Source organism: Leopardus geoffroyi, chromosome C2, assembly GCF_018350155.1.
Source record: "Leopardus geoffroyi isolate Oge1 chromosome C2, O.geoffroyi_Oge1_pat1.0, whole genome shotgun sequence".
In the NCBI taxonomy this organism is placed as follows: domain Eukaryota; kingdom Metazoa; phylum Chordata; class Mammalia; order Carnivora; family Felidae; genus Leopardus; species Leopardus geoffroyi.
This window is the reverse complement of record NC_059333.1, coordinates 147,260,642-147,332,458: the sequence shown is the minus strand read 5'-3', so window position 1 is coordinate 147,332,458 and position 71,817 is coordinate 147,260,642. Positions and strand designations below refer to the sequence as shown.

The window sequence follows — 71,817 nt, the reverse complement described above, 5'->3', positions numbered from 1 at the left end:
GACTGATAATACTATCCACTGTCTTTCCAGTCCATCCTTGTTTCTGTAGCTCCACTCTCATGAACTTTGATCAGATCCTGGGTGACTTCAAGAGCCTGCTAAATTGTCCTTTCTGCATCCAATTCCAATTTCGTGAAGAACAATTTATTGAGCACCTATTTATGTGTTAGGTCCTATAGCAGAGAGGTAAACAAAATGGACACATTCCTGCCTTACTGGAATTTACTTTCAGGAAGGGAAGAGATTCACTCTTTATTTTTGGTTTTTTGTTTTTTGTTTTTAGTTTATTTTTAAGTTATTTTGAGAGAGAGTACACGAGCAAGGGAAGGGCACAGAGAGAAGGAGAAAGAGAATCCTAAGTAGGCTCTGTGCTGTCAGTGCAGAGCCTGGCACAGGGCTCGATCTCACAAACTGTGAGATCATGACCTCAGCTGAAACCGAGAGTCAAACACTTAACCGACTGAGCTACCCAGGCACCCCAACATTCACTCATTTATTAAACCAATATTTGTTGGGCACTTTGTATGGACAAGACTTGTGGGCGAGAAGCTGTACACATGGCAGTGAGTAAACAGATGTGCCCTGACTCCATGGAGCTTAGATCCACTTGGAAAGAAATACATTGAATAAATATGTACACAAATACATGTGTAATTGCAAATTATGATTTAAAAAGTACATGGTACTATCGTAACTTATGAGGGCAGACCTACTCCAGATAGTCAGGCAGATTCAGATGATTGAAGATTCTTTGCTACTCCTCCCATTGAGATGTAGAATAGAACCCCTTCCCCAAAGCTGGATATCCCTAATTATTTCCTTCATCAGTGGTAGGAGTGGAAGTGATATTCTGGGACCTGTGAGGTGAATTCATAAGAGGCATTGCAGCTGTCACTCAGGCCTCTTGGAAGACTCTCCCTGGGAACTCTGGGCTATCACATAAAGTAGATGACCACTCTATCCTCATCGTGTATAGCCGTTTTGGTCCCATTAAGTCCAGACTCCGGGTCATTCCCACCAAGGCATCAAACATGTGAGGGAAACTGTATCTGGCCTTCTAGACCAGCCCATCCACCAGCCGAGTACAACTGAGTGACCTTAGGTGATGCTACAAGGGGCCAAAGAATCACCGGATGAGTCCTGCCCGACTCTTGACCCACACAACTGCGTGATATAATACATGAGTGTCGTCTTAGGCCACTAAGTTTTGGCGTAGTTCGTTACACAGCAATAGATAACAAGAACGGGCAGAATGGGGAGAAAGGGCACTCTGACTGAGAATGTGGATTAAGTGGGGACCGAAAGTAGTTAGGGGGACAAAGAACAGGTGTAAGTGCATCCCGGTTCCCTGGGACACCTGGTCTTTGTCACCAGCATGCTTGAACTAGGACCCAGATTATCTCAGAGCTGGTTACGTTTGCACATGCTTTTCCTTCCGCTTGGAATATCCTCCTCACTTCTTCATCCAGCGTATTCCTTCTTTAAAGTAGGCTCCACATCCAACAGGGGGCTCAAACTCACGACCCTGAGATTAAGAGTAGTCTGCTCTACCAACTGAGCCAGCCCAGTGCCCCAATCCAGAGTATTCCTATTTGTATCAGTTATCCACTGCCGTGTAAAAAATTACTCTGCAATTCAGGGGCTTAACGTATTAAACATTTATTATCTGAGTTACTGAGGATCAGGAATGTGGAAACAGCCTGGCTGAGAAGCCCGGTCCAGGGTCTCTCTGAGGCTCTGGTCTAGTCGTCGGTGGGGACCGCAGTCATGTCAAGGCTCCACAGCAACTGGAGAAATGCTTCCACTTACATGGTTGCTGCAAGGGCTCACTTCTTTGCTGACTGTTGACCTGATGTATGAGTTTTTAACACATGCACCTCTCCACGGGGCCGTGTGAATCTTTTCATGGCATGGTATTTGGCTTCCTCAGAGCAAAGTGATCCAAGAGAATGAGAGAGAGTGGCTTGTCCAAGATGGAAGCTGCAGTATTTATCACAGAGGTACAATGTAGGAGGCAACCATACACGGATATTAGCATGAGGAAGTGGGGCCATCTTGGAAGCTGGCAACCACCCTCCTTGTCCTTTCCGTTTATTTTGAGACCCCCCTTGTCAGGGAAATTTTCCTAGTGCTCTCAGTCTAACTGGATGCTGCCTCCCTCTGGCCCTGCAGCCCCCTGAGTGTTCTCCCACCTTTGGGATGCGGCACGTAGGGTCACCACTGTTGAATTACATGTCTATCGCTTTAGTTCATCGCTACCAATAACTTGGCCTTCCAAGGATGACTCTCTCCTCTCTCCACAGGGACATATACATTATATTCATTATATTTATTTAATGTAAAACCACAACACTATATTCATTTAGTAGGAGTCACACAAAAGCGAGCCAAACTAGAATTTATGCTGCATTTACTACGTGTCAGTTACTATATCAAGGGCTAAACTGTCATCTCATTTGATGCTCATAACACTCCTGGGAACGTAGAATGGCTTTATCTTTGTTTTTACTAATGAAAAAACTAAGGCCCAGAGAGGACAAGGTATTTATCCACGACTGCATTGTTAGGAAGTGGCAGATCTGAGATTTGAACAAACAAAGCTTGTTTTTGTGCCATGCTCTTCGGCAATTTGCTGTCCTGTCCTGCGGACATTAGCTTGTACTTCTTTAATCAGAATTTGAGAAGAAATTTTGCACAGGCCGGTGTTCTTCTGAAACACGGTCCCAGGAAGATCCAGACCAGAGATGGGTAAGGTCAGAAAGTGAGACAAAGGACTAATTTGGGGGCTAAATCTTCCTATGGAAGCTGCCTTGACCCTTCACAACCCTTTATGGGATTTAATGAAATATTGTGTAACGGCCCCAGACTCCCAGCCTTATTTGCGTTTGTGCCAAATGCAAAACCTCACAAAGCCCTCCCCATCCCCCAGCTCTTCTCTCCTTGGATTTCTTTTGACTTTCTCCTCTTTCACGGAGTGCCGATTCCTTTTCCTTCCCCCAACCACGTTTCTGTCTCTCCTGCAGACTCTTACTACCTCTTTTTTTAGGAAAAGAAGGCAAAGATAAAATCAAGTGCAAGTTCCCCGCCGCAGAAAGGAAAACACTGCCACTGTCTACTACGGCAATGATGTTAAATACACATCCTATAAAAGTGAAGGCTGAGACAGCCCCTTCCTGCCAGGATCCCTGAGGCGCTTACAGCTACATCACCAGGGCTTTTAGGAACGAGGCCCCATTATAGGAGCCAATCCGTCACTGGCACTGGCACTTCGCGAACGTTCACAAGGACGGGTGCAGATGCAGGCAGAGCTGCCGGTCCTGGCCTTACTTCTACTTGCTCCAGCACCCGAGGCTGCTGTGTTTTCACTCATGGTGTATCCTCTGCCTGGAACGCTCCCCCCGCCCCCTTTCCAGATCCTGCATTTATCCATCTTCTTTGTAACGACCACCAGACAGCCACTGTCTCCAGTCTACGGAAAGGCTATTTAACAGTGATGATGCCACACCTGAGATCTGCAATTGAGGGGTGAATTATCGTAGATCTGTCAGCTTCCTGCTGTTGGCATGGCGACCGGCCAAGCCAAGCCACCATCGTCTCTTGCTTGAACTACTATCCTAGTCTCCCCACCTATACTCTCCCTGTGGTGGAGTCGTCTTCTGAAACTGACTGGATTATGTCTCATCAAAGGCTCCTCCATACGCGGAGGACTAAATCCAAACGTCTCCAATGGCATGCAAGGCTCTCTACCAGCTAGCTCCTGCCCGCCGGCCAGGCTCACTATTTCAGTTCCCGAGCCCGTATAACAAATCACCCCGGTGTGTAGTGAATTAAACATCGACAGTAACTATCTTTTCTCACACACACGCATTTTGAACGGGGCTTGGTGGGCACGGTTCTTTTCTGCTTCTCTTGGCATTAGCTGGGGCAGCTTGGAGGCCAGGGGCTGGAATCACCTACCGTCTGACCTAATCTCATGTCTGCTGGTTGATGATGACTAACCAGCTCAGACCTTGGCTGGTGCCATTGGCCGGAGCACCTCTGCATGGCCTCTGCATGTGGCTTGGGCTTTCTTGCAGCACGGTGGCTGGGATCCAAGGGCAAATGTCCCGAGAGAGAGCCGGGCAGAAGTTATACCGTCTTTTCTAACTTAGCTTTGGCAATAAGACATGATCACTTCCACAGGATTCTCTTGGGCGGTCACAAAGTCTTGCCCAGTTTCAAGGTGTGCGTGTGGGGGGGTGGGGATAGACTTCGCCTCTTGATGGAATGTGGCCAAGGTTCTAGAAGAGCATGTGGGACTGAAAGTGCTCTAGTCATGTTTTGAAAAATAGAATCTGCCTCACTCATGTGCAACAATTTCCCACCCGGCTCACTAAACTCCATATACGCATTCATTGACCAGCATTAAGTGGTTTTTGAAAGCACATGCACTTTTAAGATCTCTTCCTGTCTCCCTGTACCCCCAGTGCGGCTGAAACTGGGGTTGAGGTACATGCAGCAGAGAGAGGGCAAGGGGCACTCCTTTGCCTCTCTGTCCCCACCGCCTCCTTTCGGGTTCTAGAATGCTCTGTGTGTCCCACTGGGAGGAGGGGCCGGGGCAGTGGCAGAGTGGTCTCTATTCTCTGGCTGCCATTGGCGGTGAGGGTTGTTCTTGGTGACCTATGTTGATGGCGATCAGGTTCTCTTGGGATGCTGTCTGCCTTCGTGCCGCCCCCACACTGGTGAAAAGCCCTCACTCAGACACGGCCACTGCGTCTTCTTTCATCGTTGCTTTCTGTAGTCTACACTCCAGCCCTCTCCAGATGGGTTGTGCCCTCGGCAGGCCGGCAGCTGCCTGTGAGCCTCAGGGCTCTGTCTACTCTCTCACCCCAGTGACAATCACGGGGAGTCACAGAAACTTCTGCGGCCTCCCAACCCGAGAGCCCTCCAGACAAGAAGGCGCTGGTTTCTATGCTTATTTCCTGGGGAGGTTATCAGTGTCACCCAGGAATCCCCTCCGTCCCCATACCCTGGCCAGCAGGGATGCGAGTCTGGGTGCGTGGGTTTCTGCAGTCCAGGGGGCATCCAGCCACGGAGTGAAATGTGGTCCTGCTGCCCACCCCCCCCCCCGCCCCACCGTGAGGGCACTCCCAATCTCCGTGAGGGGTCCCCAGGAGTCCCCCTCACTTGACTTGGGTGCAAGGAGAACCAGTTTAGTGGCTTTTTACTGAAACTTGAAACTCGAGGAGTTTCTTGTTCTTTTTAGAGTATTGTCAGGGGATGGAATTCCTATTCTCTTTCCCTCCAGCTTTGATTCTGATCCTCAACTCTGGGGCAATAGGAAACTTGCCTCTGGGCACCCAGTTAATAGTCATAAAATGTGTTGGCCTCACATTCACACTCCACTTTACGTAGAATAGGGAGCCTGTCTTCCCCCAGCCATTGAAGGAAAGCGGGCATCTCTCTACTTGGGCAACCTTAGGTCGTGTGCCCCCCCCCTCGCAGAAATTGGGGCTGTGGAAATGTCACACATGGACTGGCTTAGACCTGTGGGGTTCCCCCGGAGGTGGCGGGCGGGGTCATTCCCACACTGCTGGGCTGTTAGTTCAGTAAGGCAGCCCGAAGTGACGTGGAAGGGGCATCTTCAGATGGGCTGTCTTGAACCTCCAGAGCATCCAGAGGACAGTACAGAAGACACTTACTGAATTACTTGCTTCCTCGCCTGCCTGTCTCATTAGACTCTAAACTCCTCGAAGGCCGGGGCCATGGCCGTCTGGTCCACCTCTAGGAATGTTCCCGTGTCTAACCCCCCGCTTGGCACGTAGCCCGTGTTTCAGTAAATGTTCGCTAAGCTGAATTCAAATAAAAGGAAACAGAACTCGGGACCACGAAGGATTTCTGATCTGCCTATCTCCAAGATTAATGGGCTTCATTTACATGCAGTGGCGGCTTCTACTCTCCAACCTGCTACATTTTTCTTCTTTATTTGATATTTCCTAATGGACCCTCAGGCTTTGCTTCTTGCCTTCTTTGTCCCCTCGTTCCACAGTCTTTGGTTTGTGTGACGGTTTCTGCCCGTGCTACCCACATTTGCGGAGCCTTGCCTGGTCTGCCGAAGGATGATCAGCTCTATAACATCTGTTTCCTGGAATGTAGTGCATTTTAATTGCATCTTAAGAGCGGAGGCGTCCTGTACGGAGTTACCTTTGGGGAATTTGGTGTGGAGTACTATTGATTTATTTATGATTCATCGCCTACTCCCTTCTGACACACACACACACACACACACACACACACACACACACACACACACAAACACAACAAAACCTGAAGCTGCTGCTGAACAATGAGACAGTATTCTAAAGAAAAAACAGTTCTGGCCCTGTATCTTAGTTCTGGTTGTCTCCAACTCACCGTGTGACCTTGGGCAACTCATTTGACCTTCACGGGCCTCGGTGTTCCTCATCTGTGTAATGGAGGGCTGAGCATGTCCCAGTGGGGGATGGGTGGGTGGCTAGATATGGATGAGGTGATGCCTACGGTTCCCTCCGGTACCACATTCTATGATCCTGAGCACGGATGTGTCAGAAACCTTGTTTGATATGCACAATTACAAGACAGTAAAGTACGAAATGGACTGTGCAAACCCAGTAGGAGGGCTCGCTTGTGAAAAGTAACCTTTTTAGCTATTCCACACCGTGGCATGTTTGTATTGATTGACAGAATGCTTCGGGAACCCACTAAATGCTGGCATTAGCAGTATCGCTAGCACATGTCAGGACTGGAACCCCTTGAATATGATCCGACTTTATTATTTTTCCTCTCTGTTTTTGTTTTTAATAATGATGACACACCACAGATAGACAAAGACATTTTAATAACTCTCTTTACCAAAAATGTGTCCTGGCACCCGTGTCGTTGCTGATAGCTGAGATCAGCCACACCATTTTCAGAGATCATGCAGAGAGAAAGCCGACTTCGCCTCTAAAGCAAAGTTATGACTATAATTTTCTTCAATTGCAGTTTAGTCTCATTTGATTTGTGCTCAAGGGTACTTCAATTGGATTGATTTCCACCAGTTGGAATATCTTACTGTAGCTGGAAGCCTGCAATGGAACTCACTCCAGTGATTTTGTTAGAAACCAAATGTATTTGGTATCCAGAGTGACCAAGGAGCCTGTCTGCAGGTTTGAGGAGAGTCAGGGGATGGGGGGTGGGGGGAGGGCGTCAACTTGAAATTGTATGGCACGTTACCCAGGCACAAGAAACCTCCAGGTGGGTTCACAGCTTCAGCCTTTTGACAGTAATTCGCGGGCTCCCCATGTGTAATTTTCTTATTTCTTCTGACTGGGAAACCAGCAATGACCATTATGACGAGAGAAAAGCTGACACGAGCATTTGTCTGTAAGAAATCCCTATAATTAGGTACGTTAGTTAGTCAGCATTCTGCCTTGTTCTATTTTTATCTGAAGACCAGCATCCTCGCAAACATCTTTTCCACAAATTTCTGTGTTCTCTTTCTTGCCAAGAGTTTGCAAAGTCCATTTTAATCTGTGATTAAATCAAGAGGACTCTCCCACACTGTTCCCAAGCCCCTTGTATCTCTGGCAAGCAGAGAAGGTCATACATCAAATCCAGACAGTCCCTTAGCACCACGCTGCTGCACCATCCAATGGGAAAGTGGGTGACCAATTGAGCTGCTCTAAACCAGCATCTGCTGGATGCTTCCTTTTTTTCCCCGTCTTATTTTATAATAGAGAAAACAGATGCCAAAATGGATTTGTATTTATGAATCTTTTGTCACTTGTCAGGATTATTTTCCTGTTCATCTGAAGTTGTATAAATTCATCTAGAACATTAAGTTCTTAAATGTCGTCTTATTCCCTTGGATCTACTGTATAGGGTTTGCAAAAGAGAAAAAAAAAGAATTATGGTACATAACAGAAAACGATTGATGAAAACATAGAGCCATGCAGGATATATATTTTAAGAAAAAGGTTTCCAAAGAGGAATCCATCATGGCAGAACTGTAAAGTGTATACTCTATCACAGAAGTTCTAGACTGTAAAATCAAGATGCCTTTTTTTTTTTTCTCCTTTAAAAAATATTCTATTCAGGACATAAAACCACAAGCATTTTTCTTAATAGTGCTAGCTGATGAGAAAACTAACAAACAATAATAATAATAAAAAAAAAAAACCCAACTTATTGCCTGTGCCAGTGGGGGTATAGAGAAAGGCAGGTGGAGAAAATTATTTTCTTAGATCCTGCCTCACGATAATCTGGCTTTTTTATATGAGTGGAGGAGAGGACTCAGAGAGAGGCAGACCTTGGTATTGGTCGGGGTAGGCTAGGTTATGCTGCAGTAACAAAGGACCCAACATCTCAATGGTTTACAACAGCCAAGATTTCGTTTTGTTTGTGCAACGTGACCATGACCATGGCTGTGGCTCTGTGCCGTGTCATCCTTGCCTTGGAATTCAGGCTGAACAAACAGCTTCTACGTGAGACGTTGCTGGTTGTTGAAGAAGAGGAGAAAGAGAACATGGTGAATTCCATACTGACTCTTAAAGCTTCTCTCTGCATGTGACACCTTTCCCTTCTGCCTGCATTTCACTGTCCAAAGCAGATAATTTGGCCATGCCAGAGATAATAGGGTATATGGCCCTTAGCATGGAAGGTCCCAAGTAAGAATGACCATTATTATTTTTTCAATTTTATTTTTTATTTTTTAAAATTTACATCCAAATTAGCATACAGTGCAACAATGATTTCAGGAGTAGATTCCTTAGTGCCCCTGACCCATTTAGCCCATCCCCCCTCCCACAACCCCTCCAGTAACCCTCAGTTTGTCCTCCATATTTAGGAGTCTCTTCTGTTTTGTCCCCCTCCCTGTGTTTATGTTATTTTTGTTCCCTTCCCTTACGTTCATCTGTTTTGTCTCTTAAATACCTCATTTGAGTGAAGTCATAGGATTTTGTCTTCCTCTGACTGACTAATTTCGCTTAGCATAATACCCTCCAGTTCCATCCACGTAGTTGCAGATGGCAAGATTTCACCCTTTTTGATTGCCGAGTAATACTCCATTGTATATATACACCATGTCTTCTTTATCCGTTCATCCATCGAGGGGCATTTGGGCTTTTTCCATACCTTGGCTATTGTTGATCGTGCTGCTATGAACGTGGGGGTGCATGTGCCTCTTCGAAACAGCACACCTGTATCCCTTGGATAAATGCCTAATAGTGCAATTGCTGGGTCATAGGGTACTTCTATTTTTAGTTTTTTAGCAACCTCCATACTGTTTTCCAGAGTGACTGCAGCAGCTTGCATTGCCACCAACAATGCAAAAGGGATCCTCTTTCTCCGCATCCTCGCCAACATCTGTTGTTGCCTGAGTTGTTCATGTTAGCCATTCTGACAGGTGTGAGGTGGTATCTCATTGTGGTTTTGATTTATATTTCCCTGATGATGAGTGATGGTGAGCATTTTTTCATGTGTCGGTTGGCCATCTGGATGTCTTCTTGGAGAAGTGTCTATTCAAAGAGTGACCATTATATAGTCCATGGGTAATCATGAGAATGGCCTCCCAGAACTTGTAGAATGGGGTGGGTGATTGACAGAGGCTCCAGCTGATGCACTTTGAAATCTGGCCTGTGTTTTGTGCCAAGGCTATACTTCCCGTGGGCTGCTCCCCACCAAGGACTGTGTGTGGTGGGGACACTAAGGCAGATCTGTCCCTGGGAGTCAGGGGACTCCTTTGCTAGCCAGCTTGGCTTAAGGACTCCTGGACAGCTTTGCCAAACCTTCCTTTGACCGTACGGTGATCTAGAATGCTTCCATCCCCAAATCCCTCCCTCTCTCCTTTCCTTGGGGTCACCCTTGCATCACAGTCTGATACTGCTCTCAGCCTTCTCTAGCTCACTCTCTGTTTCCTTTCACACAGACATTTTGCCTAATCAAGCCCTTGAACTTTTCATCGTTGCTCGGGAGAGTCCATCACAGAACACTCTACTGGAAGAAGAGACTTAGGAGGAAGAACAAAGGTGTTGAGTGGCTCATGAATCTCTGGCATTGTTTGAATCACTTGTGTTTATAAATAAATGTGGGTGTCTAGAATAATATCTATATCCAGATATGGATATGGGGGGGGTATGTCCTATGTACTATTAGGATATGTCTAGATATAGACACAGATATTTAGATTCTGTACTAAATCAGTTGTGCAGAGTGCCTGTCCTGTTCATATTTCTTCTACAGATAATGGCCCCCGTCATGGCCTCCTGCTAAGGAAGTGACTCTTAACAGCCATGTGTTGCACCATGTAATTGCACCTCTGCCTAAAGGCACGTGGACCAGAGGTCTAGATCAAAGAGCAGCCAATAACAGACTGCCAATAGCCTGTGCAGTGATGTTGTGTAAAAAGCTGTGTCGAAATACATGCAACAGTGATGGCGAGGATGGGGAGAAAATCATTTATCTTGGGATTTAAACTAGAACTTGCCTTAGTTTACGTTCTCCCAGGAGCAGATGCTGAGACAGTAACTTGGGTATAGAAAGTTTATTCAGACGGTGTGATGATTGATTTTGTGTTAACCTGACTGGCCTAAGGGATGCCTGGATAGCTGATCAAACATTATTTCTGGGTGTTTCTGTGAGGGGTTGTCTGGATGAGGTTAGCATTTGATTCAGTAGACTGCGTGAAGAGATCCACCTTCAGCAATAGGGGTGGGCATCATATGGTTCCTTGGGGGCTCAAACAGAACAAAAAGGCAAAAGAAGGTCAAATTCTTTCTTCTGGGGCTGGGATATTCATCTTCTCCTGCCCTTAGACATTGAAACCCCTGGTTCTCAGGCCTCTGGAATCTGACTGAATTATACCACTGGCTTTCTTGTTCTCTAGCTTACAGATGACAGACTGTGGGACTTCTTGGCCTACATAACTGCATGAACAATTCCTATAATAAATTTCTTTTTCTTTTCTTTTCTTTTCTTTTCTTTTCTTTTCTTTTCTTTTCTTTTCTCCTTTCTTTCTTTCTTTCTTTCTTTCTTTCTTTCTTTCTTTCTTTCTTTCTCTCTCTCTCTCTCTCTCTCTCTCTCTCTCTTTCTTTCTTTCTTTCTTTCTTTCTTTCTTTCTTTCTTTTTCTTTCTTTCTTTCATCTACCTACCTACCTACCTACCTACCTATCCATCCCATTGGTTCTCTTTTTCTGCAGAACCCTGAATAACACAAGAGGTGATCACTAGTAGAGACTAGGGAAAGTGGGACATTTAGGAGAGAAAAATTAGTAAAGAGTTAATGAGTGGTTACCAGTGTGGGGCACCTGAAGCTCAGCCCTATTGAGAACCTTGGAGAAACCATAGGAGACTCATGCAGAAACCATCCTGCTGGACACAGAAGCTAGACAATTTACTGAGTGCTGTCCCCCATCAGTTTCTACTTCAAAAGCATTAACTCCTTTACTCTTCTGGGTTGCACCTGCCACAGCCGAGCAAGTTCCCATGGATCTCAGGTGGAGAAGTTGAAAGTTGCTTGAACTGGGAAGCTCTGCCTGCCGGAAATTTTCTACCACAGCTGCGGTCGACTTAAGGTTGACATCATCCGCAAAGACTTCTAAGGAGAGGAACAGGAAAAGGAATAGAAAAGACAGAGAAAAGCATGAAACAGAAGGCACTGTAAGTGAGCAAAAAATATCAAGAAGCTGATACTATGAGCAAGAAGCTGGGAGGTAGAAGACCTGAAGCAGAGAAAACATATATTGAGGGGCTAGTGAGTTCATTGGTTGGTTAGTCATTGGACCATTGACCCAGAGATCGGGAGTAGCTATTTCTGTGGAGGGGCATTGACCCTTATTTCCTTCTCCATCTTCTACCTTGCAAGGCAACATCAGTGCTTCTTAGTAGATAAAATTTCTTACTGAACTTTGTATCACTCTGACTAGAGATTAAATCCCGAGTTCCAAGGACAGGATAGAAACTAGAAGTAGATTCCCCCCCCCCCAAATAAATCGGTTTTAATGCAGATTCTCAGGGCGTGGGTGACACAGAAGAAGCATTAATACCTCCTTCTGAGTTTCGGAGACCCAGCAGGGAAGAACGAGGAGCGCTTGCCCAAAAAGGGAGTGTAAGGTGGTTATGGTTTCTCCCCATTCCTGCTTTGGTGCTGTGGTGTGAGGCTCACTGGTGCCCTGCCTTTGCTAACGAGGGAGAAAGAGCCTTTTCCCAGCAGTCTCAGCAGGTGTAGCAGCAACACCATAGCCCTGGTGTGTGTCCTATTGGGTAGGCTGTCCGGCAAGACTGCTAGGAAGTCCTTGCTCTCTTTAGGGCCAGGTGGGTGTGGATCTCTTACCAAGGATGGCTGAGCATTCAAAACCCACATATCCCACATATCCCAAGCCCAAGTAAGCCACCGATCCTTTAAAAATACCTAGCTAAAATAAGTCATAGTTTTACATTTTAAGAGTAAAATTGGTTTCTAAAAGTAAACAGTTATATTATTGTCAAGGTGCATCATTCAGCTTTATACTTAAGGTCTGTAAATTTCAACTACTTTAGGGGAGAGTTTGGGGACCGAAGGAAGTCTTATTCCACTGTGGTGTTTGTTTGGCACGGGTAGGAGTTGCCCAGGACCCCTTCAAAGAGAGTGTCCTCCAAATTAATACAATGAAAATGTCCTATAAGCTTTATCTACCATCCCTTCCTTTCTTGGCCACTGATGAACATGCCACCAAGAAAATATTCCAATCCTCCCTTATCTATTCTCTTCCCCCATCAAAATGTACCTGTGCAGTGTCCCATTACCATGGTGCTTGTCTAAGGTGCTCAGTGGCTTCTGAACTTTCCTACACTGGGATTTTGCCCTTTTCGTGGAGAACCCTTGAGGATGCTGCCTTTCCTGGATTGGCTTCTCAGAGAAGCAGATGCTGAGATAAAGTCAGGAAAGCCAAGAGTTTACTGGGGAGTTATACCTGTGAAAGCAAAAGAATCTGAAGCAGATTGCACAGTGGGAATATTCAGGCAGCAGTGCAGGTGGGATAAAGCCTGTGCCAACCCCGTGGAGAACCCCCAGAGGAGAGACTGCCCATTTTAGGAGCACTGTGTTGGGTGGGAATGGCTAGCTCCTGTACCACTGTCTTGCTCGGTCATTGCCTGGGAACCACTCTAAGAGCACGACCTTTGCCTGAAAGGGGAGACCTTTGCCTGAAGACATTATCAGCTGAAGGCTGTCGGTGGCCCGTGCTCCTTGAAGCCGGACAGTGAGTTCTTTCTCAGAGAGGGCTCTGAGTGGTGCATCTCTGTGTCTGCCTCGGCTGCCTTAACCAAAGGAAAGACTGTCTAATGTGGACACTTTAAGGCATTTAAGATGGGCGGAGGAGGGAGAAATCTTTAGTGTTTATAAATTATTGACTCAGGGCCTACTTTGTGCTGGCTGCTTTTACAAAGCATGTGTGTTCTGACACTTTGAGCAAAAGAAGAAAAGAGAGAGAGGAGATGGCTTTTTTGTTATTATTGTTTCCTTCCCCGCTCCTTGTCTCCTTGTTGACTATTGTCTGGCTGTCTTGCTTGGCAGAATATTTAAATCCTACGTATCTTTCAAGGCTCAGATCAGGATTGTCATGGTGACAAAATATTTGAAATTGGGACTCTCCCAGAAAGTCAGGGACTTATATGAAAGCCTGTGCCTTCAAATGACCAGTGCTGGCCAGCCTTGTGGCTTTTCTGTAGGTAGAAGAATTTTTTTTCTTTAATTTTTGTTTTTGTTCGGTCTTAACAGTGACTGTTTTTCACCTTCATCAAATTCATAGCTCACTGGGGCAAGGTGTCCCATTAGACACCTGTGGCTTGTCCTGGATCAAATCTCCACATTTTTAGGAACAAATTCCTTACTCTATCTAGACACATATTGACATCTATCTTTCCTCCCTCCATAATAAAGAAAGATTCAGAGAGGACTTTTATTTTTAACAAGTTTTGTATTTCTTTAAAAAATTATTCTTCTCTGTCTCTTTCCTTCTCTGGCATCTTCTCCAAAGATGGCTATAATAATCTCTCTCATTCTTTATGCTCTTCAAGAATCTTGCCATTCTTCCATTGAAAATGGAGTCTAGTTCACTTCCCTTAGCATCTGGGTGGGCTTGTAATTGCTCCCATCGACAGGAAGTAGCAAAAGTGATTGTTTGTGATTTTCGAGGCTAGATTACATTAAGACCTGCAGTTTCTTGTGTCTTTTGGGACACTCACGGTTGGAACCCAGCCACCATACTGTGAGGAAGTCCAAGCATCCCATGGAGAGGCTTATGCGGAGAGGGGCTGAGGCTCTGGGCCCATGCCCCCGGTAGAGCTCCAACCCCACTCCCACTTGCCAATCATGGAAGTGAGCTATCTTGAAAGGATTCTTTCAGGCCACAGTCTGACTGCTCAGGCTGATGCCACACGAAATAGAGATGAGCCTTCCTCACGGAGTCCTCTACATATTGTAGACCATGACTATTGCTATTTTAAGCCACTACATTTTGGGACTCTTTGTTACTCAGCAATAACAGCTAAAGCACCTTCACTTTATGGCCTCCCTAAAGAGAATTTATTTCTGTCCCTTTAGGGACTGATATGATGGGTAATTCCATTATATTGTACTGTGCAGTGATCTCAGGGAAAGATGACTCAGGAAATTAATTTCCAGATAGTTGTGATACAGACTCTCCAAAAACGCTGCTTTTTCAGAGCTGAGGATTCATGGCTCCTTTGGTTTTTCAGTTGACTGTTCTTGAGTCTGTAATGTCCCCCCTGGCCATTTTCACAGATGAATGAATCTTCACAAGGTTTGGATTGACACAATTCACCCAAATTTACCAGTGTGATCTTCCATGGTGCTTGTTTCCCAAGAACCTTTAGAAGTAAGTATTCCTATTTTTTATCTTACTGAGAATTAGGTGAGGCTCTGACTTTGAGGAACACTCTCTTCTCCCCCTTGTCTTCATCCCCGGATTTTCCAAACCATGTTCTGTAGAACCCGATTCCCTAGAACATTATTGGTTTTTCGCAGAGAGGCAAATTAGTTTGGGAAACACCGGATACTTTATCATTCTTTTAGAGACTGATGATGCTCATTAGAATCCAAGAGTCTTTCAGTAAAGAAACTGATTTCAATTATTTATTTATTCAAACAGCGTTTATTGACCACCTATTCTGACTCAGGCTTTGTAGAGGCGCTGGGTACACGGCAGTGAACAAATCTACACGGTCCTTCCTGAACAACAGCAACTCATTTGTAATTATAATCGTAGTGACTCCTATGTAGAAAAAGAACCGTGTGCCACAGAAAGAATGGAAGGGGATCTGCATTAGATGGAGGGATGGGAAAGACATCTCTGAGACCGGGTGGAAGGGGTGTGTTAGCCAACTGAACAGTGCTCTAAACAGAAAACACAGCACATACAAAGGCCAAATCTGTCAATTCTCCTTTCCCTCTCAACTCCTGATCACCCAGTCCCCAGTCCAGGTTGTCTGGAACATAAATCACACAGCCATTCTTCCCTTCGGGAGGGTAACCGTACTTTCTTAGGCTTAAACATTCTCGTGCTTATCTTAGTTTTACTCATCTCTGGCCCCGAGTGCAGTTGGTGACCAAAGTTCTGAAATGTCTTTTCGTTAAAGTTTAACAAATCTGATTTTTTTTTTTTACTTAGAAAAATTTTTTTAATGTTTAATTATTTTTGAAGGAGAGAGAGAGACAGAGTGTGAGCGGGGAAGGGGCAGAAAGAGAGGGAGACACAGAATCCGAAGCAGGCTCCAGGCTCTGAGCTGTCAGCGCAGAGCCTGATGCAGGGCTCGAACTCAAGAGCCGTGAGATCATGACCTGAGCCGAGGTTGGATGCTCAACCGACTGAGCCACCCAGGCGCCCTAAGTTTAGCTAATTTTAAATGTAATTGAATTCCACATAGCTTAGATAGTGGGGTTTTGTTGGGGGTGGGGCAGGGGGCGATGGTGGTGGTAAGAAAACCCCAGGGGAACCTTCCTGGAATTTTTCCAGAGACAAATATCCCAGGAGAATACTAGGATGTGCAGTCATCTTAGAGCAATGGAAAGACAAGTTCAGAGTATGCTCATGACCGACATTCCTACATTGGAGGGAGGAATGGTGCCTGTGTCTTCCATATTTAGGCTTCACCAGGCCCGGTCCCTCTGCTACTGAAATGCCTGGTGTTCTTTCTTTATCTGGTAAATTCTTTCTTGCTTCAGTTTCAAACTCATCTCCTTCAGGAAACATGTTCAGGCAAGGTAGGGATAGGTGTGGACTCATGTTCTAATGTGCTTATCCTGAGGCCCATCTACCTGGGTTTTGACTCACTTTTCAGTGTTTGGGGTCCTGGGTTTTTGGGGTACAGGGGCCCTCCTTTGCTGTGTGAGGCAGAATGTAGAAAATGTCTCCTGTGCCCGAGAACAGCTAAAAGAAGCTGAGTGTCAAAGATCACAGAGTGAGTGAATACAGGTTCAGAACAGAGAGCTGTCTGGTCCAAGGTCTGGGTAAGTGATTTATTGCTGTTCTGATATTTACCCAAACGCCATGTACATTCTTGGGCGTCTGTTGACTTGTTGCCAATTTCCTGAGGCAGTTTTCCCAAGTGAGCCGGGGATACCCACAGGGGTATCTGAGATCATTTGGAAACGCATGCAGAGGCACAGGCTTTATTTTAGGGGTTACGTCTTTATTGTAATGAATGTTAGAAAAAAAAAACCACAATGAACATATGCAACTTGAGACCTGCCAGGTTCTATTTCTTAGTATAAGGTCATCCAGGTTAAAACCAAATGATTGATGGAAAGTCAACTTAGAGACGCATCACGAGTAAATGGGAGTATAGGCTGTGAGGGAAAAGTATCACAAGGGTGGTATGCAAATTACGGAGTCCTAAGGGATTCAACACTCAGTCTAAAATGTTCCGCTTTTCAAGAGAACCGCTCTTTGATGGAGAGCGTGTGTTTATTTAGCACACATTTATCAAGATGAGTGTGATACGACTTTTGCCCTTGAGGAACTTACAGTAAAAACAGGCTCATAAACAAATGATCACGGTTCAGAAACAACAGCTAACATTTACTATAAACTAGTCATCTGCAGGGTCTTTGCCTGCCAATGATCTCATCCGGTTTCACAGGAATGATTGAAAGTCGATTTGACTTTTGTATCCATTCTACAGATGTGGAAACTGAGAGAAAGAGAGATGAAGTGACCCAGCTGGCCGCAGCGGAGCAGGATTCAGAACCCAGGCACTGGAGCTTTGAAGCCGGGTTCTAGTAGCAAAGTATACACAGGCCCAGGAGAGAACAGGTGACTCAGGGACAAATTGGGAGAGCCGAGGAAGGCCTGCTCAGAAAGGGGGCTGCTCAGGAGGGCTTGGGTGCCTCAGTTAAGTGTCGATCTCTTTTGAATGTTTTTTTTTTTTTTTAATTTGTTTATTTTTGAGAGAGAGAGAGAGATACGAGTGTAAGTTGGGGAGGAGCAGAGAGAGAGGGAGACACAGAATCTGAAGCAGGACCCAGGCGCCGGGCTGTCAGCACAGAGCCGGATGCGGGGCTCGAACTCATGAACCGCGAGGTCGTGACCCGAGGTGAAGTTGGGCGCTTAACCGACTGAGCCACCCAGCTGCCCCAAGCATCCAGCTCTTGATTTTGTCTCAGGTCATGATGTTGCAGTTTGTGGGATTAAGCCCCGTGTCGGGCTCTGTGCTGACAGTGTGGAGTCCGTCTCTCTCTCTCCCTCTTTCTCTGCCACTCCCCTGTTTGCACGTGTGAGTGCACGTGCTCCCTCTCTCACTCAAAATAAATAATTAAACTTAAAAAAAAAAGGGAGACCTCAGGCTCTGAGAATTCTACATGGCGAAGACAATAATTGCAACAGCAGGAAGATGGGAAAAGATGGATGGAGTTTGGGATAGGTATGAGTACTTCAGGGTGTAGTTGGAGTTTAGGAAGAATACTAGGATGAGTGGGAAATTAGTTTATGATTTAAGGGCCGCTGTGGTGAGGGGACCCAGGCTGATAAGTAGCTCAGGTTTTCCAGAAGCGGATCCTGAGCTGCGGATCTGGCCGCCAAGTGATGAATAAGGAAATGCTCCACGGAGAAATCAGCCAGGGGGTGAGGATGAGGGGACAGGGGAGAATCGGACAGAGGCCCGCAGAGTGGAGTTCAGGCTAGTCCTGCAGGAAGCTCTGGGACAGAAGTTCTGTCCCAGAGCTGTCCTTAGCCAAGGCTCCCACGCCCCAGAGTCGTTGGGTAGGAGCCAAAGATGGGGGCACATAAATTCCCAGGAGCTTCCAACTTTCTGTGCACAGGGACAAAGTAGGCTCCAGTAGCCTGACGGCGGTCTTCCAAAAAAAACGATTTCTAGGTGCTGCCGTTTGGGGAAAAAACAAACACACACACACAAAACAAACGAAACAAAAAAACACATTGAAGGCAAGATTATCAAATGGTAAAAATGGATCTGATTTGAAGAGACCTAGTTTTGGGGGGGCACTCATGGTGTCTGCTATAATGAAGTTTGGAATCAAAAGACATCTTTCTGGAAAGGCCGTGTTGGGGACAAGGGAACTGACACAATGTTGTCCAGCTGGCATAGCTGACCCCATGGCCCCCAGTAAATCTTTTTTGCTAGAACCTATATTTTTCCTCCCAATGGCCTTTGATCGTATCTTTCCTCTCAAAATAATGTTCTCTCCTTTGTATTTAAGAATTGAAAACTTTTCATGAGTTTATCTTAATTCCTATAATAAAGTTGCCAGATAAAAATTCTATTATTAACTCACTTATAAAAACCTTAATGAAAACTGCGTTATAGAGGTGGCTCGACAACACATTGGTTAAGGTTATCTGATGAATTGTTTGTTTCATCTATCTAATATTTTTCAACTTACTGTTTTTTTTTCCAGGAGATATGGCTCACATATCAGCCAGGAACCCTTCCTTTGCTTGTTGAGAAGTAACACAATGAAGATTCAAGGTGCTTTGTGTAGGGTGAGTAGGAATTGACACTGGATACCCCCAACCTCTCTTCTAGCCTTTCCTCCTCACTGCATATTCTACTCTGTACACCTTGTATTTGAACAATGGGACAAGGCAGCAGAGGGGCCAGTCTATGGTTTGGACCCCTCTGTCTTCACTTCAAATGATATGATCAATTGGTCAGAGCCCAACGTCTAGGTCTTTCCTCTTCTTATTGCGTGCATGTTAATTGTATGTTTCTGATTTTTTTTAAGTAATAAAATGTTGGGGCAAAAGTAATTTCTACGTATATGAATAAAATATATGGCATCTAGCAAAAAAAAAAAGGAATTAAAACTTTAAAAATTAATGTAATTCTATTGAACTCAAAGGGTTCAGACTTAAAGATCAATAGAAGATTATATAAATGCAGCATAAATGCTGTATGTGAGTTTACAGATAACTTCTGGGACTTGGCCCAATCCTGCTAAGACAAGATTGACTGGGGAGTCCTGGATTATCAGCTTACATGTAGACAATAGTTGAAGCCAAATCTTGTAGGATTGTTAAAGAAAGGGACAGTTTTCAAATAACGTTATCAAGTTTAACGTGTGTTAGCAATTCGAAGTTTCAGTCTAGTGTAATTCCATTCAATCTAGGCCTTTTGTCAAGGCCAGTGCTATCCAATGGCAATATAATAGGAGCCATAGGTCACTTAAAATTTTCTAGTAGCCATGTTTAAACAAAGTGAGAAGAAACAGGTGAAATTACTTTTACCAAGATAAAATTTAATCCAATATACCTAAAATATAATTTCCAAATGTCATCAATAAGAAAAGTTGTTAACGAGGTGTTTTACGTTTGTGGATGAAGTCTTTGAATCCAGTGTGTATTTTTGAGGTTTATAGCATATTCCAATTTGTAGTATTGGACAGCACACATCCAGGTATTTGAAAAAACATAGCTCAATGGCATCATATGCCAATTTAACTTACGCAAATTCAAATGTATGAGCATCCGCTCCCCATTTCCCTAGAAAAAAGAACAAGTCATTTAAGTAGTGTGGACTGCTCAGTTTATATTCCGCTCTGTGAGTTTCTTTCTTTCTTTCTTTCTTTCTTTCTTTCTTTCTTTCTTTCTTTCTTTCTTTCTTTTCTTTCTTTCAGTTTTATTTATTTTGAGACACAGAGAATAAGCAGGAGGGGACAGAGAGACAGAGAGACAGAGAGAGAGAGAGAGAGAATCCCAAGTAGATTCCACGCTGTCAGCATAGAGCCTGGTGTGGGGCTCTATCTCTTGAACAATGAGACCATGACCTGAGCCGAGATCAAAGTCGGATACTTAACTGCCTGAACCACCCAGGTGCCCCAACATTCTGCTCTGTCAGTTTCTATCCTGGGTGTGCTTTCACAGAGGTAAATTTGCTCTCTCCTACCTGACCTGAGTCCCCATCTGCCTCTTATGATATGCTTGTCATGCTACATTTAGTGTGTTCCTAGCGCTTAAAGATATTTATTATTTCTTACAACAGAACCTCTAACGCAAGCCAGCTGCTTCATATGGCATTCATTTGAAAAATACTCATGAGTTCTATCACTGGAGGAAAATCCGCCTGTGATGGGCTCAGTGAGAGGTACCAGTTTGTTGATTTCCAATATGGAGCAAGTCAACTTGGCCGCAACAAATCTAGCCATCGATATGCAAGAGAGAAAAACTCCTATAGTTTATGGGCAATTTGATGAAAATTTAAGGCTAATTTTGACTTTGTGAGTTTCACCTTATGGACAGAAAAGTCAAAGAGAAAGCTGTTAGTCCACTGCAATAAAATGGGCCTTTCATTGCCTGGTCATCTGTTGAGCCCTCGTGATGGGCCAGACATGGTTTCCTTCTTACCCCGACTCCCAGTTCGTGCACACTCAAGACCTATGAGTCCTATGACTACCCGAGGGCACATCACCAGCTGATGGATGGAATCGCATTCAGGCCCCTTCCCCGCTCCGTTGTCCCACATTCACTCTCCTTCTTGCTCAGAACTTTTCTTTAATTCAAAATTAGTTTTTCCTGTTTCATTCCCTCCGAACCCTGCTTGCTTTTCGCGGTAGAGAAGATGGCCATTTTGATGAAGAATCGGTCCTGTGGATGCTAATCCATGAATCTCTAAGGTAAGGCGGGTGTTGGGAGCACATGCCTGTACAAACAGAACTCCCTCTTCAAAGAAAAGACTCTGAAAGCAAGAATGAAGTTGGATAGCTCTTCAAATGGTTTCAAAATTGCCCCTGGAAAGAGATGATAGGGATCATATGGCTGGGTCTCACTGTTAAATGCCGGTTGGTGCATGTAAGCAATAATGTTAAGGTCTTCCTGGCAATCCAACTTTGTGATTATAACAACTCTTTCCCTAGATTTGGCCTTCTCACGTTTTCCTTGAACTTTCTGCCAAGTGTTTCCTCAGAATGTGGCATCACAGATGGGAGTTGCCTGGAAAAAGATCCTTTACCTTTTAAGGCTATTTATCTTCTAAGACACTAAAATAATAATTTGTGATAGATTTAATAGAGTTTAAATGAATGACTAGATTTAGCATTTATGTTATTCGGAGTTTATAATTTCAGCTGTAAAGTGGGATTTTTATGGTTTTGTGGACTTAGGCAAAAGTAGGTGTGCATCCAAGCTAATATAGATTTCAGCTTTTATGTATTAAAAATGGAAAATTTATAACATATTCATCAATTTGGGAAATTAAAACGGTATCTTTATCTTTATAAAAATTGAAAACCAGTCATTATATCTTGTAATAGAGATTAAATAAATAAAATAAACTTCTAACATAACATAAATTTGACACTTTCATTATTTTTCTCTAAATGTGGTGCTTGTGACAGTTCACTTGGCACTAAGAGGATATTACCTTCGGTTAGTAATTAAATCCGGTTCTGAGAAATTTAGGTTCTCACTAGATTCTAAGTTTCTCAAGGTCAGCCCCAGGTCTGTCTTCCTGGCATCTAGCACATAGTAGGCCTACAGTATATATGTTGAACCAACAGGTAACTTTGGGTCTGTCAGGCCCCAAGAATTGTGACTTACAGAAGTGAAAAGTCTTGGGGGTATGATTCCTTAAATATGAGGAATGAAGAAGACAGGGGAGGGCCCCACTGTCTCGTAAGCACCTACTGTGTGCCGGAAATTCTGATTGTTGTAGTGATGCCACACTATGTCTGTGGTGCTGGCTCAGGTTCTACGGAGTTATCTGTATTCATTAAATACTCGTTGACCTTTAAAAATCAGGAACAGACCAAATCCCATTACGGTTAAGCCAGTTAGGAGGAGAAACCACACACAGTTGAAGTATTTCTAGGTGCTTCTTGGTGGTTCCTTTATTTCCAGGACAGGGAATGACCTTGCATTGTTCCCAGGGTCCATGCTAATGGGATTAGCCTTGGAATAGTTTCTTGGTTATTATCCAAGCCTTCCTGGCTCATTTTAGAGTCGCCTTTGGCCCACGCAAGGTGAGGACAAGCCCTGCCCCAGAAGTTCAGCACAGGGTCATGAACTTTTCTTCTTTCTAACTATGTTCCAGGCTAAAGTTATCCAGCGAGTGGCTTCTGTTGTAAGAAAACCAATATCACGTCCATCCTGAGTAAGTTTACACAGTTTACCTAACCTCTCCACGTAAGTGAAAATTCTGATATCTGACTTGGCAGTGGAGAGTGAAACGAGTTTATTAATCTGCACACTGCTGGCAGATGGTATCCGTTCTCCATTGTCAAAATAATGCCTTGTAACAAGTGACCACAAAACCTCAAGGGCATGTGACAATAAGTGTTTATTGTTCATGTGTTTGGGTCCGCTGGGGGTTGGCGAGATGGTTTGGCTGATCTAGGCTGGGCTTGAGCACATTTCCGCGGCTTGCCTAGCTGTCAGCTGGCCGATCTAGGCTGAGACATCCGGGGAACTTCCGCTCGAGCCCGCATGTCTCTCATTCTCCGTCTGGCCAGCTTGGGCACATTCCCGTGGAGGCAGCAGAGGTACAAGAGAACAAGCTTTAATGTGCAAGCCCATTGCAAGCGTCTGCTTATGAGACATCTGCTAACATCCCATAAGGCAAGAGCCAACATGAGCACGTGAATGATTTTGATTGAGTTTAGCATCAAAGAGTGAGATGGGTCACCCTGCCCATGGAGGAAGGCAAAGGCTCCCAAGCAAGCTATATGGCAAGAGGCATGGATACAATGAGGGGTAAAGATTTGGGGACATTCTGTAATATACCCCAACAAACACTGGATGGTTTTAAAGAACAGCTGGCAGGGGCATCTGGGTGGCTCAGTCGGTTGAGTGAGTCGGGTCATGATCTCATGGTTTGCGGGGTCGAGCCCCGATTGGGCTCTGCGCTGACAGTGTGGAGCCTGCTTGGGATTCTCTCTCTCTCTCTCTCTCTCTCTCTGCCCCTCCCCCACTCACACCCTCTCGCTCTCAAAATAATCAATAAAACTGTAAAAAAGAAAGGTGCTATCCAGCACCTGAACTTCTTCCCTACGTGTGGGGTACTGGTATATAGGTCTTGGTGAGAGGCAGAACCCCTCTCCTCTGAAGGAAATGAAAACAACTGGAGATACCTGGTTTCCCAGTGTTTCTGGCCTTTAGCGCACAACTCCATGATCTAGTCCCAGCTACCCCAGTATCTTTGTCTGGAGCCCTGAATCTGGAGCTGGGATACAAGGAAGGTGGTGGTGGTGGAGGCCACATACAGTTTCAGGACAGATGTGTTAGTGGTGGTTTCCTATGAGTGATGGCAGAATGATTGCATCAATGGTCCTAATTTGTCACCCCCCCCCCCCCCCCCCCCCCCAGTATCAGGGCGTTTATTGTGTGGTTTTGCAGTTCCCTTCCCAAAGAGGCAGAATCTATTTCCCTACTCCTTAAACTGAGGCTGGTCTTGTGATTTGCTTTGGCCGAATTTTTGATGGTGCTCCCAGTTCTGAGCCTCGGTCTCAAGAGACATTACATGCCTTGCAATTCCTTTGCTCCTCTCCACGAGAACCCACCTGGTCTAGACATGGTGGAGGATGAGGGACATGTGGAGCCGAGCAGAGTCACCACAGTCGTTCCTGGTGAGGCCAGCCTAGGAAAGCCAATAGTTGGCCAGTGTGGAGCCTCACCAGTGGCCCTGCCGAGATTACAACGCTGCCTATGAGCCTCCGAATGACACCAGGCACGTGTGCAGCAAACATACGTTGTCATACGTGCCTGGGTGTTTGGGGTTGTTTGTTAGCCTTACTGCTGTTGCAGCTAACTGATACACTGTGTCCAGTGCTAGACTATTTGTGTGGTGGGAGTTTGACTAGTTCTGTCCGCCATCTTTGTCCGTGTCTATTTTCAGAGCCTGGTCCTCCAGAATTCTTGGCAATTATGCGAGTTACCCAGGACCTTCTCAGCAAATTCCCTTTGTGCCTGCATCAGCCACAGCCCATTTCTGGTTCCTACACTTAAGAACTCTGTCTGGTAGGGTGCAAGTGTAGTGCTAGCTCTTATTATTATTCTCCCATTTCTGTTTCTGTTTGAACTGGCACTTATCTTCCTAAACTTGTTTCGTTCACAAATTAAATAGCGTCTGACACTCCGTCTTCCTCGAAAAGCCTCTCCTGACTAATTGGGAAGTGCCAATTTCTTCTCCTATCTCGGGTGCCAGCAACTTCTCAGCCTTACTTGTCACTGCCGTCCACCATCCTCAGAGCAGCAGCGGGACAACTGCCACTGTTCTCACATACGTGATTCATCTGTCAGGGGTTTACAGAGTTGTCAGTGTTTGTTCGTGTCAACATCACCTACTATAGAGCCCGAGTGCACGGTGGACACAGATGGTGTTGATTTAATTGATTTTTCGAACAGCACGTAGTCGTTCGCTTGATTCAGGTGAGTACATCAGCCTTTTGATGATGACGAACAATTCAGATATTGGGTGGAGACAGGCAGTTGGTGGCCAGACAAACTTGCTTTAAAGGAGGTTATCTGAACCGAGCTGTGTCTCTGGCTTCTCTCATCAGAATCTGAGAAGTCTCCTGGGAGCAATTGGCATAATGGAAAAAATGGGAACCTGGGAGTCAAAGAGCCGAGTTTGTATCCTGGCTCGGTGCAGTAAGTGAATTACTCAGCCTCTCCAAGCTCAAGTCTCCTGAGCTCTTAAATGAGGACACAACAAATACCATCCCTGTTCATTGGTCAAAGTTGTTGTGAAAATCAAAAGAAATACTGTTCATGGACATGCTTTGCAAAATGCAAAGAACCGTACAAGAGCAGAGGAGTAATGGCCGATGCTAAGATATTGAACTTTCTTTTAGGAAAGGCCAGGAGGAGATAAGAAGTTAGCTCAAGCCCGTGGTCAGGTGGTTACCGAGAAATAAATTCTCAGGCCTGGTCGGGAACCAGTAACCACTGGCCTGACCATATGAGGCTGGCAGGTAGAGATGTGGAGTCCATGTAGTGGAAATATTAGGGTATGGGGCAGGATAATAGCAGCTAGCATGGTTCCCTGACTCTTCTGAAGTAAGAAGACCAATAGAGAGCAGTGTTGATGAGTCCTCTAAGGGTAGTTATGGGAGTGATATTTAGAGAGGGCTTATGTCAGATAGGAATGGCCTTTGTCCATGAGCAACGTAGAATTGAAACATAGTGGCGTATATCATTATTAAAGGTTTTATTTTTCTCACCCGAAGAGAAGTGCAAAGGTGGGCAGTTGAGGGCTGATGTGGTAATTCCATGAACAGAGACTCAGACGCCTAGAAATCCACTTTATCTATCGTTATGGTGTGATGCTTCTCCCGCTTCGCATCGGAGCTCAAGCTAGTTGCCAAGATACCAGCCATCATGTCGGTATCTCAAGCAGGAAGAATGGGAGAGGGTACTTACCAGCGGAGTCATTCCCCTTTAAAGAATTTCTCAGAAAACACCATCTACTGACTTCTGTCCCCGGACAAGGAGGGCTGGTAGATGTGACTTTCTGGCACATATTATTAACTCTAAACAGAATTGGGGTTCTATTAGCAATGGACAGGAGGGGGTGGGCAGTTTGTTGTCTCTGCCATTGGCTTCTTGTGCTCTGATGCCCCCATGTCACCATGCCCAGTCCTCGAAGGAGAGACGTATCATTTGGAAACAGGGTAGCATCACTGGCTAAGAGTCTGGATTTGGAGACAGAGAGTCCTGGTTTCAGATTTGCCTCCATCACCTACTGTCCGTGTGACCTCGAAGAATTTACTCAACTGTATTGAGCCCAAGTTTTCTTCTCCACAAAATGTGGAGCATAAAATTTCACATCTCGGGGTTTCGGTGCAAATTTAGTGGCTCCGCAGAGCCCTTAGCCCGGTGCGTGGCACCCAGCAATCACTTGAGAAAGGTCTCTGTAAAAGTGCATGAAGTGACTTATTGAGTGGCAAAATGTGGGTCATAGTCTCGTTCCACAATGGTGAGAAAAAGACATGTTTTTGATCAAGAGGGGGTATCAGACCTAAAGAATTGATTACTAGCAGCTGGCACCAGAATTCCTAGTCGGAAGGAAACTTTCTTTGTGCTAGAAATGAACTTGCTGAGCCCGGTGGGGGCCCGGGTGCGTCTGGAGGGTGAGGCCCTGCAGAAGACCTTGGAGAAGAGTGATGTGGGAACAGAGAACATTGGGCGGGCCACCTATGAGCTCCTGGGGCCACCAAATGAAGCATTTGGCCACCGCCTGCTGGCCAAAAGTATACGGCCCCTTGTCTGTTTTTTCTAGGGCCTGTGAGCCAAGAATGGTTTTAAACTTTCTGAATGTTGAAAAAAATCAAAATAATAATATTTCATGACTTGTGAAAATTCTATGAAATTCAAATTCCAGTGTTCATAAATAAAGTTTTATTGGAATGCAGCCACATCCATCTATTCATATTCTCTAGGGTTTCTTTTCTGCTGTGATGGCAGATTTGAGCAGTTGGGCAGAGACCGTATGGCCTGTAAGCCTAAAATATTTATTGTCTGGCCTTTTATAGACAAAGTTCGTGACCCTGGAAAAAAGCGAGATGTGGTCAGGCTGAAGAGTGTGGGAGGGGCAGCCACCCCCTGGTGCTGGAGTGGCCGGAGGACCGTTTAAAAATGGACAAGCTCGGGGCGCCTGGGTGGCTCAGTCGGTTAAGCGTCCGACTTCGGCTCAGGTCACGATCTCACGGTTCGTGAGTTCGAGCCCCGCGTCGGGCTCTGTGCTGACGGCTCAGAGCCTGGAGCCTGTTTCAGATTCTGTGTCTCCCTCTCTCTCTGACCCTCCCCCGTTCATGCTCTGTCTCTCCCTGTCTCATAAATAAAACGTTAAAAAAAAAAATTTAAAAAAAAAAATAAATAAATAAAAAATAAAAATGGACAAGCTCGGGGCGCCTGGGTGGCTCAGTCGGTTAAGCGTCCGACTTCAGCTCAGGTCACGATCTCACGGTCTGTGAGTTCGAGCCCCGTGTCGGGCTCTGGGCTGATGGCTCAGAGCCTGGAGCCTGCTTCCGATTCTGTGTCTCCCTCTCTCTCTGCCCCTCCCCCGTTCATGCTCTGTCTCTCTCTGTCTCAGAAATAAATAAACGTTAAAAAAAAATTAAAAAAAAATAAAAATGGACAAGCTCAGGGTTTGTCCTGGGCTGACTGGTGTCCCCCCAAATTCATATGTTGAAGCACAGACCCCTGGTACCTCTGAGTGTGACTGTATCTGGAGATAGGTCCTTTAAAGAGGTAATTAAGTGGAAAATGTGGCCACTAGGGTGGCCCCTAATCCAATACAACCGGTGTCCTATAAGGACATAAGAACACAGACACACAGACGGAGGGAGACCATGTGAGGACGCACAGAGGAGTCAGTCGTCCGCAAGTCCAGGAGAGAGGCTCGGGAGAGGCAAACCCTGCTGACACCTTGATCTTGGACTTCTGGCCTCCACAATTAGGAGAAAACAAATTTCTGTTGCTTAAAGCCATCCGGTCTGTGGTGTTTTGTTATGGTGGCCCTAGCACACTTACACGGGGTTCCATCAAATCGTTTGGGTCCCTGAAATGTCATCTTTCCCCTCGTCTTTCTCCCAGAGTTTGTCTTGTTTGTAAGAAGCTACAAGATCTCGTGTGAGGTTTTTAACTTATGGACATCGAGGGGGAGGCTAAATTCATGTGTGGGTCAGTCTGGTCAAGAGCTTTGAGATAATCCTTGGGAACACAGGAAGACAGAGGCGACTTTGAGCACCTACTTAAACCCTCTCCACGGAAGCCTGAGGTGGGGCTCTGGCTCCTTCCCGGGGTGCGGTTAAATACTTATCTTCCCATTGTTCCATGGTTAGAACAACAGTGACAGCAAGAAGCTCCAAATAAAACAAAGAAAAAATGATTTTGAGAGCCATCTTGTACGAAGATTTCTCGCTCGCGAGTCTAAGTTGATAGGGGCTGTACTCTCCTAGACATTTCCCCACCCTGTCCTTCTAGCGTAGTCCTTCCACGCTTGGGCACCACGTCTGGCCCAGAATCAAGGCCAGGTGGCCTGTTTTATGGGAGTGTTTGTTTTGGGAACGGCCAGCTCTCGGAGGACATGGGACACTATCTGCCACTCTCAGAGTCCTGTGATGGGGAGATTGAACGTCTGGGTGGCCGTTTCCCCACATGGCCACATTGTTCTTTGGCTTTTGACATGGTACCACCTTAAAGCTGCAGCCGTGGATTGAAGCTTGATCTCCAGGCGCGATTTCCTATAGCTCGTCCACTGCTTTGGATGCCGCATCTCTTTGTTGGCTGTCTGTGCCCTGGAAGCAGGGCGAATGCTCCACCTGGAGCCCGGAAGAGGTGTGGCGGGAGGGTATGCAGCTGTTGTCACTTTAGGGTTAACATCGTAAAGTACTGCCATGGTCTGTCCCAAATGGAAAGGAGCCAGGATTAGGGGTAGCATCTGGTCAAGCTGGGGAGAAAACCTGCCTGTCATTTCAGGCAAAACCCCTCTGATGAGCAGGACCCCCTTCAGGAATGAAGGACTATTCCTCCAGCTTCTGGGAATGTCACTGGCAGATGGCCTCCAGCTGGAATTACCTCTACTGAAGAGAGCCACCTTGCCCAAGGACATTCTCTCCCCTAGGGCTGGGGCACGTCTAACGACTGGTCACATGGGAGTCTAAAAGCCTGGGCCCTTTATCCATACTTGGGACTGCTCTGAAGGGCCATTCCCGCTCCAGAACGCTCCCTGGAGAGGGAGGGGGCTTTTTGTGTTTGATTTCATTTTCTGGTCTAACAAGGCAGTCATCGCCAGATGTTTGAAACAAAACACTCCTGAAAGAGAACATTTCAGTGTTCTGACCTTCCAATAACATGGGCAGTGGAGGAGGAGGAATGAATGAATCTTCTGTCTCTAAGAATTTGTAAAGCTTTCAGAGCATGTGTACAAATGGACTGCGTTTCAACAAAATGAAATGCAGCACACCCAAACTCACAAAATGGAAAAAAACGAGGGGCCGCGGTTTCTAATTCGATTTAAAGATTATAACTATGTAATTATAATCCATATATATATATATATATGTACTTCTCAAATGTTTGTTGATTTATTTATTTATTGGAAGGACTCACTTTTTTTCCAGCTTACTGAGATACGAATGATCTACAACCCTGTGTAAGTTTAAGGTATACGCCTGCTTGGGATTCTCTCTCTCTCTCCCTCTCTCTCTGCCCCTCCCCCTCCCCTCAAAATAAATAAGTACGCTTTAAAAATTCGTTGAAAAATGAGGCGCTAGGAGTGCCCCCAACAACCGTCCGGTCCACGTTCATCCAGCAAAGCGAGGCAGGCCCGCCTTCCCGCGTGGCCGGCTGTGGTGGCAGCTTGCTGGTTTCCCGGGTGTTGCTCTGCCCCTTTAAGTCAAACCCAGGCAAGTAAACCTAGTACCAGGGGTGGGAGGCTTCTGAATAATTAAAGGCTTTTCTCTTTGCTTCCTTGATCTATATGTTTCCACCAACACACCAGCTATTGTGTTAGCCTCCCGCTGTGGGAAAGACGCAACTCTGTGACTTTGGCAATTGTTGAAGAGCTGTGAAGGGAAAAACTGAGCAGAGATTTATTAGGCGATCTATCTCAGTTTTTAATAAACCGGGGAAGAAATGCTACGAGCCAAGGAACAGCCCTGGGAAAAAACAAGCCAAGGCCGGAGACAAAAATAACCCACAGAAGAGATGCTTGCCCGTAGCAAACAGGATGCCACGGTGAGCTGCGAGCCCGGAGTGCTTTTCGAGGCTGGGCCTCCCTGGACAGGGGTTCCCAGGCTAAGTCTGGGAAGGTTTCCCTCTCGAACGACGCCAGAACGGGGCGGGCCCGGCCGACCGCCCCGCACACCCTGCCTGGCCTAACCCATCACGGTTCGTCTGCAGCTGGGGTGCTGGGGACCACGATCTGTTCGGCTTTCTTGCTGAGTTTCAGTGACCTCCGTGGGTCAGGTTTGCGAGCCGTCTCACTCCTGATCTGAGAGGCTGAGCGTAACCACAACTGACCCTTAACACTTTCCATGTTTATTCCTAGAATTCCTAGAATGGCCTGGAGGCGGTTCTTCTAGGGAAGGGGACTCCCATTTGTTCCTGATCCCTCCTCCCGGGTGAGAAGCCATGGAGGCGGTCTTTTGCACACTCGGGATGGTTCAGAGTAAAGGCTTCATCCTCCCTCAGTCAGTCGGGGACGATTCCAGTTTCCCTAGTTTGGATACCACGGAGAAGGGCATTTCCCGGACCGTCCTGGCCGCCCAGGGCACCCTCCCCCTTCTGCCTCCTGTCCTCTGGCCCCTGAATTTGAGAGTGACCCTGAATCTGCTTCCTGTCAGACTAGGTCTTCCACACAAGCAAACTACCCCCCCCCCCTCCCCTCACACCATGCCTTAAAAAATTGCATGTGTGATAAGATGTACGTAACAGGAAAATTGCATCTACGGTGTTTGTCCTCTTGTAACTGGCTCACCTCACTTCGCATGGTGTCTTCAAGGGGCACGTGTGCCTCTTTAGTTTTTGTTCCCGTTGCCACGGGCTCAGCGCCCTCCCCTCTCACCCCTCTCCCCTCCCCCCACACCACCCCTACTCCTTGCTCCGTGTGCGCTCCGTGACCCTCCTTCTCAGGTAAACCAGACCCTTAAACCAGTGGCAGAAAGTGGTCGCCATCTTTCACCGGACCCTTAGCCTAGAGCCGGGACCCCAGATCACATTCTTTCCAAGTGGTACCTTCGCAAGAATTGACTGCAAGGTCACATCCTGACAGGAGTTATGACAAGATGATCAAGAAAGAAGAGAGGAGGGGCGCCTGGGTGGCGCAGTCGGTTAAGCGTCCGACTTCAGCCAGGTCACGATCTCGCGGTCCATGAGTTCGAGCCCCGCGTCAGGCTCTGGGCTGATGGCTCAGAGCCTGGAGCCTGCTTCTGATTCTGTGTCTCCCTCTCTCTCTGCCCCTCCCCCGTTCATGCTCTGTCTCTCTCTGTCCCAAAAATAAATAAACGTTGAAAAAAAAATTAAAAAAAAAAAAAAAAGAAAGAAGAGAGGAGGCCGTAAAACAAAGAGACTAGGAGACAAGAGGAAGGTAGTCCCAGGGCCACCCCCTGACTTTAATTGAAACCTGATGTCTTTAGGGCGCCCCCTCCCGCAGCCCTTTCCAGGGCTCCATTCGACCTCCCATATGCCAGGTACCATGGCGGGGGGGGGGGGGGGGGGGTCCCTCTGACGCCTCTCCCACCTCCCCGAGCCAGCGAGCGTTCCTTTCCCACCTTTGCGGAATTGGCCAGGGCTTCCCACATTAGGAAACAACAGAACCAGAGCCGCAGAAATATCGGTGCCTTCCTGAGGTCTTTATGGGAAAACAGCAGGAAGGATGGGGGAGCGAGCGGCTGGAGTCAGCTGCGTGCAGGCCCTGAGCCGGTGCGGGGGAGAAGCATTAGAAAACTCTATTACAAATATTACTTCTTTAATCTCTTCGTTTTCTTCCCGTCAGTAATGCGAGGGCTGATAGAGCTGGAAACCCATCGGTCCGGGGCTAAATGGGATTTTTGCCAGCCCCTACGGGTTGTTAATCAGGTGCGCTGGCTGGGAGAGAGCTGTTTCGAGGGGCCTGCTCGGGCTAAGAGTGACCCAGTTTTAATGGGAGAGCTGGACTCTGATTTTTCTGTTACTGTCCTCGATATGATTGGCCATTATTTCTAAGAGAAAGGTACTGCTGGCCGCCTCGTTGTAGGATGTCTCTGGAAGGGCTGTCTGCAGCTTAAATGGGGCCATTTCTTTCATGAGTTACTTGTCAGGTCATTTGCGAGGAGTTGAATCGGACTCTTAAACAAATAAGCTCTTTCTTCCTTGCTTCATCAAACACTCTCCTTGCTGGCCGTTGGTTTTTATTTGCATTGCCAGTCTCAGCTACCGAGCGGTGAAATATTCTCACTGTGTTTGAAATAGCTGAGTTCAACGCCAGTGTTTATATGGCTCCCCGTGTTCCGGGGTTTTGTTTTGGTTCTGGGGGGTAGGGGTGGGAGAAACTGCCTTCACAGATCAAGGCCTTGCAGAAGCAGACTCCAGGGTGGTCTGGGCAGAGTTGGGAAGTCAAGAAGGAAGGCATAATTTGCTGCTCTGAACGGTGGTTTGCTCAGACCTCTGCTGCTTGGCGGAAGTGAGGTGGATGAAGAACCTGAGTAAAATAGTTTCGGAATTCCGTTATCTTGAGAGGGTATCTCATCCATCGGCCCCTTGCCCCCCTGGTTGACCTGCTTCCCCACGCTGCCTCCGTGAAAGGGATCTGTGGCCCCGCTGCCCCCCTTGGTAGGCTCTTTCCACGCAAAAGTCTCTGTTACCTGGAGAGGTTAACTTTTGCCTCAGTTCCCCCGTGTGGTGGCACAGGCCCTTATTTTTACTGGTTCCGTTTGAGGTGGAGGAACGCTCATCACCACCCTCACGGAGCATTTACTCAGCCTCCCTTAGAAAATGAACGTTGTCCTCTTCTCCAAGCTTCCCAGTTTTCTTTACTGAAGCCTGGCACCCTTTGCCCACGTCTGCCTGGGAGATCTGGTTCGTTAGGTACACATTTCAAAGGGGAGGCTTTGTGTTTGCCGACCCTCCCAGAGGAGGGACGCTTGGTGTTAGTAATCTTCTAATTCAAGGCTAGGGAGGGGGCTCGCCAGGCAGGTCAGGGCAATGTGTGTGAATGAGCAGAGAGGTAAGTTGGGTGCAAGGTCTGCAGCTGGGCTGCCCAGCTGCTAGCTGGGCGACCTTGCCTAAATTATTGACCTCTCTGTGCCTCCGTGCCTCTATGCATCAAAAGGGATGATAACAGAATTTTTAACAGACTTTTTAAAAAGTGTCTAGTTTTGAGAGACAGAGAGAGAGAGAGAGAGAAAGACAGAGGATCCAAAGCAGGCTGAGCTGTCAGCACAGAGCCCGATGCGGGGCTCGAAACTCACAAACCATGAGATCGTGACCAGAGCTGAAACCAAGGATGGTATGCTTAACTGACTGAGCCCCCCGGGTGATCCTTTAATAGACTTTTTGTAATGGGATTATAAGAGGTTGCACTGTGTAAATGACTTAGCCCAGCACCTGGGATATGGCACACTTAATAAATGTTGCCTATTATTATAATTAGCATCATGGTCATTACCATCTCTACTCATCGACTGGACCGTGAGCTGCTTGAGGCCTGGGGTCGTGACTTACCCAGAGCACAGCAGGGGCCGAAATGCTTGCTGAATGAGTGAACAGATGCTACTTAGTATAGTCTTTCCTTTTAGCCTTTTCTTTTTGGACACATTCTTGATGTTTCCTTTTGTCTTCCTCCTTTGATCTTAAAGACAGCAAAATAATTCATGTGATTGTGGAAAGGTAAGAAGATAAAATATTCACCCGTGATCTTACCAAACTAGTTGTCCTTCTCAGTTTCCTCTATTTCCATCTGGTCCTTTTTGTAGTAAATTGTTAGAAAAAATTTACTTCCTTACCTCCACTTCCATGGGAAAAGCCTCCTTTCTTGCTCAGTTGATACTGGACTTGGCCACGTGCCTCGCTTTGACCTCACAGGGTGTGGAGGCTTCTTCCTTTAAAAAAAAAAAATTATTATTATTATTTTTTAACGATTATTTTTGAAAGAGAGAGAGAGCACACGAGCAGGGGAGGGTCAGAGAGAGCAGGACAGAGGATCTGAAGCAGGCTCTGTGCTGACAGCAGAGAGGCCGATGCAGGGCGCGAACTCATGAGATCAAGAGCTGAGCCAAACTCAGAAGCTTAACCGACTGAGCCACCCCAGAGCCTCTGGAGTCTTCTTTCTCATTCTTTTACTTTGGGCTCAGCCATATGATGACTTCACCTGATGGGTTGTCCTGAGGCTGGCAGGCTCTCTTGCAGTGGGGCTTGCCCACTCGTGCCACCGTCATTGGCACGAGAAGAGCCCCGCTCCCCTTCCAGCCTGGGCCTCAGAATGGGCACGCGTGGGGCAGACCTGTGTCCGATCTGCATCTGTGGATTGCGGCCTGATGGCAAAGTGCCCAGGTCAGCCCTGTCTCAACGTGAGGATTCGTAGCCAAGTAACAAACACATGAGAAATATGTACTTATTATCTACTGCACAGCAATAGCCAACGGAAGGAAATGTGAGCATAATTTGTACGTAGGCACGGTCCGAACGTAATACCACTTTATGTTCACCTTTAATTCACTGCGCGTTGTATCATCATTGGGTTTGTCTATGTCGACACGGAGTTTTAATAAATTTCATCTGGCAGCCAGATACTTTAGCAGATTCATCTAGAAAATAACAATATAGTAATATTAACTTCTACATTGAGTAATATTAACTTATATATTGTGTGTCAGGTACAATGTCTTATATACATTTAACCGTTTCAACAATCCTACAAGGTCAGCCTAACTTCCCACCCCTTGTCTCAAAGCCACAGGTGCTGTGACACACATTTAGGAAGATGAACTCGGAGACCAGATGCCTGGGCTGAATCCTGTCTCTTCCACTTCTTGGCTGTGTGACCTTGGGAAAGTCACTGAACTTTTCATGCCCGTTTCCTCACCTGTAAGACCGATGATAATAATAGTATCTACCTTATAGGTTTGCAACTGTGAAGTGTTTTTTTTTTTAATGTTCATTTATTTTTGAGAGAGAGACACAGCGTGAGTGGGGGAGGAGTGGAGAGAGTGGGAGACACGAAATCCGAAGCCGGCTCCAGGGTCTGAGCTGTCAGCACAGAGCCCCACGCAGGGCTCGAACTCACGAACTATAAGATCATGACCTGAGCCAAAGTCGGATGCTGAAAAGACTGAGCTCCAACAACTGTGAAGTTTTAATGAGTGAATATACCTAAACATTCAGGTGAGTGCCTGGCCTATAGAATTTGTGCTAGCTATTATTATAGTGGAGGAAGCTGAATTTCAGCAAGGCTAACGGCTTGCCCAGAGTCACGCAGTTAGCAAATTATATAGTATATCAACCGTGTCACCTAACTAGGGTACTTTTCCGAGTCCCACATTATTGAGCAAGTGTGGGATATTCAGGTTTTCCTGGAAATTATAAAATAAAAATGCACAGAAAAATAAATTGATCTGGTCAGTGTTGGTAGTAAACTGTTAAGCACCATCCAGGGAAGCAGAGACTCTTGGCCAACGGACTTTGGATATTGAGGTTCACTGTCAAGTCCAATCTTAGGCAGAGAGAGAAATCAGGTTTCAGAGAGTTTAATACTTGGCTTGGAGTCATGCGGGTGGTAAGAGACAGGGAAAGAATAACTTGGGTTTTCTGACTCCAACCCCGGGGGGATTTTTCATGGAATCCAGTTGTTTTTCTAGAGACAATCGGTAATTGTTCATTTAAAGCAAGGAGGAGCGGTCCATTGAAGATTAATTTTGCTCTACAGCAGGGTGACCCATTTAAAACTTTAGCTAGGGTTTTGGTTTTCACTGTTTTAGCAAGAAGCTTTAAGTGGTTCCCTTCCTTGTGTTTGGGTTGCAGAATCAAAAGTGAGGGGGGATAATTATTCCTTTCTCCATCGTGAATAGGCAGCCTTTTCTTCCTCCCAGACTCTTAAAGGAGGTCTGGTCTCTCCTTCGAGGTTAGCATTCCCTATTGTTTTGAAGGCAGAAAGCCAGCAAGTTCATATTCCAGGGTCAAAGAGGCGAAGCTGCCTGTGGAGTCCTTTGTTTTGAGGGCCTGAATCCCTCAATCACTACCCCTGTGTCCTGTTGAACAGAAGGGGAGTGGAGTATATTTTTTGTACCTCCAGTGTCGAAAAGAAAGCTGACGGGGGATTCCAGATGTGTAGCTGTGGCTCCTTGGAGGAAGGAAATGGAATAAACGATGGTTCTGGTTGGCAAGTGATGGGTGCCTGAAGCCATTTCTGAGCTGGTTCCCCTGGCCGGAGTCATGGGAGGAACGGTTCCCTACAGGAGTCAAAGGGTGCAGGAGGGGCGTCTGGAGGTGGAGGTGCAGGACAGAGAACGGAGGCTTCCTTTCTTGGAAGCCGCCATGCTGGGAGCTAGCCCATGCCTCAGGTTGGTGTCACCACCAATTGGCCAGTAGCATCTGTTGGCGCTGGAGTACCGAAGGTCATGGTGAAGAGGTAAGATACCAGGGGTGGTAGATGGGTGGGTAGACCCTCGTGCTCTCTGGGTTGGTACGGAAGTTGGGCTCGCTCTTGTCTTCTAAGGTTTCTGACCTCGGGGTTTGTGTTTTGTATCATAGTTCGTGGGGAGGCAGGTTCTCGAGGTGGGGGTGGGAGGAGATAATCAGAATTGCTTCCAATGTGGTAGTGGGGGCAGGCGGGGAGGGTGGCAAGGACTTGGGCCTCTTCTAATTTGACTTGAAGACAGAAGAGAGATGGGAAAATTATTTGGACTTGAGTGTTATGAAGCTCTCCAAACCAGTAACAGTCATAACCTCTAGGAGGTGTTTAAGAGAACATTAGCAATGCCCCTGTTTTTCCAATGGACAAACATCAAGGGTGCATTGTTCTGATTGACCCATAATATTTCTGCAGTGGTGGAGCAAAGGATATGAAATTTTAAGTGTGAATTGCTTGTATATTCAGACCAAAACTGCTAAATATTCTTCATCTTGCAAAATATTTTTAAAATCGTGCAGAATATTTAGTGACATGGAACAAAAAAATTTCAACGTAGTGCCAGATGGAAAAAGCAAGTTCACGACCAGGGTGTTCAGTGTGGTCTCCTTTTGCAACACGAAACGGATAGATTTCTGCAGAGAAAGAAGTCTGGAAAGATGTATTCCAACAAGACTCACCATGCTTGTTCTCTGTTCGGTGGGATAACGAACGGGTGCTTTTTATTTCTTCGTTCTGCTTCTCGGCACTGAATATTTTCATGACAAGCATGTATTGCTTTTGTAGTAAGAAAAAAGTGCGACATGGGTTTTTATTTTTAAAAACTGAAAGCAAATCTAAACAACAAAAACAACAACAGCAACTTTGTGCTTAGGATGGTGGAGAGAGTAGAGCTCTTTAATCTCATGGGGGTGTAGATGTCGGGGGGGGGGGGGGGGGCGGATAATGACTCAGAGCCAGTGGAAATGCGGCCAGCCAGCGGAACAAGTTTCAAACAGGAAAGTGCTTGCGGGGTGACCCCTGGGGTCAGCTGCAGAGCTTACTGCAGATTCCACAAAGAAAAGAAAGAGGATCCAGAAGGGCGTGGGGTTGGGTCAGCTGGGCGGGTGTGTCCCACTTAAAAAACAAAGGTGCTTTGATGTGCTCCCCAGCAGGCTGGCACCTGAATGCGTGGCCCGCTCTCTCCTGCAGCCATTAGGGAGTTCGAAGCATCCACCTCCAAAGGGAAGATCCATCAGGAGGAAAGATTTCAGGTAATTTCCCCCTCCCTGTACAGAAGTGTGATGAAGCATATGCTTGGAAGAGTGTTTTTTTGTCTTTCCCTCACTGTAAATAGAGATGCTTTGTTTTTCTCCCATTCCCCGTGATGTTGATAATGACTTTCATAGACGCGTACTAACGTTCGGTGCTCACATTGTGCTTCCCTTGCATCCATCAGGAGAGCCAAGTGTATGGACTGTGCCTTTCGCGGCTCTGAGATGATGGGGAACTGCTAAGCCGGGGGCTTCTGGGATGCACTGGAGCTCTGCTCTCCCAGGGCTCCTATGCAGCATGTGGAACCTTCCTGCCGGGCTCCCGTGGGCCCACATGGGGGTGGACTATTCCCCAACCCCCCTATGTTGGCTCAGTGAACTAAGGGAATGCTTTGAGAGAGGATGGGAGTCATGACAAGGCCAACCCTCCTACGAAGCCCTTTCATTATGGCACTGAGAGCTCAAGCTGGAAATTGGACGGTCAGTGGTTCGAATCCACGCTCCGCCATAGACTGATTGTGTGATCTCAGAAAATGTAATGCATTTCTCTGAGACTTAACTTTCGACATGTAGAAAACACAGAGTACTGTCTTGTGTCTGGAGGTTGTATATAAATATGTTACAATGCTGGTCTTCTCTGCGTTTCAGCTGAGGTGGGTGCATTCCAGAGGAAGGTACTAGCTAGGTGGCCTAAGCCAGACTTTCCAGGAGAGGCAGATCTACCCAAGAGAGTGAGCTTAGAAATGTGTGCCTCCCGCAGAACCTCACCTGGAGACGCCTAAAGGTCAGAGGTGAAGGCTGCCCAGCTGCTCTGGGGGAAGGAATGATGTCGGCCTCCTGTGCCTCAAAGAAGCAGCCAAAGGCTGTGTGGGGAGAGAGGGAGGGGGCAGGAGGAAGGGGAAGAGGAAGTCCATGTGGAATGGCTTGCGGAAGGCTAGGGAGCTGTAGGGGTCACGGGGGCGGGGGGGGGGGGGAGGGGAGGTGGGGAAGCACGGTCCATGCTAAGGAAAAGAGGGCACACGATCCCAGTGACGGGCTGGGGTGAAGGAGTAGCGGTCCAGTTCCTGAAGAATCCATGAACTTGCCTCCACGAGGAAGACGATCTCAGTAGCTTCCATCACGTGGAAACGAGGCGCCATTGTGCCCGGGCCCCGCGGCTGAGCTCTTTCCCTCACCCGACCTCTCCCTCCCCTTCCTCCCGCACCAACTCTGGAGGAGGAGATAGCCTCGCGAGAGGGGAGGAGGCCAGAGTACCCGGATCGGGAAGCCAGAAAAAGCCAACCACGGCCCCTGCACGCTGCAGGTTTCGAGACTGTAGCGGGCCAGGATGGAGGAATTTTAGATGAAATCTGAGCCTTTATTCTTCTGACGTGAGAGTCAACACAAAATGGAAGTTAGTCTATTTGGTGACTAGGAGCGATGGGAGGAGTTTTATTAGGTGAAAATGACCACAAATATCATGGAATTCACTCAAGTTTCCTTGGGAGGACGGGATGAATCAGCCCCATAAAGTGGTTTGAAAGGTGCAGAGCTGAAGAAGAGAATAAAGCTCTTTTCTCATGGCCCCCTGAATTAGTCAGGGTTCTCTAGAGAAATAGAACCAATAGGATACCTATTTGTCATCTATCTATCTATCTATCTATCTATCAATCATCTAACATCTATTGTGATTTTAAAATAAATTGGCTCTCATGATTATAGAGGCTGGCAAGTCCAAAGTCTCCAGGGTGGGCTGGCAGCCTGGAGACCCAGGGAAGAGCTGATATCTCAAGTGTAAAGGCCATCTGCTGGCAGAACTTCTTGCTCTGGCAAGATCAGCTTTTCTATTTTCGTCAAACCCCTTTGACTGATTAGATGAGGCCCACCCACGTTATGGAGGGATATCTGCTTTCCTCAAATTCCACTAATTTAAATGTCAATCTCACCCCAAAACACCCTCACAGAAACATTCAGAATGTTGTTTGAGCAAATAAATATCTGGGCACCATGGCCCAGTCAAGTTGACACAGAATTAACCATCACACTACTCTGAGTCCTGTGTATCCATATTATTGCTTTAGGTTACATTTATGGAAGTGAAATCTCATAGGACACGTTTCTAAAGTGAAAAGTTTATGTAAAATTATAAGATCCTTAAATGTAAAGCCCAAGTACCTCCTAGGAAGTTTTCTTTAAAAAAGAACATTTAAAAATTCACTCTACTGTATGAGAGACTACATGATTCTACAATTCTCCATACCTTCACGACCCCTGGATATTATTTTTATGAACCTTAGGTACTATCTTTAAAAAAAAAAAAAGGATTTGCTAATGTGATAGTCAAAAACTGGTATTTTACTATTGGATTTTGCATTTGTAATTTTGGTTATTGTGAAATTTAACATTTATTAGCATGTTTACTGACCACTGTAGTTCTCCCTTGCCTCTTGACCTCTTCGTGGTTTGCCAAGTTTTCTATTAGCCACTTTCAGACCAGTTAAATTTAAATATATGTTTTCACCTGTTCCAGTCTTCAAAACGAGAGGCAATGTTCCAAACAGCACTGATTTACAGCTCAGCAAAAGGACAACCTGTGAGCCCTGCATATACTTTTCCCACAGGGAAATCAGAGCCCATGAACATTCTCCTCCCGCTAGACCCTTTTCAGGTGTAACAGAACAACAGTAAGTGTGAGAAATAAACAATCTACAGACAGAAAGCTCTCAAGAAAAAAAGCAAAACCTATAATACAGAAATACCACCGTCACCCAGCTGCCTGTGGGATCTGCTCATCCTTTTGCATTGTGGCCTTAGGAGCGGAGGTGGGACAGATGGTCATTCTGTGGACCCCAAAGCCCCCTGCTCCAGCCTTTTAGGGGTGAATTATTCGTATCACCTCAGGGCATCAAAGAAACAATTTTAGCATCGTCAACAGCATTTTCCGGCCCTGGCCCAACACTTTTAGAGAAAGATCTGACATTGTTTTGCCATCAAACCAAGCTCAACTCCCTCTCTCAACAAAGGATAAGAAAGGTCATGGGAATAGCAGGTGTCTCACAGTCAATGCAATATGGCAGCGGGAGAGGGTACAATATGGTTCTTATTTTACCTCCCGCCCCCGCCCCAAATCTTGGGCAGCTCTCTGAGTTATTGAAGGTCTAATAGCTCTCAAAACCCTCCCAACCCAACAGAGATGCAGCTTAGGTGGTCACTAGTATTCTCTAATAAGCTAGGTTGCAAGAAAGAAAGAAACCAGAATCCTTGAAGTTTTGTACCTTGGTTATTATAAGCTTTTTGGAGCCTGTTTCTTAGGGCTCTGTTTCCAGAAAATAATTAGCAGCAAATGGAAGCACTGCAGGAAAGCCTGGAGCACATTGGATGGTGTCCATGGACAATTAACTAGGAAGAGATTCTTGGAAAACTGGAACCAGCATCTTGTACCTGTTCCATTTTCCTGGTTGTCTCCCGGTTGGGTGCTTGGAAGAGAAACAATTGAAATTTGGCTTTCCTGGAGATTGGGAAGGGAGAGCACTAGTCATGGAATGGGAGAAGAAATATGGTATTTCTGGGATCTTCTCTCAGCAGCCATGGTTGTTCGGCTGCTCCCAGAGTCACATTCTGCAGGGTCAGGCAGTTCAGTGTCTTAGTCTGCTTGAGCCACCATAACAAATATCATAGACGAGGTAGCTTAAACAATAGAAACTTGGGGCGCCTGGGTGGCCCAGTCAGTTAAGCCTCTGACTCTTGATTTTGGCTCAGATCATGATCTCACGGTTCGTGAGTTCAAGCCCTGTGTCAGGCTCTGTGCTGACAGTGTGATGCCTGTTTGGGATTCTCTCCCTCTCTCCCTCTCAAAACAAAGAAATAAAATTTAAAAAACCCCAAAACCTAGAAACTTATTCTCTTCCTGATTTGAAGGCTGGAAATCTGAGATCAGGGTGACAGAGTGGTCAGATTCTGGTGAGAGCCCTCTTCCTGGTTTGCGGATGGCTGTCTTCTCACTGTGTCCTCACATGGGAGAGGGAGGTGGGAGGAGCTCTCTGGTGTCTTTTCTTATAGGGGATCTAATTCCATCATGAGGGCCCCGCCCTAATGACACCCTCTGAGCCTAATTACGTCCGCCCCCTCCCCAAGGCCCGTCTCCAAATACCATCACACTGGGGGTTAGGGCTTCGACATGAATCCAATATGAATTTTGGACACAACTCAGTCCACAGCAGTGAAATTGATTGAAACAAGTTTGAGGTCCTGATGCCATGCTCCATTTCTCATCCTTCCTTCTCTCCCACATTCCCCGTCTGTTTTTTGTTCTTCTGTGTGTGGTGTTAGGTCCCGAGGCATAGATGCTGTCTGGTACCTTGTCAGCTAAGGTAAAACACTGAGGCTGTTGCTGTGTGACTTCTCATCTTTCCTCATTATGAAAGCGATGTTGGCTATCTCTTTGAAACGTCTCAGTATTTCTTTAGCATGGCCCGCCAGAGTTCAGTGCCATAAGCCAGGCCAAGTACTCTGGTGAGCAAAAAAGAGCAACCTTAAGTCCTCCAGCCCATACGGGAACAACCTAGACACGAAGTTTTGCCAACGGCCACGTAGTAGGTATGTAAGTATCTGTGGGCCACATACTCTCTTGTAACTACTCAACTCTGCCATCACACCTTGAAAGCAGCTGTAGACCATATGGAAATGAATGGAGCATGGCTCTTTTCCACTGAAAATTATTTACGAAAGATGGGTAGTAGGCCAATCTGGCCCATGGATCATAGTCTGCTGACCCCTGAATTACACCCTGTCCCTCAGTTTCTTGCTCACTCTTTGCTCCCTTCTCTCCTCCAGCGTTGGCCTGTCAAATATCTTTTTGATTACCTTCATTTCCTTTGTCCTTACAACCAGTTTCTCTGTCTCTGTTTTTTGAAACTTTCTGCTACTGGTTAGTTCCAGTAGTCCCCCTATTTGAGGAATGACCCCGAAAGCCTTAATCTGGTGTGGGGTTTGTGAGCTGGCCACTTGTCTGTGGGAGGCAAAGGCCAATCAGAACGAGATGATGACTGAATGTTTTTCTCTCTGTTTCAGACTATTTCAGGAATTTGGATGCCCTTTACAGTGCATTACATCCCCGGGGAGAATCTGGAGCCCATAGATCAATGGCCATCAGTCTAATCCTGGTTGCCAGGCACCTGTAGCTATGGTAATCCACTAGGCATCTCGATTTAGATCTTGATTGCACACATCTCTTTGGATAGGAAGAAGATGGCAGGTTGCTAACGAGCTGAAGTTTGACTTATCCAGTGAACACAGATCAACCATGGCCGCTGGACATCTCAATCCTAGAAAGACAGATAGCCTTCCTTCATGTGTCAGCCCTCCTCTCTGCAGGATATCGAAGGATGAGCAGCCTGACAGGTATTACTTTTCCCATAATGAGTTTCATTCCCGGAGCCTCCTCTGCCAATACCTACTGGGTCCAAGCCACCATGGTGCTTTGTGCCTGGATTAGGGTCCCTGCTCCCACCTTTGCCTTCTCAATCCAGCAGAGAGTGTGATCCTTTCGAAACAAATCAAGGTATCATTCCTCTGTTCAAGGTCATGTAGAGGATCTTCAGAGTAAAAACCCAAATCTAACAAAGGCCTCCAAGGCCCCAGATGATCTGCCCTCCTGCTCTTTGCCTGCCCCATTACTGTTCCAACTGGATCTTCTCCAACTTTCCCCGCCACTGGCCCCACTGTAGCCAAAGTCTTCTCAATATTACCCAGAGGCTCCGGGCACGTTCCATCCCCTGCACGGTTTGTCATTTGTTGCTTCCAGGTCTGTGCTGAAGCTTCATGGGATCAATGAAGGCTTTGTGCCTCCTTTGTTTAAAATAACATATACCACCACCACAATACTGGCACTCCCTAGTCCCCTTACCCTGAGCAATTTTTCTCTAGGGCACTAATACTGGTATACTATGTACTTACCTATTTATCTGTGTATTATCTCTCTTCTCCACTAGAATGCAAAACACGCTGAGGGCAGGGATATAGTCTACCTGTTACCTGGTTTTACCCTTAGGACCTAGAACAATATGTAATACAGAACAAACCCTCCTGTTATATTATATGTGTGTGTGTGTGTGTATTTTAATAGATGAATGGGTTACTAAATGTAACCTGCGGATTTTTTTTCCTGTGTTACAAAACTTCTTCCCTTAATAAATAATCCATATGCATGGATGTGACCACTTTTCAGGAGATATAAAGTAATAGGACTAACTGCTTCCAAATCAGTAGTACATTCTTTTTTATACTGTGCACTTCTCCATGGCACTACATTTTACCTTATTTCTTTGCTCACAGAAATGAGTAAAATACTTATTAAATATTAATAGGAAACGAGCTAGGTTGGCCTTTCCTGGCATGCATTTCCTGGAACATTAAATCCAGGGAGCTGCTCTATGGAAGGAGGGCACTCTTAACGTATCAGTTTGGGAAGAACTCAAATCACGACAGCTAATAATTATAAAAATTGGCATTGATTGGTTGTTACTGGGTGTCAGCCTCCGTGCCACATGCGTTACAAACTCACCTCTTTAATCCTGTTTGTCCCACCCAGTTATAACACACAGTAGCATATTAAAGGCCCTGAGAAGTCCTGCAGTGAAGAAACTTGTTTAATTTTCTTTGGCCCAGCATTCCCCAAATTTATTTGCTTACAGAACCACTTATTTTTCAGCACCCCAGGGATGCTTATTAACACCTCATGCATCTATTGTTCTGCAAAACACAAATTGGAAAATGCTGCTTTAGAAAGGGAAATAAGTAGGAAAGCAGAATTATGGCAAAACAGATTATTGCAAGGAACTAAATAAGCATTGACCTTAAGGGTCTTTTAAATTAAGACAGCTATCTGCTGGATGCCAGGTGATAAGAAACGATACCATCTTTTTGGGCCCAGTGGCATAATCTCCCTTTAATTGTCCGAGAAAATCAAACTGTGTTTCTGAGGATCAGTATGTACCTAAGGAAAACTTTTCCATACTCATGGGATAGATTCTAAGATTTGACGGATCTAAACCTTATCCGTTAAAAAAAATGTTGGTTTGGGGACGCCTGGGTTAGCATCCGGCTTCAGCTCAGGTCACCATCTCATGTGCTGACAGCTCAGAGCCTAGAGCCTGCTTCGGGGTCTGTCTCCCCCTCTCTCTCTCTGCCCTTCCCCCAGTCATGCTCTGTCTCTCTCGCTTTCGCATTCAAAAACGTTTGTTTGGGTCATTAGGAAGGGGTCCTTTTTTTTTTTTAATGTTTATTTATTTTTGAGAGAGAGACAGACAGAACGAGAGCAGGGGAGGGGCAGAGAGAGAGGGAGACACAGAATCCGAAGCAGGCTCCAGGCTCTGAGCCATCAGCACAGAGCCCGACGGGGGCTCGAACTCACAAACCGTGAGGTCATGACTTGAGCTGATGTCAGAAGCTTAACTGACTGAGCCACCAGGCGCCCCAGGAAGGGGTCCTTAACATTGTCAGGGTGGGTAAAAATTGTGTCACTTTGGAATAGAAACTACGTAATTTGAAAGTAAGTTGAAGAAGTCTCTGTATGTATGCACAAGTGTGGACATACGTACACGTACGTGCTTACGTATGTGTGTTGTCAGAGCTTTCTCTGGCTGTAGAATGTGGTCTGATGTCTTGCAATACTAGTCGAGGCCCAGAAGGACTCCTTGTCTGGTTCTGTAGTCTGTTGAGTGTGGGCAAGGGGCTGCGAGTGGAGATGAAAAGGAAGAGAGATTGTTCCCTAGCAGACAAAAGAGCCCCGAGAATGGGTCCTACTGTCTTGTCTATTAAGAAAGGCATTCTTCCATCTGGCAAAGGCTGTATTCCTCTGTAAGTCTATTCTTCCCAAACTAAGTTTCCCTGAATGGATTTTTACACCAAGACTTAATGATTCTTGCGACCATCATCTGTCATGATGATCCTTACAGTGATAATATGTTATTCGAGTTTCCTTGAGAAAGCCCCTGCTTTCTTGCTCTGACTGGGACACGAAGCATTCAAAGACAGTGAAGAAAGGCACGGGAAGAATAGGAACAAATTATGAATCTGGCACCATTTAACTCTTGCAAAAATCCACTGGAGTGCAAAAATGATTCTGTGCTTCCGTTTCGTCAAATAATCTCGTCTTCACTTTAAAAAGAAGAGGAAGTGACTTACAGACCGCTAGGGAAAAGTCTGAGCAGAAATTTCGAGTCTGAAACCACGGGGACCTCATTCACCGTTGCATGTGACACAGCGCAGAGCCCAGAGAGTCCTGTGCTTCAAGGGGGCTCGGGAGATGTTGAGAGAAGGGCTATGGCAAGGAGGAAATGTCGAATTGATCAGGACATATGCTTCTGTGTCTGTGACGCTGGGGTGTTACACAAAAGAGTTCAGGGTGGGAATGAGGAACAGGGTACAAAATAGGAAACACGTATCAGACCCCGCTGTGTGCCAGGCACCGTCGTGGATGCCTTGTGTCTTTTAACTCATTCAATCCTACAACCACCATATGGGGCAGACTTCATTATCCTTGTTTTACAGAGGAGGGCCTGGGAACATAGGTAATTGGCGACCTGTGCCGGATCACACATCTGATGGTGGAGCCAGGACGGAAACCGCGTGGACAAACTTGCGGGTCTGCGCTCCTGACCACTGGACTACACTGCCCGGGAAACAGCGCAAGGTTAAGGGCAAGGCTTGGAAGCCAGACCCTCTCTCCCATCACTTAGCCTCCTTAAGCCTTAGTTTCCTTACTTCTTACTTATTGGACGAGAACATTAATTCCCATCTCATGGGGGGTGGGTATGGGCTGAGAGGGGCAAGACGGGGGTTACAAGGGGGCAGGAGGAACCTTTGGATGAGACAGACATGTTCGTTCCCTCGATTGTGGTGATGGTTCCCTAAGTGCCTACATATGTCAAAACTTAGCAAACTGCCCTCTTTATGCAGTGGGTGGCATTTCGTTCATACTTGGATCGAACTGTCAGCCAGCAAAACAGACTAGTCCAGGATCAAGCCAGCTTGCGCAGAGCTCCTACCAGTGCTTTCTAAACTGAGCATTGAGGGGACCCTGGGGCTGGAGGCTGAGGGCAGTGGTCGGGGCGGGCGGGGGTGGGAATCAGGGGGGTCGAGCTCAGCCTCCAGCTCTCCTTCCACTGACCTAGGTCACTGGTGGGGCTTGGTTTTCCCCGGGGAGGTTGCACCCAAGGGAAAGAAGAAGAGGGCCAGGGAAGGGCGTGGTGGGGGGTCCCCTACAACCTGCCTCGGAACCAAACATCGGCATCGCATCCTGTGTCAGATAAGCTCCCCCGGGGGAGCGCTCGTGCCCCTGGCAATGGAGACCACGCACGAGCGCCCACACTCCTTGACAGCCGTTCCAAGGACTGGGACACGAAGGGGAGTCCACACGGTGTCACGAAGAGGTTCTTCTCTGTGCTGCCTCAGGGATTTGTCAAAGTACAGCACCCCAAGGCCCCTTCCCTGGGACTGAGTCGGGGCATCTCCACGCCCCTGGGGTGCATCGAGGGGCTGTGCCAGGAGGACGCTGGTAGACTGGGCAGAGGGCTGGCTGTGGACTAAAGTGCCCTGGCTCCCAGCATGGCTCCCCTGTCTGTGTGACCCTCAGGCAAGTCATTAGTCGTCATGGACGATAGCCCCCTGTGGGTTAGGCAGTGTGAGGGGCTGAATTGTGAGCCCCCTCCGCCACTTCCTGTTTTGAAGCCCTAACCCCCAGTACCTCAGCGTGCAACCCTGTTTGGAGGTCAGATCTTTAAAGCGGTAATGGAGTTAAAATGAGGCCACCGGGATGGGCCCGAAGCCCATGTGACTGGTGTCCTCCTGAGAAGACGAGGGGAGAGCACACAGGTGCATGCACAGAGGAGAGGCCATGGGAGGCCACAGAGAGAAGGCGGCCCTACCCAAGTCAAAGACAGGGGTCTCAGCAGGGGCCAGCCCTGCCAACATCTTGAATTGGGACTTGCTAGCCTCCGGAATTGTGGGAAAATACATTCCTGTGGGCTAAGCCGCCCAGGCTGTGGGCTTTGCGACGGCAGGCCCGGCCAAATAGAGACGGGGACACTGCGCCTGGTGCCTGGCACACAGCTGAGCCCCGTAAACGGGAGTCAGCATTGTTGTTATACTAACTGTTTGAACAGAATATGCAGGAAGCCCCGAGTACTCGTCGCGGTGGCCGAGAGGAGCTCGTGGTGTTTCACGTCTGGCTCGGGGCTGCTTTCCTGCAGGGATCGTTCTCCCGCTGTGCCCTGAAGGCTGGGGGGGGGGGGGTGTCTGTGGGCACAGGCAGAGGGGGCAGCGCTTGGTATTGAGAAGCAGAGTGACTCTCTCTGTCCTGGTAGAGAGCTGGTGCCGTGTGCAAGCCTGTCGGTTATTTACGGTGCCGTGGACGGCCGGCATCTGGGGAGTGGTGCCCAGATGCGAAAAACTCCGACAAAGTGGGAAGGTGCTAGCAAGGAATCTGGTCACTGAGCTTCTAGGAGGCATTCTGAGCTCCTGGGGGTAATGTAAGTAAGACACCACCGGAGGCCGTAGCCGGGAGGCAATGGGATGCGTTTGCCTACCTCGGAAGGCTTTGGGGAGGCGTTCGGCGAGCCTCTTGTGAACCTTCCTTTCCTTCTTCCCAGCCGGCCAGGGGCTCCCTCCTCCCACAGACGGTGCCTCCCTGGGTTGTGAGACGGAGCTCACGTTTCACTGGGCTTGCTGGCCGTCTGTCCCACTGGACCTGCGGACGCCGTGACGGCAGGGGAGTTGCGGTTTCCGTCTCTGTCTCCTTGGGGGTGCTGAATACATGCTTGTTCGTGTGAGTTTCTGAATACAGGTCTCATACTCTCTATTAGCCAACACTTAACTCTAAGATGTTTGTTCACTCTGAGCCAGGCCCTGTTCTGTGCACCTCAAAGTTAGTAACTCATTGGGGCGCCTGGGTGGCTCCGTCGGTTGAGCGTCCGACTTCGGCTCAGGTCATGATCTGGCAGTCCGTGAGTTTGAGCCCCGCGTCGGGCTCTGTGCTGACATCTCGGAGCCTGGAGCCTGTTTCGGATTCTGTGTCTCCCTCTCTCTGCCCCTCCCCTGCTCATGCTGTGTCTCTCTCTCAAAAATAAACATTAAAAAAGAATAATAACTCATTTAATTCTCTAACTGCCCCCTTTGAAGTCCCTGCTCTCGAGGCACAGGAGGGTCAGTGCTTACCCAGGGCCTCATGCCTCCTCGGAAGGAGGATTCAGACCCAGGCTATCTGGCTCCAGAATTCAGCCACAGGACATCCTGTCGCCACCCTGGGGTCAGTGGTCACTTTTGGCAATACTTCCCTTTCTCATCGAGGATTCTTAACCTTTTATATAACCTCCTGCATTCTGGTGATGCCTGTGTGCTCTTTCCTGGAATGCCGCTTTTAACTACGTTAAAAACATAAAATGCGTAGGATTACAAAGGAAACCAATTATAGTGAAATACAGCTATTGAGATATTAAAAATATCCTAATGGGTTCATTTGCAAGATGATAATATACGCACCTCTTTATTAACATGTGCAATGACAAGAGCTAGCAGTAGCTTTAATAGCTACTGTGATTCCCAGTCGTCAGTAGTATTTGGAGAGATCACGAAGTGAAATTTGGAGACATTCGCAATAACGATAAAGCGATACTGAAGATGCCTGAGATTTCTGTTGGTGACAAAGTCACAGGCACTTCTCGTACGGTTATGGGTTGTTGTCTACGTTCATACTAGAAGGAAAGGCAAATTGCAGTTAGAAATTAGTAAAAATGAGAATGTATATTTTCTATCATCCAAATACACAGGTCTCCTCTAAATTCAAGAACTCTGTGTGGACTCCAGGTCAAGGACCGCGGTTCTGGACACTCTAGATGTGGACCAGCAGAATCAGCATCACCTGGAAGCTTGTCGAAAGAGAATGTCACCCCCACGCCAGACCCATGCATCGCAGTCTGTTCTTCAACAAGATCTCCGAGTAATCTGTGTGCACATAATGATTTGAGAGGCAAGGCAAAACAAAAACTTGACCAAGCCTGCTTGGGTCAGACCAGCTAAGAGCTGAGTAGTTGATCAGTATCAAAAAGGTATGATTGTAGGTGTGTTTCCTACCATTCTCTCTGCTTTTTGTAACTTCCACCCTAGGGTGGGGGATAAGTTCATCGATTGGTGACATTGGACAATGGCTACTGCTGGTATATATAGCTTCTCGGTCTCCCCTTGGGATCACCAGCCCTTGGGCGAGAGTGTTTTATTCTCTTTACTTGTCTCCCCCGGGTGATGGGTGGATTGATAGGCGGGTTCTGTTCCTTGAAAGGGGTTAGTGGGAAGTTGTCTACTGTTTCACCTGTGACAGGGGGCAAGTTAGTATGCTTCGCACGGAGGAATATTTTGGATCTTAGACCCAAGTCCAGTTCTCCAAGCCAGCTTCACCAGCATCAGAACGGAAATAGCAATTTAATTGTTTTCCCGGCCCTATTTCTTAATTGGTTCCACAATTTCTGAAGAAGGATTTAATTAATTAGTCCCCTCAAATCCTAACAATGCTGATTGTTGGGAAACATAGAGCCAAGCGTATGAAAGTCTAAGAATGCGTTTTTGTAATAACCTTGTTCCTGGATCATTTCTATGGTCCTGCTCTCGTTTTTTCCTTCTATTTCCCCCTTTCTTTGAATCTGTGTTCTCTCTCTGTTATGTTATCTTGTTCTGTTTTCTCTATCCTTATAAGCCTTTTAAAACCATTTTTAGAATAGGGTAGGGCACAGATTCATAAATAAAGACCTAACTATGAAAGCAAGTAAATATAAATCTCAGTAGGCACAGGCTAAACCCACGTGGGGGCCATTGCATTGCACAACTGTGGGGGATGCTATTCTTATTGTTTATGTAAATAGTGCTCTTTGAGCACCAACAGAGCACAAGGTGAATAGTGAAATTATGCAACGGTGGCTGCGGTCCAGGACTTTGGACAAATTTAGTCTCTGTAGACTAGTTGGCAATGCGTTACCGAAAAATGATGAAGAAGTTTCTAGTAACCAAGGGCATTTCGGGTAGGCTGTTCATTTGTAAAACTGTTCTTAAAACATTCCAAAAATGTTCTACACTCTCGGGATACATGGATGAATGGAGGTGGCCTCCTTCTTCTCTTAGCTTAGAGTATTTGATGATTTGAAAGCCAGGAATTGGAACACGGCAGGGGGACAGGATCGGGACATTCTCCTGCCAAATGAGTCCAAATGCTTCCCATTGCAGGTAGAGTGCCTTACTTGGGCTCCTGTGAGCTGCACGGTCCAGCTGTCCCCGCCTTTTTACCTGCCTTCCCCGCCACACTCACTTCCCTGTTCACTAGGCTTCGGCCACGTGGGCTATTCCTTGGCTCCAACAACTGCCCAGACTCCATTCATCCTCAAGGCTCTCGGCATATACTCCTCCCCCTGCCTGGAACACCCTACCCTGCCAGCTTTACCAGTCCAGCGCCAGTCATCATCCTACAAGGCTCGACTCAAATGTCACTCTTTCGGAGAAGCCTTGGCTGGCTCCTCAGACCAAGCTCCCTGTTACACCCTTCCCAGCCCCTACCGTGTTGTGGATGGGTAGTTGTTTCCGTCATCATTTCTTTAGGGTCGTTTTTCCTACCAGACCGTAAGCTCCTGAGATCATGGGCTGTGCTCGTCCTGTTGATTACCACTTTATTGCCAGCTAGGCCTGCAGTGCCCAGCACAGAGTAGGGCTTCGTTGAATAATCTGCTGAATGAGTAAATGGAAAAAATGGAAAGAAGGCCCATGGATACTACTGAAATGGTGGAAAACATATTGAATGAGGCAAATGTAAACGTGAAGTGGAGCATGTTTATGTCATTTTTAAAAAGAAGGGAGAAGATGAGTTCCACTCATTGCCTGAACATGTTGAGAGGCCGTTGTACGCGAGTTGGGCCAGCTGTGGGGTTCACTGTAGGAGACGAGCAGCTCTCCCATTTTCCAGAAATGCCAGGTGTTGGAAGATGGGTTAAAACTGCATAAAAAGAAGAAAAGTTGGACCTGAAGAATTTTCTGAATTTCGAGAATAATGAAATTTGGACAAGAAAGGCAGCATGTCCTAGTGGTGAGGAGTCAGACATTGGGTTCAAAGTCTTACTTTACTGCTTACTAGCTCTGTGACCTTGGGCAAATTACCTATCTTCTCTGTGTGTCATTAAAAGAGAGAGAGAGAGAGAGAGAGAGAGAGAGAGAGAGAGAGAGAGAAAGGCTTTTGGGTGCCTCAGTTGGTTAAGTGTCCTACTTCGGCTCAGGTCATGATCTCATGGTTTGTGGGTTCAAGCCCCATATCGGGTTCTGCACTGACAGCTCAGAGCCTGGAGCCTGCTTTGGATTCTGTCTCCCTCACTCTCTGCCCTTCCCCCACTCACACTTTGTCACTCTCTCTGTCTCTCCCAAAAATAAATAAATAAAAGTTATAAAAAAATAAAAGAGAGAGAAAGAGGATAATAATGGCACCCACATCATAGGCAGGGTGAATATGTAATTTATTATTTCACCCCAGACACTTTTGAGAATAAAGCGTGGGGGAACTATCAATAATTTTTGCTGGGATAATAAGAGTAAATTGGTACTACACCCCACACAGGAAGAGGTAGGTCATTCTACTCATGAAGTGTTAAAAGGATTAAAGAAATTAATGCATGTAACTTACTTAGAGGCATGCCCGACACACATTAGTGCTCAGTAAAGACTAGTTATTACCGTTAAGAAGCGGTAGAATCTTCCTGGAGACTTTAGGAAAAGATGCACAGTTGATTATATGGGTTGGAGCTTATAACTCAGGGTGCATTAGGATCTAATTGCTTGACTTTTGAACCCTTCTTTCTTTTTAATCTTTAGTTGAAAATGAAGTACAGTACCCCTAGAAAAATAGACGTATAAGAACTGCGTAGCTTACTGAGTTACCACAATTTGAGCAATCCAGAAACCACCCCGTTACCACTACCCAGATCAAAAAGTAGAATATTGCAGACCTCCAGAAGTCCCCCTGTTATCCCTTCCCAGCCACCAACCCATTGCCTCCGCCCCAGGAATAACGAAAGTTTCCTGACCACCAACCAACTCCACGGGTGAGGCTTGCCTGCTTTTATTTATTTGTTCTATTGCTGATGGATATTTGGTTAACTTCCAGTTTCTGGGTATGATGAAAAATGCTGCTACAACCATTCCTATATTTTGGGGGCACGCAAGTGTGTACTCTGTCGGGTACATGGTCTGCCTGGGAGCGCGATCATTGAGCTACAGGGGGTGCGTTGTTCAGCTTTGGTAGATTCTGCCGAGCAGCTTCCCAAGGTTGTTGGGACAAATTCACTCTTGCACCAGGGTTTATGAGAATTCTGGCTGCTCTCATTCTCACCACCGTTAGGCATTGTTGGTCTTTTTGATTTTAGTCATTCCGGAGGTTATCTCCTTCTGCATTTTTGTTTTTGTCTTTGTTTTTAAATGCTCACGAATTCTACCTAATTGTAACAACAGACTCCTCATTTTCTGAGAGTCTAAGTGTCTGGTTCTGAGCCGGTGCTTTGTAGCTAATACTTCATACGGTCCAGGCAAGAACCCTCTGAGTGAAGTGTTCTTGTCCTCATGTTAGAGGTGAGGACCAGAGAGATCGAATCACTTTCTCAAGGCCACAGAGATCTTACATGGCAGGGCTCTGGTCTTGTTTAGTCGGGTTCAGTTTGATCCCGGAGCCCAAGCGCCCTTCTGACTATACGGTGGGGTTGACACCGCAGGGGCGAAGATGGAGGAGAAAAAATGGTGACATCGGTAGAACCGTAAGGACAAACTGAGTCCAGCAGCTGTCCTTGGGACTTCCTGTGTGACAAGTTCTGGGGCTACAAGTGGTCTCCTGGTCTCACCACAGGGCACTGTGTGTGCTTCCCTCCCAAGCCTTTAGAGATCTGTCCTTTCTTCGTTCCCAAGGGACAAACACCTTAAGAGTGCTGGGCCAGAAAGCTGGAATGAACACCACACCCCGTCCTGGCCACAGATCGGCTTGTTCTGTTCTCCTCCTGCTTCTTTATGCAAGAGGACCCATCCTTTGTTTGAAGGGCTGCCTTGAGTTGCTCCCCATGGAGGGGGGGGAGGGGCTCGGGGCTCTTCCTTTGCCCAGGTGGTGCTGATCTCATTGCCCTGCCTCTGAGCGACGAGTCCCATCGCCATCCGCGGCATCCGGAGGCTGGGATGCTGACCTCTGGGTAGAAGCTGCGAAAGTGGGGACCACGTTTGGGAGTGGCCCCCTTCCCCTGAGGTCTTCCTGAGGTTCCCCACTTTTCCTCCCCTGTCACAGATCTGGATCTCCTTGCAGCCGCCTCCTCTGTCTCTGCCCCGCTGACCTCTGCCACGTGCCCTGAGTACACTGTTCTTTCACATGTGACGGGAATATGGCTGAGCCACCTGGAGGCTTGCCTCCAACCTCCGTGCTCCCAGTCTATCCAGAGATCTGAAAAACTGGACACGTCTTTAATTTAGGTATTGGCAACCCTTCACATTGTAAAATAAACATAAATAGTAAAACCACCAAAACAAACAACTTAGTGAATCATTTATACGGCAACTATTGCCTTGGTCAAGAAACAGAACATTGCCAACCACCCCAGAGGCCCTCACGTGCCCTGCCCCGTCACCGCCCCTCATCCTCCCCGAAGCACCCACTCCCTCACTCGTACAGCCATCACGTCCTCGAGTGACTGTGTGTAGTTTCATCACTGACGTGTGCATCCTTAGCCGCTAGAGCAGATTTCTCTTTTTGACGATGCTGCAGGTGTTTGCGTAGACAGTAAGATGCTCTACAGATCATCTCTCATGCTTTGCCTCTGCTGTCTCTCCCGCACGCTGGTTTTTTCCATTCTGCTTCTGCTTGCAAACTATATGCTGCCCTTAGGGCTCCCCACCTCCCACAGCCACTGGCTTGTGTTTTCTGGTTTCCCATTTAGACTGCCTTTTTTCCTTTGGGGAGCAGCCTTTGAAAATCCTGGTGAATACAGTTCTGTGTCTCCTACTCCTTGCCTCCTGCCTTTGTGTGTGCTTACGGTAACCTGTTTCCTCCTTGGCTCTTGGGAGACTCCATTTTGCCCTTCAAGGCCTAGGTCAAATGCCACTTTCTCCATGAGCCCTTTCCTAACTCGTTCCGCAGACTCATTTCACTTTCCTGTGTGTCCCCAAAGCCTCTCTTCGCCAACTGCATTTTCTGTGTTCCCTTGACTGTGAGGTAATACTGTGCTTGAATATCGGTCTTTCAGGTTGACCGGGTCGTGAGGTCATAGTAGGTGATCAATAAATGTCTCTTGAGAGAATAAGGACTATAAAGGCCTATGCAAATTCTCTATAATAAAGTTATTACACGGAGCGAGAGCTTACGGAAATAATAAACTGGGAGTGGGCAGAAGCAAGCTTATTTTTAGCTGCAATTGTCATGTAGCAAACCCACAGGATACATGAAAAACATGGTCAGAGAATGTGGGGAGAGGGGATGGTGGGGATGCTCCAAGGAGATGAAATAATGCTCTAAAGCAAGCACAAATTGTGAGCTGGGAGACGAATTTGTGGCTTTTTTCCCTGTTACTTTTAATTAAATGACCTCTTATAGTTTAGTAGAATCCTTAAAATGTGACAGCCACATCTTTTTTTTTTTTTGTTTGTTTTTGCAACTAAAGCAGTACATGGATGATGGTCAACAAATATTCAAACAGTGAAAAGGGGCACGGAACGAAAAGAATAAAGCTTTCTTCCCCACCATACCCTTAAACCACTTGTCTAATTTTCTAGACTCTTTTAAAGAAAATTCCTAAGTACTTTCTTCAACCACTGTAAAGCACTTCAAATATTTACTTACCCTAGAAAGGGGGGGGTTCCGAGTGTGGACTTTGGCATCAGTCCGATATGGGTTCTAATTGCACTACTTACTTCCTGTTGACTTACCGGAGGCAAAATTCCTCCATAATCTTGAATTAAATTTTGATTTAACTACCCTGGAATCTTAAGGATGATAAAAGTTTACTTTGTCTTGGGGCGCCTGGGTGGCTCGTGGGTTCAGCCTCCGACTCTTGGTTTCGGCTCAGGTCACGGTCTTGGCGGTTCGTGGGTTCGAGCCCCACACTGGGCTCCGCACTGACCGTGTGGAGCCTGCTTGGGATTCTCTGTCTCCCTCTCTCTCTGCCTCTCCCCTGCTCACTCTCACTCGCTCTCTCAAAAGAAAGAAATAAACACTTTTTTAAAAAGTTTACTTTTTCTTTTTTCATGCCCCTTCTTCTTGATGTTGTTTTTGCTTAATCTCTTGGACGGAGAGTCAGAGAACCTGGATCTTATCTTATTTCAGTCGTTTAGTCTCTACATGATCTAAGGTGGGACCCTCAGCCCTTTCTCTGTGTGACCTTGGGCAGCCCCTAAGCTCTTTCGGTCTGAGCTTCTTCACGGGAAGGTAGGTGGTTTCTACTAGATGGGTCCTTCCAGCTCTAAAATCCCATGGCTCCGTAGTTCAGTGATGTGATGGATTTCATGAAGCCACTCTCTTGCTTTCCTCCATGACCTGGAGCACACACGCACCCAGGTCCTAAAGTCCTTCCTGGAGACTGGAGTCGCGTGCCTTTCCTTCCCTCAGAAGGCTGTCGTGCAATTAATGAATTAATACCAGTACCCCTTTGAACTCTCCAATGTGGGAGAAGGGTGATGGGTAGAGAAACCGTTGCTTATTATTATTTTTAGAAAGAGCCTGAAGGGGGCTGTGACAGCACTGTCAGCAGTAGGCCTGCAGCTATCTACTTAACCGGAGCTTTCTTGTCTCAGCCATCCTGCCTGTTGATTTGAAATCATGGGAGCACTCGGGAAAAGATGGTTCTGTGGCTCAGGGTGACAGAAGAATGGAAAACAAGTGGTCCTTCCAGAATATTTATGGGTCACTTTATGTTCCCCAGAGCGTGCAGGAAGGCATGTTGCAAAAATACGTGTTTAAATCAATACTTGGGATATTTTTTTGCAGGGCTCACTGTGATTTAGGCTTTTTAAATATATGTAATGCCGTATTTCTAGCACACTGGGAGATAGAGAATCCACTTGGTTCTTTTATGTGAGGGTGGTAAATCACAGAGCTGTAATAGAGATGTGAAATGGGCATTAAGCGAAAAACAAGCAGGCAGAGATGAACCCTTCTGAAGTGTCATAATCTATTTCAGTTTTCTAAATGAAATTGGGTTTTCCCGGTGAGCCTAAAATATAGTTTCTCATCTCTAGCTGATACAAGCTCTTCACAGTGGGAGGGGAGGGGGGTGTGTATGTGTGGAGGGGGCTGAGGAGGGGGGGAGACACCCAAAGCAGGGGGAGACTGGAGAGAAGAAAAGTGTCTTTTAGTAAATCTAATGCAATGTGAAGCTGGAAATAAAGCTGGCTCATCACAAGCTGCAGCAAAATTACTCCAAAGGACTTCTGCAGGCATTTCACAGAAAAGGATATCCAAAGAGCCAGTAAAGCTTACGAAAAGGTGCTTGACGTCATTAGTCCACAGGGACGTGTAAATTTTAACCACAACAAGATATCACGACATACCCAATAGAACGGCTAAAAGTAAAAGGACTCACCACACCAAATATTCGTGAGATGCGCGTTGGTAAAATGACTTTGCACAACTATTTTTGGAGTATTGCTTGCAGGTAGATCAAAGCTAAACCTACGCCTATCTGACAGCCTAGAAATTCCACTACAAGGCATGTGTAAGACCTTTCATATCATCTTTATTCACAATAGCCTCAAACAGGAAACAGATGACCATCAACAGTATAATAGATAAATGAAGTGTGTTATACTTACATGCTACACAGCAAGAAGACCGCATGGCTGCTGTATGCAGCAATGTGGATGATGCTCACCAATATAACGTTGAGTAAGCCAGATTCAAAAGAACATTTATCGTGTGATTCCACTATACGAAATTCAAGAATAAGCAAAATTAATCTATGGTGATAGAAATAAGACCAGTGGTTACTTTGGGGCATGATTGGGAGGGGCATGAGGGAACCTTCTGGAGAGTTGGAAATGACCTATATCTCAATTTAATTGGTGGTTACACAGGTGTAAGCATACGTAAAAGTTTACTGGGCTTTATACACTATATTTGTGCTTCTTTGTCAATCAAATATGTCAATCAAAAAGGAAAAAAAATCAAATCCATTTGGCTCTAAATTTCTGCAAATTAGATTCTACTGGTACTTTCTGGGGAAAGGAGACTTGCCTGTGTCTTCCCATTATACTTTGAGCTCTTGAGGGTATTCAATGTCATTGCCAAATCCACAATGCTTCGGCACATGACACGCCCCCTGAATAACTTCACTAAATATTTAGGTCCTGGGTTCCGCCTTCGGTGGACCCCCCCAGGTTGAGGTGAAGTTCATGGCTTTTGATGTGTTCCTTCCCTTCAGGATATGAGTAGCTTTATTTCTCAAACCTTGTCCTTTCTTATGGCCTCCAGGAAAGGGCATGTTTTACACCGGAAACGCATGGACTTTAGAATCAAATAAATTAAGCCTCCTAGCTCTGCCACTCCCAGCTTTGCAACTCAGGTGATTTACTCTGTCTCTCTGGGTCTAAGATGAGGTCAATGACATTTACATTGCAGGCTTATGATACAGGTTACAATTATAGTTTTGCGAAGGCTGTTGACATAGCCTACCTAGTACCTAGAAGTAGGTGCTCAATCAGTGTTAATGATCTCACCTGTTGTTTTCTTTTCCATAATTGGAATTAGCATACCTGAAGACCTGGCAGAATTTCCAGGAAGTGGCATTTCTCTGCTTTTCCACAGTTCACGTCCCAACCATGTGGACACTTCCACTCTGAAATTTGGTTGATTATCTTGCCTGTGTGACACAGAAACCAATTCCCAGCTGCCCTCTGAGAATTATCAAAACCTTTATCGGAGGACAAAGAATCCCTTTAAGGTTATGGAGGGTAAGGAAATCTAGAAGCATTACTCTCTCCTTCCATGTCTCTTTGTGCACTTCCTGAGAACTTTTATAACTGTCCACTTTAAAAGTTACTCCACATCATTTATTGGACGCTCTGGGGGCAGTCTATGAACTAAAATCAAATGCATAGAACATGCCCCAAATCTATCATGATGAGAAGATTTAAATGTACACTTAGGCCAACTGAACTTCAAAATCCTTTCCCCGTGATTTCCTCATGTTTCCCCAAAGACCAATAGGAGGTTGTTAAAATGAAATCAGGTCGAAGGAATGGGCTCCTAGTTTTAATTTGAGGGGAAAAGGAAACATTAAACCATATGCAATTATGAAGTCAATTGTCCTGAGTTTGGATGCTTTCATTCTAATGAAGGTTAAAATAGTTGAGTGTGGACAGTGAAGAAAATGAGAATCTCCTGTTAATGGTTCTTGAGAACTACCCAGTCTTGCTCAGGCCCAAACGGGAAAGAATAAAGTAAGACCCGTTTTGTGAAAGTTGTTGGGCAAGGCACTGTTCTTCTCAACTTGGCTCTTCTTTTCTCTCTTTTTTAAATTTTTAAAAAAATGTTTTTATTTATTTTTGAGACAGAGAGAGACAGAGCCTGAGCAGGGGAGGGGCAGAGAGAGAGGGAGACACAGAATTCAAAGCAGGTTCTAGGCTCTGAGCTGTCAGCACAGAGCCTGATGCGGGGCTTGAACTCATGGACTATGAGATCATGACCTGAGCTGAAGTCGGACGCTTAACCGACTGAGCCACCCAGGTGCCCCACAACTTGGCTAGTCTTAACTCCTGTCAAACTTTTTTCTTAGCCAACGATTGCATAGACAAGTATTTCCCAAATTCTTCCTTAAGGGCAACATGTCCCGCTACATGCTTCCATGGCATCCCATGGACAAGGAAGTTTGGGCATCCCAGAGTCTCCTTGGAGATTTACACTTACATACATGCAATAAATTCCCCGTGTTGTTAAATCAGCTTTTCTACAAATGATTTGAATCCTCGAGTCCCATTTTGATTTAAGAGTAATGGCCTATGGAGTACAATGTGGGAGATCTTGGCACAGATATATGCTGTCAGTGACTAAAATCTAAAACTAAAAGTGTCTTTTCCCACAAATGTCACTATCGTACTTGGTTTTCTAGAGCTTTTATAGAGTCTATTAAATTAAAATTATGAACTTGCCCAATTTATATCCAATTATATTATCTCTACAACTTAAAGTCTATCATCAATCCCATACGAAACCTATTATTTTGCTCTCTCTACTCATTTTGATTAAACCTAATATTCAAGATTCAATTATGTAAATAAAGTAAGGCAGTGTTTACCAATCTTGTTTCCATTTGGAAACGTTCCCTTATTAGCACAGGCTCTAACGCCCATCTTGTGCATATAAATCTATTTCAGTGTGCACGTATCTTTTCCGGAATGCACACTTCTCATCCTGATTTCTCATAAGGAGCGTTCTGTGAACTCCCGGACACAGTAAGAGGATCATGGCCTTAGAGGCAGCCTGATGTAGGTTTGAGTTCAAGCTCTGAGCCAAGTCATTCTGAGTTGCTTAGTCTCAGTTTTCCCATCTTTCAAAAATATTTCTTTATTTGTGTATGCATGCAATAAAGAAATTTCTCGTGATGTTAAATCAGTGCTTCTCCAAATGATTCGAATCCTAGAGTCCCATTTTGATGTAGAGTAATGGCCTATGGAGGACAGTGCAGAAAATCTGGGTATAGACACATGTTGTCAATGACTGAAATCTGCAACTAAAAGCGTTATACACAATGTCACATTAGTTTCAGGTGTGCAACATAGTGATTCCACAACTCTATGCATTATGCTGTGTTTACAAGTGTAGCTACTGTCTGTCATCACACAAGGCTATTACTATACCATTGGCTATACTCCCTATGCTGTGCCTTTCATCCTTGTGACTCACTCGTTCCAGAACTGGGAATCTGTATCTCCCACTCCCCTTCATCCGTCTTGTGCCCCCTACCATCTTGAAAGTCTGGATATTAAAACTTACCTTAGATACTTGGTGTAAGGATTCAAGGAGATTTTCTATCTTCTTTCTCTCTATCGATCTATCGATTTATCTAGTCTACTCTCCTCTCTCAGTTTTACATCAGCCTCCATTGCACACAATTACTTTATAAATGGCTTCACTCTTTTTTTTTTTCTAGCTGGAGTTGATGACCTAAAACGTGTGTTGTCTTTTCCTCTCATCCTAATTATCTACTGTTTAATGCACACATTGAATTGAGGTTTTCTTCCTGTATAAACAGCCATTATGAGTACCCACTGACGTGGATATATGGATATATAACTGACAAAGCAAAGTTTAGATTGGTTTCCTGCCCTGAATATTATTTTTATAATTCTCTGGCTCTAATTTTTAAAAGTCACCTTGGTCCTGAAGTTGTAGGTGGGTATTGACTGTCAGGTCTCTCTTCCATAGGTTGTCGGATCATTGTCATCTGCAGCCATTGTTTTCTCTGTGTCATACGCTGAAGATGTAGCTGATGAAGATTTGGTTCAGTTTCCTGAGGGAAAAATGAATATCCGAGGGCAGTAAAGGGACACATTTCAGATTTCAAATTCCAACCTACAACTGCAAAGGAACAATATCGATGCTCGTCGGGGGCTTGTTCTGACTCACCCATTTTTTTTTTTTTTTTTCAGTAGAGAGCTCCAGACTGTAGCAGTGGCTTGGTTACCGAGTAAATTGTCTTGAAATAAGCTTTCAGTGGTGAGTTAGAGTCTGGCCGGATTCTTTGCCTCCTCTTTAAACATGCTCCATAGAGTGTTTGTTCTGCAGGATGGTTGACTCAGAAACTTTAAAGACCAGGAAAGTAAGTGGAGTGTGTGCATGCAGGTGTGTTTGAGACATGGGGGAGAAGGCGGGCACGTGTGATGTATGTGTTTGTGTGCTTTCAAAAAGGCAGGCAAACTTATCCAGGGTGGAAATTTGCAGCACAAATTAAGGTTCTCAAGCTTCTTATTCTTTCAGTCTGTCTTTCAGAAGGCAGAGAAATGCCCTCTTTCCTTTGTCAGAATCTGAATGGTGGGAATTTGCTAAGACAGGACATTTTCTTGAAGAAATACCCAAAATCGACTTCACAAATCTAGTCTGAGAGAGTTTTTTTTTTTTGTATTCTTCTGGGTTGGCACCTAATGTTCCACTGTTTGCTGTAAGGATCAAAGCGACTATTATTTTTGAAAGTGGCTACTTTGTAACCAAGAAGTTGTCTGCCAACCCAGAAAACCTGGATACCAGCAGTATTTATCTGTGGAAAGATTATCATTAGAAAGAATTTTCTGGAAGTTCTCGAAATTCTCTTTATAATGATCTTTCCCTGAAGGACGAGGAAGGGAGAGCAAATACTGTTATTGTGTAAGTCATGAGGATTGTGCCATGAAAGCCACCTTGAATGGGTCACTGGATGTGATCACAAGAATGTCTTTGCAATGGAGGAGAAAGTTGTAATGGTTGGGAAAACTACATAATGTAAGAAAAGTGGTGTAGGACATATGATGAGATAACTTGTGAAGTACAAATTTGAACTTGACCTTCAAAAAAAAAAAGCAGCCTAGTAACGTGTCAGTGGCACTCTCGTCCATCAACAGCTCTGTTTGTATGGTCCCGACACTCAGATTCTGATCTCTCGAACTCTTGCACCTTGAAAAAGAACAAGAATTCTCTGGAAATTATTTGATTCCAACCTTGGGTCAGGGTTTCTCAACTTCTGCACCACTGACATTGAGCCCAAATGTCAGTTTGTGGGGGCTGTCTTGTGCACTGTGGGATGTATAGCGATACCCCTGACCTCTACCCTCCAGAAGCCCAAAGCACCCTTGGGGTGGGGGTAGACTTACCTCTGCTTGAAAACCACTATTTACTCTTGGGAGTCAGAGAAAATAGGGATAACTCTGGGACATACTATGGTTACCAAGGAATAAGAAAGTTTCTAAGAACACCAGAGAAGTTCGTTTAAAAAGGTCATTACAGGGACATAGCGTATTATCAGTGTTAACGATAATGGTAATAATAATAATAATAGCCAGTTGAAACTAGCTGGATTTGTAAGTACTCATTATAAAAATTTTGTTATTATACACCAATTCATTATCCTGTTCTCTTACTGAAGGATGCTGGTTCCAATCTGGGGCTATTACGGATAAAAATGTATGGCCATTATTGTACAAGTCTTTTTGTGATCTTACGTTTCCATTTATCTTGGGTACATATGTTGGAGTGGAATCTCTGAGTCACGGTGTAGGTGTGGGTTTAACTCTATAAGAAACCCCAATTAGTTTTCCGAGATGGTGGCAATATGTGTATGTTTTTGATACTGCCAGCACACCAGCTCAGCAGTTCATAAGGACACGATGATAGGAGCGGTGTGTTGTTAAGGCAAAACTTAAAGAAACTTGGATTTGGGGAGAGAAAACCTAACCTCAGAAGTGCAAGACCTGGCTGTAAGTGTCCCATGATTCCATTAGCAAAACCTCATGACAAAAATGTATTCAGCCTCGTCATCAGAATATTGCCGAATGAAATCCTATGCTCTGGCCAAAAGCGAACGGGTCATCAATCTGGCATCTGCCTTCTAAGCTTTTCTGAGATGGAGTTCATATCTTTCTGGGTCTCGTAAAATTACGAAAACGCTAGGAAATCTTTAAATGGTGTACGGTAAGATTACTGAAGCCCCAGGATGCCACAGAACTTGGAACTCTGAAAAACATAGGCACTTGGGGGGAAAAAAAAACGTTAAATCCATGATTTTAGCATATTTAGAGCCATTTTTCTTTTTTGGTGAAAGAGTTTTAAGTAGCTTTGAAGTCATTGTATTTTTTGTTTGTTTTGTCTGTTTTTTAAGGCACTGAAAGCTTTCAGAGGAATCAGCCATACTAAATTTGTAATTGTAGTTTAAACTATATAAGGGAATTGAATTAATCAAACTCGTAATCAATGACTAAATGCTTTTTGAAAAAAGGCTTTCAAAGTGTCTTTTATTAGATATTTGAGTGTAATCAATTGAGCATTAAACGTAATACAAATAGTGTGTGTTCCTTTTCACACATAAAAGCCCCACAGACATTAAAGCGAGAGCTTAACATGGTCTTAATTCCTGGAGTTCTTAAACTTTGTCTCACTGAGTAAGATAAAGCAGTTGAGTCAATAATAATTAGGCATTTACTCCTAAGGAGTGGGGTCTTAAGAGCTAATTAGCCAATGAGAAATTAGTTTCTCATTCTGCTATAACAACCTTGAGGGAAATGGATGACTGCGGAGATTTTGTCAGCTATGAATATCTGGAATAATCTCTGTGGGCCAACATCGCGTGCCCATTGAGACCGTGGCCCAAGATGCTTCATTAAGTTGGTCCTGAAGGCCCCCTACCCCCAACCAGAACTTTGAGACTCCCTCCCCCTTGGCCACAGGTGGAAATTACAGACAGGTAGGATTGAGCGATTTCAGTTCTTTCTTTCTTGCTTCCTACATCCAGTGAATAGAACTCATTTCCTTTCGTAGAGACTGGAGTTCAGAAGGTGCCCATCACATCCCGTGTAGGAGAGTTCAGGATACTCAGGTAAGTTGTTTCCCCGGCCCTTAGTTCCTCTGGCTAACTTTGAGACCATTTGCGTCACATGCTCCCAGCACGCCAAGAAAAAGCTACCATCCACAAAATAAATAAGTAAATTCTAAATATTTTGGAGGAGTCAGCCAACTCGAAATGTCATTCAAGAGATACTTCTAAAACATTTTGTCAAGGAGCTCCAAGGACATTCCATTTCAGCCGAGGTGACAGCTGGCCATCCCTCTTTAGCAAACATAACTAGAGTGGAATTATAACTGAGAAAGCTTAGACAATCATTTGTACTGACCTCACCGGAAGGGAGGGGAGGTCTGCGCAGCATCGCGGAGTTCCTCCTTCCTCCCCTTTGAGCGGCACCTTTCAGGCTGACAAATGTAGCAGGATGATATTTTTTAAATGGCTCTGTTTTCACTTCCCGTGATCCCCAGATGTTTCCAGTCATCCTTCCTCTCCCCCCCGCCTTCCCTTCCCCCAGATCAATAGCATTCTTTGCTTGAGGAGGAGGGTGGATACAGCATAGAACAAAGACATCATTGTTATCGTTGACTTTTAAGTGTTCTGAGAGTCCATGGCTGTAACAATAGTCTGAAAGCCAAGTTGATTTTGATTTGTGAGAACTAGGCACTTGGCATAAAAGGGACTTTTATTCTGAGTCTCTGAGAGGACACAGCTGGAAGTAAGTTTAGTTGGAGCCTGGAGGACTCAGATGTGAGAATTAACACCGGAGGATGAAAAGGTGCAAGATAGGACATCAGAGAATCTTCCTCTCATGAGAAGAGATCTGAATCCTAGCACTTGGGAGGGAGGTGGAGAGTGGAGGAGGACAGCAAGAAACCTGGTGGAAGCCCATGTTTCTCATACGGTGTTGGAACCCTGAGAACACGGTGGGTGGTGGTGTCACCAACATGGCTCCTTAAGCCCACCAATACCTCTGGCCAGTAGCCTCTTCATGAAAGTTCTCGAATCGTTGGCTGGAGGGTGTTTCCTATCGGGGCCCCGGGGCCTACAAGATCTGACGGGATGCGGGTTCAATGAGAGTTACTGCCCCTCCAAAGGGAGAACTCACTCTCTAAGGGAGTTTGCTGAGTCATTTATTTAGTGGCTCAAAAGATGTGTGCTTAATTGATCCATTTTGGAGTGCTCGTTGTGTGGGAAAGGCAAGGTCATGGCCTTCCAAAATCCTATAAACCAGAATTGCAGACGAGTGTCATATATACAAACACCTGCCACGGGCGTCTTTGGTAGGGGCAAAGACAAAAATGTCGGCAATGCAGGCCTTATGGGTCCTCAAAGCGTGGAGTTTTCAGTGTTAGGGTGTTCGCTGGATTTTTGAGGAGAAATTTAATCCAGGGGAGCAAATGGAAGGCCACTGCCTGTGAACGTGCCGGTGAACACTGCACAATTCTACATCTATGGGAGTGGTGTCTCCCTCCCATCTCTGAAATTGTGCAGTGCCCAATCTACACAACCAAATACAATGGCCTTGGGCAAATAAAAACAGAAGCTGGGAGGGCTTCCAAGATCCATACTGGAAAAGATTAGGAACACTTTTTTTTACTCCAAAGTGCAGATCTGATCATGTCACCTCTGCCCCTTAATCATGAAATGCTTCCTAGTGTCATAGGGCTAATGCAGACTTCTTTTTTTTTTTTTTTAACTTTGTTTTATTTTGGCAAATAACACCTTTTTAAATTAAAAAAAAAAAATTAAGTAAGCTCTACACCCAATGTAGGGCTCTAACTCACAATCCCAAATTCAAGAGTCATATGTTCTACTGACTGAGCCAGCCAGGCACCCCATGAAGACTTCTTAAAATGCTCCAGAATGCTCCGCGTGCTCTGACCTTACCTGACACTCTAGTCTCAACTTGCATTGTGTTCTCTCTGTACGAGCGACACGTGCCGTCTTGGAATCCTCTGAACTCATCATGTGCTTTCCTGTCTTAAGAACTCTGCATGGTATACTTCTTCTGTCTAGAAGCCCTTCCTCCCCCTTCTGGGCCTGCCACTTTTTACTCTCCCTCCAGATCTTACTTTTTGGAGAAGTCTTCTCTGATCCACCTGACCGGTGGCATTTCTCCATCAGACACCCTCCTAGCACAGCGGCCCTGTCCTTCATAGACTGCTTGCAATTTGACATTTGCTTTCGTGATTATTTGGTGAATGTCTGTTTTCCGAGACGGCTGTCGTCATGATAACAGTAACAGCTAACATGTATTGGATGCTTTCTCTTGCTGGGCCTTCTTCTGAGGTCAGATTAACTCATTTGACCTTCACGGTGCCATTCACATTGACATCCGGAGTGAGAATGGTACTGTGGTCACCTACCCTATTTTATAGATGAGGAAACACGGAGAGGTTAACCCCCTTGGCCAAGGTTAAGGAGTCCAGAAGGATGGCGACCACATTTGTTTTGCTTGTCCTTGAGTACCCACTAGCCCCGTGCCCAACATAGCAAATGATCACAAGGTCTTGGCTGCTTGAATAAAGTGTGTTTGAGATGAATCTCAGAGAGCCCGTCCCGGGCGTGAGGCTCCCATGGTCCAGCAGGAGAGGGTTGAGAGAAGCACAAGACAAAAGAATCCAGGAGAAAAGCTGTGAAAAAAGGGAGAAAAAAATATTCTTTTTGTTGGCCTTGAGGCACGGTGACAGGCCTGCGGGTTTTAGGGTGAAGTGCAAGGCCCAGCTGAATGCTTAACAGATGTCAGAAAAAGGGGTCGCTGGTAGTGACCGGTAGGGTCACTGGGGAGCAGACCCCAGGTGGGTGCCCCAAACCTCACTCTCATGGACCAGAGGGCACCCGGGAAAAAGGAAGTTAGAGGTCACAGATGGTCCTCATTTCTTCTAGTTTATTTTAGTCTTTCTCCAAAAGATCAGACTTCACCAAAGGATATAATTGGAATCTTCCAGCCCAAGGGCATATTTCATGAGGAAAGAGCTATGGAAGGTCTGCACGTTCACCTTGACTCACAGGAAAAGGGGAGGGTGAAGGGAACGCAATTATGATGGATTTTGCCGGGCACCAGGAAGCTGTCAGTAAATAATAAATCACGGAAATGCACCTTTTCTCTGGGATCACCCAGGCGCATTTGGAAAACTTAGTCTTTAGCTAAGCTCTGAGTTTCTCACATTGGCTCATGTTGTCAGCACAAAGGGGTAAGGATGGGAGACAAAACTCAGTAACGAGTGTCATTTTCTGTTGGTGTAGAAGGAAGAACAATGGATGCGAAATCCTAGGACTCACTGTGGCCCTTGCCTTTCGTGTACCCTGTGACCTTGATCAAGATTTTCTTGTCCCTGGACCCCAGTGTCCACATTTGAACAATGAAGGGGTTGGAACGGCTGCTCCACTGTTAAGTTTCTGTGACGCTTGATGTGGCAGAGCATGTTGTCTATGGCTGATGCCTTTGGCAGTGGGGGCGGGGGGGGGTGGTGGAAGGAAAGGAGGGGCTGTCAGGGTTCGTCGCCTGAAGGATCTGGAGAAGGTTTTAGCATTCAAGTGCTCTGCGGGTCTGTAAGCGGATATGGTGACAGAAGTGAGCGTAATGGTTTAATATGTAAACTACGCGGTGCATTTCACTCCTTAGCAAACTCAGCAGTTCTCCTGGGAGGCTTGGCTGTCACTTGTGGCTGCTGTTCCTGCAAGGGAAATCACACACGGTGGCAGGCATGCTGTCCCTCTTCGTGAACCTATTTGCTGATCAGCACCTGATACCAGAAGGGAGAAACGACCTTAAAAATCCCAGCTCTGTGATAATCTGCGCCCAGCCGCACTTTACAGGAAGCACTTCTCATTGTGGAGCTGAAGCCTATTCTAAAGTTGAAGATTACCCAGCATTGCTAGAATGTTCTCCCAAAAAGCTGTCACGTCTCACAGATCCCTCTCTTGGGTTTGCTCCCATCTCTCCCGGGAGACAGCGAGGAACAGGATGCATTTCCCCCTCTTACGATGGGAGAACTGAAACAGCAGGGGCTATGACTTTGTCCAAGGTCAACCAACTAGCCTGAGGCGAGAGTGGGTCTCCCAGCCTAGTCCTTTTTGCCGTTACTTCCAAAACACTACATTCAAGACAAGCTTGGCTTCGGCCTCTGTTTTTCCTCTTTTGATAGTGGAGGGAGACGTACTGAGGTGCACTAGAGGTTCTCTGTTGAGGTCAAGGTCAGACCATGAAACTCCACAAGGCGTACGCTCTGAAAGAACACCAGCTCCAGAATCTACCTTGATTAGACAACAGTGATGACAAGTAGGATGGTCCAGCACTTACTATGTGTCAGGGACTGTTCTCGCCTGTACCCACTCCAGTAATTCTCACAACCTCCTCAAGAGGTAGGTATTAATATAATCACCGCTGCACGGATGATGAAACCGAGACTCAGAGAGGTCAAGTGGCCTCCCCAAGGTCACACCTAGAGTGGTTTTGTGTGGAGTCGACTCGGCCAAACTGGAATCACATTCTCAGAACCTTCTTCTTTCCACGGTCCTGATCTAATGTTGACCGGAAGAGAAATTTGCTTGGGATTTGCTAGGTGGATGCGACCGGTAGCCTTTATTCCCTGAAGGGGGTTGGAGTGAGAGGCCGAGGCGGATGCAGAGATGCTGCCGGCAGGTGTGAGCTTTTCGTTGCAAACCTGCGTCCAGGTCTCCCGCCTGCCCTGCGGGTGCCGTTGCCCCACGACCGTGCCCAGAAACGGGACCAAGTCTTCACGGACGCTCCTTCCAGCACTCCTCTAGATAGGGCCCCGTTCCTGCGGCTGGAAATGCTGGACTTTTTCATTCGCGGCCCTGACTGGCCTGCCCAGGCCAGCGCTTCAGGAGGGTGGGTCAGCGACTGCATGGACCCTCACATGCCCAGCTCTCCCCACAGCGGTGGAAGGTGCTAGGCCTCTCCCAGTGTCTAATATAATGCCATAGTGGATCTGCTTCCTTGACTGGATCTGGCTGCCACGTACGTCTGACCAAAGACCGAAGTAGGGGCACCTGGGTGGCTCAGTCAGTTGAACATCCAGCATCAGGTCAGGTCATGATCTCACGGTTCGTTAGTTCGAGCCCCACGTCGGGCTCCAAAGAGCCTGCTTTGGATCCTCTGTCCCCTCTTTCTCTGTCCGTCCTCTGCTCACGCTCTCTCAAAAATAAATAAAACATAAAAAAAAAAAAAAAAAAACAACAAGACTGAGGTAGGTCCTGAACCCGAATCTGGCAGACTCCGAAACTCGTGCTAGTAACTCCTTGCCCAGTAACTGGGAATGAGGGAACACAAAGGTCACCGGCCAACCCTTCTGACTGCATATAGTGAATCACAGAATTTTACACACAAACCACGACTTTAAACTCTTGGTGGGACTTTTTCCTTCCTCCCCACAATTTCTATCCCATCAACACGTTGACGAAATGATTCTCAACAGGCTTCGAAAATAAAGCTAGCCGGCTCAAATCCCTATGGTGGTAGACACTGGCATAAAGTAGGGCTCCTCAGCGGCAGCACTGGGGACCTTGGGGACCAAATAACTTATTGTTGTGGAGGCCGTCCTGTGCAGTGTATGGGGTGTCGGGGCAGCCTTGGCCTCCACCCCGTAGATGACCGCAGCACCCCCGAGTTGTGGTGATCAAACTGTGTGTGGACATCGCCCAGTGTCCCCAGGATGGCAAAATCACACCCAGGTGAGACTATTGTAGGGCAACAAATCCCCTGGGTGCATGGAGCCAGCATTTGGAACTAGAAGCCAGCGGTAGGCTCTTCTCGGGTGTCCAAGATAATCTCTCCTGGCACCTCTCCGTGGGGCAGACAGCTCCTCGGAGGTTCCCGCAGATCGTCTCATCCTGGGCTGGCTTGTCTTCCCCTCTGCGCGTCACCCTGGGAAACACTGCTCCTGCCTGTGGCCGCAAACCTTACTCTCCTCGGACCCCATGCTCGTCTCCCAGAGATGAAGCAAACTATAACAAATATTAACACCTGTTAAGTCCGAGTGGTGGGTATTTGTGGCCTTTTACATTGTTTGCTGAGCTTTTATGAAATGTTTCATAATTTTAAGAGAAGGTCAAGGTATATGGAAGCACGGTGGCTAGCAATGCAGTAAAGCTGCGACTTTATCTTTTAGATAATAGTCGTGAAGCCATTTCAAATCCTGCATAAACTTGTGATTCAGAGATCAGAATGGCCCTCCTTGTGAAATAAACAAATCCCAACTTGGCTTGGCGGTAAATCTTTTTTCTTCCCCTAGATTGGGCTGTTTCAGCATAGAAGCTCGTAGGGGTGGAAGGTGAGTGGTCCCAGCTTGCTCCTCTTGCCTGTTCACCTGCCCTGCTGCCCAGAAATGAGGTTTCACATCCCAGTGCTGTTGGAAGAGGGGGGGGGGGGAGAGGGAGGACAAAGGGGAACGGGCTAGTTCTCACTTAGCTGGGGAGCTTTGTGCTATGACAGATCCTTAAAGCTTGCTTTCTCTCGTGGTGACCTTTGTTTGTGAGCTTGGTAGGTGTTTTGTTTTGTTTCCGGGAGCCTGTCTTCTAGGATTCCCCTTGAGTCTGGTCATGGCCGAGTGGTCCCTTAAGATTTCTCCTCCAGCTCCAGAGCATCTAGGGGAACGCCTCTAGCTTCGGGCTGCAGAGCCCCTCTTGGCTCCCCAGGCGGCCACACGTGGCAGGAGGTAAGACAACTTTCTAGTGGCTCGCTCACTCTCTCTCTCTCTCTCTCCCTCCCACTGATGTCTGGTGTCTTCTCAGTTCAGTGTTCTTCGAGGGGCACAAGTGATACCCCCAAGGGACGCTAAGAGCTGTACCAAAGGCAGTAGCCTGTCCTGGCCCTCTGCCTCTCTTCCCCATCAATACCAAAGCCCTTAGATGTCTTCCCTGGGGGTTTTCTACTGGCGGTGGGTGGCTCTTCCTGCTTTCCTTATCTACTTTAGCATTCCTCCAACTCCTTCTCTGTTTTTTACTTCCCGAATTTCCTTACTTACCTCCAAGCCTCAAAGAATGAATGGAGCAGGAAATGGAGACTGGTGGTCAGAGCTGGGTTGTGTCGTATTGCATTTCTACCTGCTGCCTATTGCTTACTGTCTCTGTGTCTATCTCTTGGTCTAGCCTTTCTATGAAGATCTGTTTCAACATTGACGGAGGGCTTCCAACACTGAGTATTGTATGCTAAGCAAGCTTATTGCCTGCATCATTCAAATTTACAAGTAAATAAACTGAAGCTCGGAGAGGTTAAGCAACTTGGTCAAGGTCACACGCTTCAGGGAATGGCAAGTCTCGTCAGCTGCGGAGCCCTTGTTCTCAGCTCCTATACGCACTGCCTTCCAAGACAGGTAAATACTAGGTGGTGCCTTGGAGGAGTGAGGGGTGAGGCGGCTGGGAGAGAAAAAAGCGTCATGTCTCCTTATGTTTCAAAACTCAAACCCTGCTTAAGACAGGCACCCATTTTTAGGTTCACA

The 71,817-nt window shown here is 46.3% G+C and overlaps 1 long non-coding RNA gene across 2 annotated transcripts; it reads left to right on the top strand.

Annotated features, from left to right (window-relative positions):
• The first annotated feature begins 16,758 nt into the window (after positions 1–16,758).
• LOC123575743 lies at positions 16,759–61,575 on the top strand. 2 transcript variants are annotated; one of them, XR_006700972.1, is made up of 5 exons: positions 16,759–17,309; positions 18,911–18,995; positions 49,610–49,888; positions 58,576–58,778; positions 61,252–61,575. It is a non-coding gene; the product is annotated as an uncharacterized LOC123575743 (long non-coding RNA). The 2 variants fall into 2 exon arrangements; XR_006700971.1 differs by lacking the exons at positions 49,610–49,888; positions 58,576–58,778; positions 61,252–61,575 and adding exons at positions 22,540–22,599; positions 24,340–25,094; positions 26,978–27,171.
• Positions 61,576–71,817: the final 10,242 nt, after the last annotated feature.